Source organism: Cibotium barometz, chromosome 17 (assembly GCF_041138505.1).
Source record: "Cibotium barometz isolate CiBa-2024 chromosome 17, ASM4113850v1, whole genome shotgun sequence".
Lineage (NCBI taxonomy): Eukaryota > Viridiplantae > Streptophyta > Polypodiopsida > Cyatheales > Cibotiaceae > Cibotium > Cibotium barometz.
This window is the reverse complement of record NC_141062.1, coordinates 11,234,773-11,306,861: the sequence shown is the minus strand read 5'-3', so window position 1 is coordinate 11,306,861 and position 72,089 is coordinate 11,234,773. Positions and strand designations below refer to the sequence as shown.

General features: G+C 42.9%; 1 protein-coding gene across 3 annotated transcripts; it reads right to left on the bottom strand.

Annotated features, from left to right (window-relative positions):
- Positions 1-13,477: 13,477 nt before the first annotated feature.
- On the bottom strand, positions 13,478-59,862 carry LOC147629669 (integrin-linked protein kinase 1-like). 3 transcript variants are annotated; one of them, XM_086811181.1, is made up of 13 exons: positions 59,672-59,846; positions 59,390-59,497; positions 58,855-59,295; positions 58,676-58,750; positions 58,476-58,586; positions 46,451-46,530; positions 45,771-45,891; positions 34,361-34,440; positions 33,317-33,379; positions 32,502-32,623; positions 32,308-32,393; positions 31,983-32,107; positions 13,478-13,933 (listed from the first exon to the last, which is right to left on the bottom strand). In XM_086811181.1, exons 3-13 carry the CDS (start codon positions 59,176-59,178, stop codon positions 13,765-13,767), a joined length of 1,356 nt encoding a protein of 451 aa, XP_086667307.1. In that variant the 5' UTR covers positions 59,179-59,295; positions 59,390-59,497; positions 59,672-59,846; the 3' UTR covers positions 13,478-13,764. The 3 variants fall into 3 exon arrangements, with proteins under 3 accessions (XP_086667307.1, XP_086667309.1, XP_086667308.1); XM_086811183.1 differs by having other exon boundaries at positions 58,855-59,316; positions 59,672-59,841; XM_086811182.1 differs by having other exon boundaries at positions 58,855-59,316; positions 59,390-59,862.
- Positions 59,863-72,089: the final 12,227 nt, after the last annotated feature.

The following is a 72,089-nucleotide window of genomic DNA, read 5'->3' as shown; positions in this document are numbered from 1 at the left end:
TGCTTCTACTCTACCAATTTCATAATACATAAATTAATTAACAAAAATTATGAAATGCATGAATAAAAATTGATAACTTAACTCTAATTCAACCTACTGAGCTCAATGCTCATGTTTTTAAAGTGGATTACACTCTTAATCATAATTATTAAGCTAATTTTTGGATCAAAGCAATGAAATCTAAGTCTCCTGGGCTCCAATTTCATGCAAATTACCAAAAAATCAAGGTTTTACCCTACCAATAGATAAAATATAATGCCTAAAATAAACTTCAAATCAAAATCAAACACAACAAATAAACACATCCAAGGCTCCAAAACTGCATGTTTTTCAAACTATGACCTCCTAATCAACGCTGGGCAATATTGGGTGATTCTAATAGCTTGGATTGGATGGAAAAGAAAAGAGTAAAGGCCTAGGCTAGTCCTTAGTTCCAAATATGATCAAGTGACGAGATTACCTTAGCCTTGCCGAAGCATGTATCATTGGGTATTAGTATGTGGGTACACTAGCTTATCCCCGCTGTCATCATCATTGTCACATCTGAATGGTGAAGGGATAACTCTCAATGTCTAAATGGATACGAGAAGAGACGATACTTTGTGCAATGGTTCTCTCTCACAAAAAGTAGGGGAAGAAGAAGCTAATCGACGAAGACGGAAGCTTACAAAAAAACTAACTCAAGCATGCATCCATCAAGAAAGCATGAATTCACAAAGAGAGAAGCCTACAATCAAACCCACTAAAGCACGTATCCATCAAGCAAGCATGAATTTAAAAGCATATAAGCCAAGAAGAAGGAAGAAGGCGAGCTCACAAGTAATTTATTTATAAGGGAATAATGGTGTCTTACTTGTCTGTTAGCACATTAGGTTGGCCAAACTTAAAAATAGTCTAGCCTCTATAACCAGTCTTAAGCAACTATGTACACTAAGTCCATAGAGTTTCTCTATCATCTGACACATAAGTGCATGGTAAGGCCGCTTTATATGTTTCAACATTGCCTTATAACAAATAAGTGCCCAATCACATGGGTAAGATGGAAAAGTGCCTTATGATAGTTTGGGTGGGAAAAACCATATTAGCCAATAGAGTGTTAACACCCAATTGAGAAAACAAAGTGTGTAGACCCTAGAAGGCATTGTTGTACATGCTGAAAAACAGATCCCTTGGGCATGGTACCAGCAGATAGATGCCTTGTTTGTAAGTATAAGTCTTTCTTAAAGCCCTTTAGATGAAAATTAAGGTAAGTACATTAAGGCATAGGATGTGAAAATTAAGGTAAGTACATTAAGGCATAGGACGTGAAAACTAAAGAGAAGTTGGAAGCTCTTGAAGCCTCTTGGGATTAGTGTGATTAGGAGGTTGTTGTGAATAAGAAGATGTAAGAAAGAAAACAACGCAGGTCTATAGCATTTCGCTAGAAGTAGTACCAAGTAGTACATAGGAAGTGATAGGCACAATCGAAAAGAATGCCTAATTAAGTAATGCAGGTCTTGAAAGTTGGGATTCATAATATAGGTCCAGGTAGGTAGTATTCATGGAGGCTGCATGGAAGATGGTACAGTGTTAGCAAAAGACATTACCGGTGTAGGCAATCCCATAAGAAGTCAAAGATGAGGATGGTGGGCTACATAATCCCAATTCAAACAATGTGCTAGGAGAGCAGGTACCTCTACACATCGGAAAGAGAGATCGAAATACACATGTGTTCTCCTTTGAAACCACTTTATTGGCCACTAGAGCTCCATCACCACAAAAGATAGAATTCTGGGAGGAAACGTAACAAGATGGTATGCACAATACGGTTTGGATTACTTCTAGACCTTTGAGATACTAAAGGATGCTTTCCAGAAGAGATTCTAGAAGGACAAACTAACACCCAAGTGATGGAAAAATTGTAGAGGCTAACTCAAAAAAACAGATTATGCCTCAGAGTTCAAATGCCTCGCAATATATGTTAAAAGTTTGAGATTGTGCTAAGCCTAGTCTAGTCACATGATTAGAATATATGTGTTAAGAATTTGAGATCGTGCTAAGCCTAGTCTAGTCACATGATTAGTATAAATGTTTAAGGAGGCTGTAAATAATCAAGATAAGCCATGATGCTAATTGCACACTAATGCAAAGTAGACAACATAGGAACACTCAATGAATCTCTCTATTACAATGTGTTGTCAACCATACAATGAGAGGCTTTTAATATAGATAGCCTCTAGCCCAATCTCATTTGCATGTGTCATGCCATGTGGCAATACCTTTTCCACGTGCTTTCATGTGGCTCTCACCATTCACACAATATCTCATGTGGCATTCTTATCTTTCCACACAACAAACAAGTTAATACCTTGCACCTCTAAGGTGCATTTGCACACACTCAACCAAATAACCCAAGCTTACATATTTTAACACCTCCTCTTAAGTGAAGGTAGGGTGTGTACACATACTTTACCACTATCTAAACAATTAACCAATAATGCACCCACTATAATTTGGCAATGTGCCAAAGTCATCTTTCAATGCTCCCCCTCAGTGCTAAATTGGCAGAGCCACCCAAGTGCTTTTTAGATATCCATGTTCCCGAGAAAAGGAACCAACCCATAAGGTGCATTTCCCATGCATGCATAACTCAACACACACCAAAAATACATCCATTTTGAGCTCCCCAGGCTCAGGTAGAGGACCCTTATAAATGGGGTGAGAGATTCCACCCTTTTTATGCATAATACAAGGGCAAGGCACCTATCTAGAAACAATGGTCACAAAGATTAGCATCCACGGATTTTTTTCCCAAAAGCAGAGGTTTGCCTGTTTTTTCAAGACTGAAGAGAGGTTTTCCAAAAAAATGTTTCAAAACCTTCCCAAAAACTGCATGCCTTAAGTTGTGAGGAGACATCTCTAAAAATTTAGGGTTTAAACCCTTATCTCTTATATTATCTTCAAGATAATATAAGTTGTGAGGAGACATCTCTAAAAATTTAGGATTTAAACCCTTATCTCTTATATTATCTTCAAGATAAGCCAGCCATTGTCGTTGTTGTGAGAGCCAACATTGTAGTTATCTTAAAGATATACCACCCATTGTGGTTGTGAGAGCCTTGTTTCTTCAATGCAATCTCTCTCTGCACTCCATTGTTATGGGATGCAACATCGGCCTCCTCATGCACATATTTATCCTCCTTCCTCTTCTTAGTTCCTTTTGCTGCTCACAATTATGACGGTAGCTTGTGCTCGTTTTACCTCTAAGAATTCTATCGATGGATGCTTGTTTTTCTGGTTTACCTATCACACGACCTATACCTACTTCTTATGTTGCTATCAATTATTTTTGTTATACTATAGTTGTTGCGTTGTACCTTATCACTCGATGGTGAAGACATATCTACTGTGACCATGGCTTATGTCTCTAGCACACAATTGTGTTACCAACTGTCTCCATGTTAAGTAGGGCTGCCACATGGAGCTACTTTTCTTGCTTATATATCCTTCTCTGTTGTACGACATGGTCTGGCCTTCTCTTTGGTCTCTCTTTTGCCTTGTGTTTAGTGTCTCCTTCCTCTTCTTTGTGTGTAGGGGTTGCCTCCTCAGACGTCCTCTTCTAGTCGAGATCACCACCTCACCTCTTTGTGGTGAGCTTTCATTGCACTTGTGTGGCCTTTTGTCAGTCTTCCACACAATTGCTGCAACATGTGTTGTTTTGCCAAGCTTTGTTAAGCTTCCATCTTCTCATCATTGACTTTTACAGTCATTCCTTCCTAATCAAGCCCAACTCTAGCATATTTTTCCTCTTCTGAGGTTCACGTATTCGCTTCATCAAATGTCCCTATCTTCTCACCTATGTAACTAGCTCTTTTCTAGTTGATGCTCCTCTTCTTAAATGAACAAACCTCCTCCTTAAGGTTTACATAGCCAACAACATGGCTATAGTGAGCTCCCCATTATGCTCATAGGTTGTATGCTCTTCTTCTTTCCATGGAGCATGTTTAAGGGTGGTTTCATAAGTTTCTTTGAAAAACCAAAGGTGCAAAGCCAACATGATAGCTTCAAAGTCTTCCGCACAACTTACCCATATTCCATGAGCAATTTAACCAGCACCACTCTTTTCTAGTGTGCTCAAACATGGGCTCCATCCTCAGCCCAAAATTGCTTATCCCTTGTTGCTAGGATAAGCTTGCACCTCTTCATGTTCCTTGCCAAATTACAAAGAACCATGGGACCCATATATACCATCAACTTAACCCTTCCAAAATTGAGCATTCTCCCATGCCCAAACTAAACTTTATGAGGCAAAATTATAATAAACCAACATGGGCAGCTTCAAATGAACTCAAATCTTTAAATAAACCACGTGAAGGCATAATATCATAATAATTTCTCTCCCTAATGGCATGCAAGGTTTGGCCATGTCAATTATGGTTGTTTGATGCTAATACATACAAAAGACACCAAATGGTACACAATCTGCATCATGTGGAGTTAGTACCAAGACATGTATGTGAAGGATGTGTTATGGTGGGCAAGATACAACGAAAGACCTTCCCGAAAGATGGATTTGGAAGGGATGTTAGAAAATTACAGCTCATGCACAATGATGTGTGTGGTCCTATGAGGACATCGTCTCTTGGGTAGCATGTATATTTTGTAACCTTCATTGATGATTATTTTAGAATTTCTGTCATTGATGGAGATGGCAAGATCTTGCCTCACAGTGTTTGGATGGAGGCCATCATTGTTAAGAATCATGGTTATCTAAAGCATGCTCCATCATCCTTAACCTCTTGTACATCATATGTTTCAACACCCCCTCTCAATGCCACCATGGAACAAGGTGAGCATTGGACATACAAGCTCAAAAAGGATGCCCTCTCAAACCATAGGATAGAAGACAAGGTAGGTAGCCTTTATATGAGAGGCTTTTAAAAAGAGATGAGTTATAGAGTAATGTGGTTCACTCCCAATTCTAGAAAACATGTTTCACTCCTGAACTAGAAGAGTTTCTCCTCATTTAAGGAACTTACATAATTCCTCTCAACCTTAGCGACATCTTTGGTGCAATCTCTTCCAAAATGGCCTATTTTATCACAGTGTCACTTGTTACATTTTTACTTTAAAGGATATTTCTTGAAGCATTGGGCTTCAGCATGCCCCTTCTTCTTGCAAAAAGGACATTTCAAGTGAGATTTGGAAGTACTATGTTTCATCATAAAGGCTTAATATTTCTATGTCAATATAGATCCACCCTTTTCTTCAACCCTTAAATCTTCTTCAAGAAGTGCTGCAACAATATCTTCAAATGTTGGATTGGGGAGGTGCTTCGATGTGGTCACAAGGCTATCAAGCAACGTGGGTATGCTCTTCAAGAGCATGGAAAATAGCATCTTCTTCTTCAACTTTGGCATCAAATCTCGCAAGTTGTCCCATGATGCTGTTCATCTTGCTAAGAAGTCTCCAAGAGAGCCACCCTCCTACATCTCAAGACCAAAAAACTTGACCTTAAGTGTAATCTTTGAGTGCTTTACCTTGGCTCCATAAACCTTCTCAAGCTCATCCAAAGTCTCTTTTTCTTATCTAAGACCTACCACAAGATGGATGAGTTTCTTATGAATGAGGGCAATAATTGCATGAGCTCTCTCATCATCTTCTACAACCTTCGAATCTTCAAGGAACACCTTCTTCATGTCTTTTACCAAAGGCCATAAACATTTGAGCATGAGCAAGTATTTTACTTGAACTTGCCAAGTATGGAAACCCTCGCTATCAAACTTCTCAATCAAGGCTCCCATCTCCTTCGACATGATTGATAGGGGTAGGAGAGGTCTTACCAGTTGTTGTTAGAAAACAAGGGCAGTGTCTAACTCCGTTTTACAAGGCAAAAATAATAATTCAAGTTTTGAAAAGAATATCCTCATGGATTGTGGGTGGTGCGCTTGACCGGGCTCAAAGATTAAAAAATCACCTTGCACTTTGATGAGCAAGGGTTAGTGAAATCTTTTGGCAAATAACCTTTGAGAGAAAGGTTAGAAAACCTTAGAAAGAATGGTTTTAGAAGGAAATATCTTTGAAAAAAAACGTTGGAAGATTTTATTTTTTTCTACGTTGCTTTGCTGTCCAACGATTTACAGGTTTTGTTGCACTATTGAAGCTTTGTAGATGTCAAATATGCTTGCAAGAGCCATTGGCTACTATCGTGGTTGCAAGATGCTTGTGTTTCCAAACGTTGTGACCGTGGTTGAGATGGATGTGCTGCCACCATTGGCGGAACCTCCTTCTGTTGTGAAGCTAAGAAGTCCCGCTTAGCACCTCCCATGCTTCTTCAAAGCCTTGCAAAGAATATCCTATGCTTCTTCTTTCAAGGCTTCAAAAAAGGATCAAAGATGAAAAACATTGACGGAAGTTTTTGAGACGGAAAAAAATTGAACAGACTTATAATTGCGTTTTTTTTCTTCTTACTAATGATGGTCTTCTTCTTCTTCTTGAAAGCTTCAAGTGCTTGTTGGTGATGCAGTCCTTCTCTTTTGATGGAGCTCTTCAGACCTTGCTCTCTCCTTCACTCCTCCTTTTTGAAGTTCCTCTCCTTGGTCTACCACCACCTTATTGCTTGGGAATGGCTTATGAGAGAGAGAGAGAGAGAGAGAGAGAGAGATTGAAGGGGGATCTTAACCTTAGCATGGCTCTGATACCATGTTAAGAGTCATGGATATCTAGAGCATGCAACAATGGAAGCAATGGAACAAGAGGAGAGTAAAGCAAAAATGAATGAACAAGCATTAACAACTTACTCGACATCATTGAGACTCCATAGCTTGAGAGAGGACAGAAAGCTTCTTGTATTACTTTCTATTTCATCCACTCCACAGTTAGCTGACCCTTCTCTTTCATATGATTATAAAAAGTAAGGTCTCCTGCACTTTATGTAGGGTTCCACCAAGGGCTAGAGTCCGGGCCGGGCCAACCCTAGATCCCTTTTCCACCCACATGCCCACTCTATGTGGGTGTGTTCACACCTCCATTACCTCTTCCTCTCATCCTTAACCTCTTGTAAATTATATATTTCAACAATCATGTGTGCTACGTATGTTTTGAATAGATGCCCTCTATAAGCATTAAAAACCATCACTCTTTTTAAGGCCTAGTATGAAAGAAAACCCATGGTTGATTACCTTCATGTTTTTGGATGCTTGTATATGCACATGTGCCTTAACAATTTTTGAGGTAATCTAGATGACAAGGCTTGTATTCTATGGGCTGTACTAGTGGTAGTAAAGGCTCTACCGTCTCTACAATCCTTCCACTCAAGGATTTTTTAGAATAGAGACGTGGTATTTGTTGAAAATTTGAATTTGATAAATAGCCACATGACGGTTTCACATAATATATTTGAGGGACTACGCATTGATGTAAGGTCAGATCAGCCACAAAACATGCCTAATGGACAGCATATGGGTGATCAAAACAGCCCAACATCCTATAATATAGAGGATGTGGTACATGAAGAGAGGACAACATTACGAGAGGCTAGAACTGTGCCTCATTGACTCATGTGTACTTTGCAAGAAAGTGAACTTTCAACTCCTCTTCACACAACAGGACAAGGTTTGGTGGTTCTCGTAATGCCAGAGGAAAACTACATAGCTACCTCAAGAGAGCTATAAACAGATTTCTACTTTGATATGCTAGAGATGAGGATTTAAATGAATAACTTCAATTACCCCTACTATGCCAAGGTGACAAACCCAACAATCGCAAGTACATGCAGATTCTTTATGTTGATTGTATTTGCACTTATTGACATTGTTCCAAACAATGCATGGGTCAACTAGTTTTTGGACAAGCTTCGTAGTCATAAGGGAGTGGTGATGCAAGGACGTGGTCACCTTTAAGAAGGGGGTAGTAATGTGGCCTTGCCTAGCCCTATTTTGTAAGGTGTTCCACCATTCTTTTGTGGTTTGATCTTACTTTTGTAATATTGCATTGGAATTAAGCAACCTTTTAAGAGCTTAATGGATAGGTTAGAAAATTCTTAGTGTTGCATCTTTATACTTGCTAGAAGTGCCATGGACTATTTATGAGTATTGGCTGGTTAAATGTGAATAAATAATTTTGACAATAAGCAATAGAACAAATCATTCCCTTTGACAATACATGGTGTGTGAGCTCTTTTTTTTTCCCTCCCTACTCTCTTCTTGCATTCTTTGTGTTGATTCATGTTTTGCTTGACGGATGCTTGCATGAATGGGCTTGTTGGCTTTGGCTTCCTTTCACCACTTTGCATGAGCTTCTTTTTTAACCTCTTGCTTGGGTGAGCCAAGTGTTAGATTCTCTTCTCGCTCCCATCAAGGCAAGATTAGCTCTTCCTCCACACCCATCAGCATTGGATCTTCTTGGTGTGGCAATGAAGAGGTGAATCAGATATGGAGCTAGCACACCAATAGGAAGTTGTATTTGTGGCTCTTTGGCAAAGTCCCCACACATTTATATCAACAAGGCAAGCAACCAAATTGGGCATTGATCATTAACACTAAGCATACCATTAATCTTTGAATATTAACATTGAGGCTAATAATCTTATCAAAATGAAAAGATCCATTCCCAAATTTTATAATTATTGGAGTGAAAGTGTGCATCATCTCCATCACACCCCTACTTCACAACCACCTTGCACTTGTGCACTTATTCCACCTGAGTCTACAAGGAGAGACAAGTAAGTCTGCGAAGGATTCATCGTCAGGTGTGGTGAGAATTTCAAAAAGGATTAACCGTTGAGCTTGTTGTGACAGAGCTAGAAGGCTATTCCAAAAGAGGGTAGAACATCAAGAACACCAGCACAAAGTGGTTGGATGAAGAAGGATAGGTTTTGTTTACAAGTGCCTAGGCCCAAAGTTCAATGGTGCCAAGAGAAGGGTCCTTTTGACAAAACCATATAAATAAACATGTTTGAATAATCAAAAGCCTAACTTTAATGCTTGATGCTTAAACATGTCAGAATGCCAAGTATAGAGTGTTTGTTCTATTTCAACTTCTTTGTTATTGTAAGTAAAATTTACATACAATACTATCCATGTAGACAGAAATATATATGTAGACGCATAGTAGCAAGAAACTAAAGAGATTGGACAAAATATATTGACTATCATAAAAATACTTTTTTTTGTGCATGTTTGAGTGAGTGGAAAAAAAAAAGACCACACACCAGGTATGGAAGGGAGGTGGCACAAGTCTCTTGCTATTCCCTGAGGTGGCACAAGTCTCTTGCTATTCCCTGGTTTAGATGAGCACTTTTTATTGTTAAATGCAGAGGAAGGGAGGTGGCACAAGTCTCCTCTTAAAATTGTAATCATAGAGGATCGTTAAAATTGCAATCATAGAGGATCGTGCTATTCCCTCGTTTAGATGAGCACTTTTTATTGTTGAAAGCAGAGGACACACAGCAGTGTTATAGAGCTGCATAGTATGTGACAAGGTACTTACATGGAGTTGGCCTCCTCAATCACCCACTGCTTCCCCCTAAAACCTCACCAGCTTCTCTACCAAGTACCCATCTGTGATCCTAGGAAAGAGAGGTGATCCGCGACTGTTACAGAACCTTGTGAATAGAACTAAAGACATGTTACAGAATCATGTACCATGATGAGTTCCTAAAACCTGAGTTTTCACAAGTAACCATGCACTTAGTGACGCTTATTACTAAGATAATCATACCCTAAGGATCTTGCACCATGATGGTCTGCGACGTGAAGCTGGTGGATCGCAGGGAAGGGAGACGTGTTGATCAAAGGTCTTCCCCCCCAGAACACTACAGGAAGCATGTTCGTGCCGGCCTTGATCATATAAAAGTGTGGGTGCATGGTGGTAGTGGGGCTTAAAAGCTAGCGTGAGCTTCAAGCAAGAGAGGCAAGAAAGAGTCTACTATTATTAAGTGGAACCTTCCAAGCTATGGAAAGCTAGCATCAGCTACAAGCAAGAGAGGTAAGAGTCTACTATTTATCAAGTGGAACCTTTCAATTCGACGAAGAAATGTGTTGGTGTGGCCTTGCGGATGTCAGATAGGAGGGTGTTGGTGCACTTGAAGGGAGCCCTGGATGGAGCTCTAGAAATTATTATTTCAATGTGTGACAAGTTGATGGGCCAAAAAGCCATTGAGAGGCCAATTATTGAAAGTTCTATATGATCTAACATCTATGAGTTACCACATTAGCTTCTAAGTGAACCTTAGTTTAGGTGAGTCTAGGTTAAGAGCCTTTATAATAGTCAAAGGCATCTTGGTAAAAGTGTAGGTGCCATCTTGTTATTCTTTGTTTACTAGAGTTCTAATGTGATTATGCTTTATCACTAGTTTAATCCAAGTGTGCTTTGCTTGCTAAGATTAGCTTTACTCTTGTTTAGTACACATATGTGTGAGCATCATCTATGTGTGTGTCGTGATCCATGAATCACCTTTGATTAGATCATTACCATTCATCATTTCTTAGTGAGCTTAATTCATATTATGGTATCATACCTCCCTTTCTTGGGAGTGCTCTTTCCTTATGAGTTTTAGAGAGGGAATCTTTGTGTGTGGGGGCGTGAATGTGGGCATACTTGAGTGATAACTTGCTTAGTGAGCCCATTGTGGTGTTTTGCACTCCTCTTGCATTGCTTCAATTGGTGGCTAAAAAAGGAGTGAAAGAGAGAGTCAAATCAATTGCAAATCTCAACTTTGTGAGTGTGTTTACATTCAATCTATGTGTTAATTCTTTTCCTCTTCATCTTGAGTGGAACGAGAGAGAGAGAGAGAGAGAGAGAGAGAGCAAGGCATGAGAAGAAATTGTGAGCGGGAGGAGGGAGAGTAATCTTGAAGAGACAGAGAGAGAGGGTGAGGGAGAGAGGGGCATGAGAAGAAACTGTAACTGAGAGGAGGGAGAGCAATCTTGAAAAGAGAGAGAGAGAGACAGAGAGAGACAGAGATCTCAGCATGTGTGTGAAGAGAGAGACACATTGTGTGTGTCAACAAACTTGAAACAAAGCCTCTTCTTGTTGCAAATTTAGGCTTGAAACACATCCCAATCTCAGGAGACTGTTCACAATAGAAGCAAAGTCTCGCTGTGCAGAAGCAGCTTTGAGAGAGCTGAGCATCAATACCTATAGGCTCACTGTTTGAGCTTATTATAGCTCAGATTTGAGTTCTGGTTTAAAGGCACTAAGCTACACCATCTACTTGTATATTTCAGACCCCTTCTCTGGCACAACCAAAACGTAAATGTGTGGGTCTCCATTCTATGTGGAGAAACTCCAACAAGAGCTGCCTTTCTGTGCGTTGGGCTCTCTCTAGGAGCTTTGTTCTAGCTCCAAAACAGGAGCAACATGGCATCCAAACTCTGCGCATTCTACAATACATGCAAGCAGTAGCAACGTTCAAAATCCCTTCTCGGTCTGACGTGCTTCTCCAAAGCGGCAGCAGTTGATTTGGGTGCATATTTTGAAGAGGTTCTCCCCCTTTCTTCTTAAAGGGAAGACTTTTTTACTCTATGGTCTTTAAACCTTTGTGAGAACTCTTGTTAAAATGCTCTATTGATGTAATCATTTACAACCAACGAACATTTTGTTCTATGTGAGTACTTGATCAAGCACACCTTGCCAAGTATGGATGCTTAGATCAAGAGAGGGTATTATGATCTAACATCCATGTGTAAGTTCGTATCCATGTGCTATTTTTATCAAGCACTTACTCCAACAACAATGAGCTATATTTCATTGAGCTTTTTTTTAAATCATTTCTCTTTGCCAGGTGAGAGTTGGCTTTTATGCGGTGCTCTTTACGCTACCCAAGTAATCATTTTTTTAAACAAAGGTTTAATCAAAACAACGAATATTCTTGGAAAAGCCCAAAGTCAATGCATTAAAGAAAACATCGTAATTAAAATAAGAAAATCTTTTCAAAGTACTTAAATCTCTCTCTCTCTCTCTCTCTCTCTCAGCATCATCATCCTCGCCTCTAACCATTTCAAGACTGCCACTGGACTACAAGCCACAATACTTGCACTACCATTGGAAGCACCTCCACCCTTGTAGGAGGCCGATTCATTCACATGGGTCCACATATCATCTCTTGTGCGAGGCATTTTGTTAAAGGAGTGTGCTTGCAAAGAAACCCCCAATTTACAAACCACTTCAATTGACAAAAATCAGCCATGTAATGGATTACATAGTTGCTTAAGACCCTTGGGCAAAGTCTAAGGCAAACATTGGAGGCTTAATGGGGTCTCTATGAAGAAAACCCCCATTTTGCAGCATCTCCATCTTGCCCCAAATTGGCTAAAATTAGCAAGACACGCAACCCGAGGGAGGAAACGTGGAGGTTTGGGGCAAGTCAAGAAACGCTTGTATTCGCTGTTGACGATGAGGTCGATTTTCCTCTTTTTATTCAAACTAGTCTTGATTAAAATTTAGAGCTTCTCTAAAGTAACTAGGAATTTAAATAGCAAGAAGAGATATTACCAATAAGGGGCATTTTGAGAGGTACAATCTTTTCTCATTTATTGCTCTTAGGGAGGAGGGTACTTGACTTTAAGATGGGGTTGAAAGAGCTGATAATGGGTCCACCGAAGTGACTTTTTTAATCTTCCTACTCTATATATCTTCATATTTCTGATAAGGGAGGCAATAGCAAAGAGATTTTAAAAAATTCCTTCTCCAGGGCGTGGCACCTGTCTCGTTCATTAGGCTTTGGTTACATCTGATTCACACAAATACAACAAGAGAAGCATTTCTCTACTAGTAGCCTAGAGGGAGGAAGAATTTACTACCATTAAACCTCCAATTTGCAATTAGATTACCAATACATCTCAACTAAAATTGTTTCAACTCTTCATATATCGCATACGGATAGATCAATTATGCATTGCCAGTGTACTGTAAATAAAATTTAGATACGCAACGTTTTTAGCAGGGAACCAACCATGTAGCAACTCATCTCAGCCGACACTATTCGTGCCTGTTCACCTCCAGTGCCGTGTGCTTTTTGCTTACTTCAACATCTACAATATTGCATAGCATAACCTGCATTCTCATCTGTTGTAATCCCGGAAGGTTATGAAAACTCTTACCAGAAATTTCTCAATGCTACTGTAAATACAACTATAAGCTGTACCAGCTGGTACTGGTTGTTTATCATGGCAGCCTGCTTGTACCCATGACAACAAAAACTCAAAGAGTTCCATCACTATTTCCATTGTCATTTTGATAAATTTTCAAGTGTCTCTAGACATGAAGACTATTGGATGTTGATGAAAATACATTTATAAAGTCACTGAAAACGTAATACAAATCATGCGGGTTTCCTGCATTTGTTACTTACAGGCTTGCAACTTAACAAGATGGCAAATACAGCATCGCAAATAGAGAGATTCATTTGTGGCTTGAAAAGATGAGCACTAGTATTGGTCAGACTTGACCTTGAAACCCCCCCCCCCCCTCCCCCCCCACCCAAAAAACAAAAAAATGCAAGGAAAGGCTGACATAACATTTTAAAAAAGCAATGTACACTTATACATCTTTCCTCACCAATTATCATGTCAAGCTTCATCAAATTGCACTCCCTCATATCGAACCTGTAAAACGTGATGTACAGGTTCCATTCAACCAACCCCACAATCTTTCGGGCCTTCTACCCTTTTTTTATAGGTGAAATTTGCAACTACACCAGTTCTCAAACAGAAGGACCTCAAAGTTATCTCCTTATTTCATAGAGGTGACTTCAACCTTTTTTCTGTAGCGATAGATCACCAGCTACCGGAAGCTTAAGGATCTTAAACTGAGGGACCTCTTGGGGGCTCTAAAAACACGTCTCCAAAAACTGTTTTTTTCACACAAAGGCTTAATTTTCTCAAGCTCTGTAATAACATCTGCAAAATTTGGTCTTGCTGCAGGATCCTTATCCCAACATGCGTTGATTAACCTGAAAGCAACCAACCATTATCTTATTACTCTCTCTCTCTCTCTCTCTCTCTCTCTCTCTCTCTCTCTCTGATTGCCACCCCCACTTTTTCAATAGCTTACAATATCAACCTTAATACCCTATTCACACTAATGACTACCCTTTCCTGCACCCTAAAGTCCTTCCATCAGCACAGCTTTTTCCATTACCCTAAATAATGCATCTCTGTAAACTGTTTTGTGCACCAAGCTACGACGAGGGTATAGCAGAGTCCAAAAACTTGGTTGCTCCGCAAGTAGATGGAGGAAGAGCCCCCCCACCCACCCACAACGCACACGAAAAGACACAAATTGAGCACACCCTCCCTGCTGCCTCCACCCTTGCATCGGCTTTCCCAATCCCCCCCTTTTTCCTCTTTTCACACATTGCTCACTAGGTCAGCACTGCGTAGCAATTCTGAGCAATTCCTGGTTCCCCCTTCCCCCTGTTCCAAAGGTCTCCATGGAAGCTGCTCCACCTTCCCCGATTGAGGCTACACTAACTGTCTTTGACCTCTGGCCCCTATCCACCTTGGTGGCCTCATAGGAAGCCACCACAAATAATTTGCAAACTTGTCAGCAACACACCCACACCGGGACAAATTCAGGGCCTCCTACATGCCACTCTAATTGGAGAGCATGGACACACCAAAGTTGAGTTCAACACAGCCATCCCAGTGGAGAGTGGTGTGGAGACCCGTCATGGAGCACACTGCCTGCATGTACTTCACTCGATGGCCACATGCCTTCTCACCAAACTTTGACCTGCTGGCAGCCACAATTGGCTTCTCGGTTACAATCTGCTTCCCAGGACTGCCCAAGGCATATAACAAGGTTCTCCCAGTGATTGGAAGCCCTCTTGGCCACGTTCTTGAGACCCCTCAACAATGGCAACAACCCTAGCCCAGGCTGCAGGTCTCCCAACCATTTGCATGCTCATCTATCCCCAAAGAACCTCCCATAGCACCTCTCGATTCCCCAACTCTATGGCTCACATTTCTTCTTTTTTCCCGAGAAATAGATCCTTCTACTAGTTAATGAAAAACAGCCACGATGGGCTAAATACAACCACGAAGCGCTAGATACAACCTACAGGGCTGGGATCAAATAATCAAGAGGGGTGGAGAAAGATGCACTTCCCCTCTGGCTGGCCACTCTATGAGGAGAAGGCTATCTCATACAAGGAGAGCAGGGAGAATAACCACACAGGTGGTCTGTAATGCCAAGTCGGATCACCTCCTCTATCCGTGAGAAAAGGGCCAAGCCACCATAGCCTCAAGAAAGCTTCCCGCCGCTGCTGCAAGTGATCAGAGCCACCCTGCAACTTCCCCCACTGACCGCGGAGGATGTCAAGCCAAATATATCCCCTGAGCATGTTAAATATTAATGGGTTAATGTGGGAGTAAATAGGTGCTAGGTGGTTGTGTAAACTCGCACTTTATAACTTAGTATTCTAGGCTTTAAATAAAGTGGTTCTATTTTGCGTGAACAACGGCTAGTGTGTCGGTTCATTTGTGTGGGAACAGCCCTTAGAAGGATCTTATGTAAGCAATGATGTGTAAAGGCAATACCTCTTAGGGACACTTGGCATCATGCCTTGACATGTGTGGTGGCAACATATGCACACACCTTGCATAAGGGGGTATTTCCTATAAAAAGGACCATTATTAGCTAATCTTTCCACATAGTCTGCCCTTGTTAATCATCTTGTGCTTAATCCCTAATCCCATCTTGTTAATCAAGTGCTAATCCTATTTTAATCTCCATCTGGGCCTAAAGGTGGTATAAGAGCTGTCCCGCCAGCTCTCCTCTTCTCTGCCCAACTATCCCGCAACCTCTCTGCACACCCACCATTTTGACCTCAGCTGCACCTCCGCCGGATCCTGTCTCCATCCGCCACTGCCCCAACGCCCATCCCTGCCTATTTACGCCACCATGTAGAGCCACAAATGCCCAGCCTTGGGGTGGCTCCACCCGTCTATAGCTAGCGGCAGTACTACGGAGAGAACCTCCTCCACCTGCACATCCAACATCTCCACCCATGCAGCCTGTCACAACCACCACCTGGGCGGCTCGGCCACGCAAAGCCATGAGCAGAAGGGCGTACCCATCGGTCCATCCTTTTAGGCTTCTCCTTCGCAAAGAACGATCGTTAAAGAAAGCATTTCACACCGGCATTCAGTTCAACATCGTGTTCAGAGGTAAACAATGTAGGGCTTCAGCTGCAGCATTGGAGGTCACGGCATTCACGTAAAAGGTTTTTTTTTTGCAAGAGGTGCTTTGGAATTTTTCTTTGGGCAAGAGCCTCATCCTGCAACATTAGCAACCACAACTTCAATAACATCAACCACAACTGGAAGGGGGACCCAAACTACAGCTCAAGTGGTGGTAGGAACTCCAGCACAACCGCCTCCACTCACCGAAAGTCAAAGACGGTGGGATGCTTGAGATGCCCAAGCAATGGCCATGATCGCACTTTCAATCAAGTGATCAATTATTCCTAACATCTGATCCTCAAGCTCTGCAGGCACTTCCTGGGTTGTCCTCGAGGTACCGTAATGAAGCACGAATCATGTACCTAATGCGCGACTAGAAAACGTGATCATGAACGAGGGAGATTCCATATCGGATAAAAATATTAATGAGGTAGTTGATTCTGAAGCTCTACAAGGGCTGCCTAGGTGGTGCTCAAGTTCCAATCCCGTAATGAAGCACGAGTCATGTACAGATGCAGATGCAGAGAGCTGGACAACTTGACCAAAACGAGGGAGATTCCATATCGGATCACCTTACCGAGGTAACACACCTTAAGGAACAATTGTTGAATATTAACGAGGTAGTTGAAAACAGAAAATTGGTTATCACTAGTGACAATTCCTTACCTGAGTCCTATCAATGTTTTCACACTTCTCTGAATCTCTTTATGAGAGAAGGCAATCCTATTACCTTTTTGAGGAGCCGGTTGGATTACTCCTACATGAGGAGCAAACAAGGAAGAACATATCCAAAAGTGATGCCTATTGAGGGGACCAAGCCGTCTACCCCATTGGCAAAGAGAAAGTGGACTCATTACAAGGTGACACCAAGAAAAAGAAAGTTAAGTTTCATAATAGCCAAAAGTTGAGCATTACATCGAAGAGTATTGGAAGAGACTCGCCAAGCTGAAAGTTGATGAAGATTCAACAAACTCTACTACCTCTACCTTCGACAACAAGAAGCAGCAGCTAGGAGAAGAAGAAAACCTAGCACACGATGAGTGGGTTTTCTAGCCACATTATCACTACAGGAGAATGTTAAATATTAATAATGATGAATGTGGGAATAAACAAGTGCCAAGTGGTGGTGTAAACTAGCTAGTATTCTAGGCTTTAATTAAGGCACTTCTAGTTTGTGTGAACAACCGCTAGTATGTCGGTCCATTTACGTGTGGGAACAACCCCTTGGAAGGATCTTATGTAAGCAATGATGCGCATAAAATCATATTGTGCTTTTGCAAAAGCATCAAACTACCAAAGTTTACTTGCCTCAAATCTGGCATGCCATAATTCAACCGAGTGCATGGCTATAGTGTTCTTAGTAGCAGCATATGCATGATTAGACTACTTCTCTTTTGTGTCCAAAATATATAAGCCTTTATGTGGTGTTCCAGTTGCTATTGATATGCGTTAGCAAGATCTTTGACCAAGCATTTCTCATCTTGAAATTCAACCATCAAACCTTGCTTTGCAATTGTAGGCATAGAAATCAGGTTCTTCTAGATGCTTGACACATAAAACAGATCTTTCATGCAACTCTCCTTACCATAACGTAAAATCAAGGGTACACAACCTATGCCCTTGATTTGGTGAGATGAATGATCTGCACATGACACACTTCGACCACGCACAACGGATTCAAAGCAACTGAATACATATCTCCTCGATGTTATGTGCTTGGTGGCACCACTATCATTGTACAAAATCAACTTCTGTGTAGAAGCACTAAGAGATGTCATGGCTGAAGCAGAGATGACACTTGAAGAGTAAGACAATCAAAGAACAATTGATGGTAATTGAAGAAAATTGGGGACAATTGATGGTAATTGAAGGAAATTGGGGACAATTGATGGCAATTGAAGACAATTCAAAACTCTTTAAAGACTACACATGCACCGTTAAATAGGTCACATCCTTTATTAAGGTTGAGGTTTCTAAATAAATGTTAGGCTCAAATTAAGCTTATTCAATAACATTTCAAGATAACCCAAGATCGTCAGAAGAGTTATGTCGATTTGAAGAGAATTGTTATGACTTTTTAGGAAGGAGACATGGTGTTTCATAGGAATGAAGGTAGGAGATCAAGCTTATGAACTCCTATTGCCTCCACATCTTCAAATTCACAACATGCTTTATGTAAAGCTTCTCAAGAAATATATACTAGATGAAACTCGTGTACTGGATGATGATCATGTAGAACTCAATGTTCAATCTAAGCTTTATACTGTGCTAAAAAGATATTGGATGTCTGGGAGAAGCCCTTAAGAAGTTGGCATGCCCGCAAAGCCCTTATGGAATCAGTGGAAATTTATCTCCCACGTTCTCGAGCTAAGGACAGCATGATTTCTTAGTGGGGGAGCATGTAAGGTGACCCTTACAAAACTAATGTGACATGTCAATTTCAACTTAACTTTACTATTCAGTTTGCATTATTGAGTTTAGGCCAAGCTAAGAGCCAGTGATGGGTACTTTAATCAAACATTTTTGTGATTCAAGTTCTCTCCTGGACAAGATTGAATCCTTGGCTCACGTACTCTTTAGATTAGAAATTTTAAATTGAATTTAGTATATATATATATATATATATATATACCTAGATGAATCTAGGAACATGCCCAAACTCACCTTTTGAGAACGTGCATGTTATATACTCATGGTAGTCAACCCACAAGACTATACAACTATCAACTCCATTAAGCATAGTATGGACTAGATACTACGACATCCCCACTAACATCATCAGTGCCCAATAGTGGGTGTAGAACTCTGTATCAAGATATGCTCTCTCACACACACACACACATAAGAGCATATATTCACACAAAGCCCTTCGTACTGAGTTTCTGTCAAACCTCCAGAGGTTTTAATTGTAAATATAAAGAAAGACCTAGGTTTACTAGGATGGCTCAGATAATTAAATCTTGCATGGACTAGCAGGACTAGGAGTTAGGAGTAAATAATCTCGTAAGGATTGATTTTCATTTTGATCAAAAAGCCCTTAACCCTTGATTTGACCCAATGGTATTCATCCATTTTTACATGCAATAATGAACATAATTGGATAATTGGGTTTGACCATTTATATTGGGTATAAGGTGTAAAGGGTTGATGAAATTAATGGGACAATTCCATTTTTTTAATTGATTAATTGTCAAATGAAGCAAGGTTTTGACAAGTGGCTAGCATGCCCTTCCTTACCCCTCGATGTGGAAACCCTCTCTATTTCTTGCTATTTCAAACCGACCCCCTCATGTTTAGACTACTTTGTGATGCCCTTTCCAACGGAATTTAGATATCATCAATCACATATATAACTATACATGTCACAAAGCTTTGTGTTTGCTTCCAAGCTCTTGAACAAAAAAAAAAAAGTATCAATCCGAGTTTGAAGGCAAAAGTTATTGTTAAATTACTGTTGTTGTTTTGGACTGCATTAATTTCTTCATCAAATTATTGTTGTTGTTTTGGACTACATTAATTGCTTCATCAAATTACTGTTCTGTTTTGGACTGCATTAATTCTTCATCAAATTGTTGCTTGGAGGCTCTATTGTTTGCATCATTTCGGTATGTTGCTTGCTTGGAACTGAGAGGTGGTATTGGTGTTAAATTCTCATCAATTGGCAAAGGCTTGTACAAAGTGTATGGGGATTTAATCACCCCATGATTTTCCCTTATTATTTATTGGTGAATCATGTAAATGACTAGTGTGATTAGTGGGTATGATTATGCAAGTACGATTGAATTTTGATTAAGCAATTTGTTAGAGTAAGTAGATTAATTAGGGATAAATTTATGGCAATCTACTTGGACTGTATCGGCTGCAAATTGGTAGAACTGGATGTAAATCGAAAGTATGGGCAAAAAAACAGCTGTGTAATCATTTCTATACAGCTAAATACATTGTTTATGGGCTACTCAAAGTATTTGTACAACTTATCTACACGCGAGAGAGGAGCTACTTGTTGTCCGGCCTGATCCTAGAGCATGTTTGAAGACTTTGTGAACCAAGTGCCCAAGGCATGGATAGGCTTGAGAAATGACAGCTTTTAAAAACCAAGCTATTAACACTAAACAAGATATGGCCAGGGTACGAATAGGCTTGCCAATAGAGCTTGAAGAGAACCAGGCTAACAGGGAAAGAGACTCCCCCTTGATGAGGATTCTTACCCTGTAGTAAGCACCCGCCTCAACAACACTTTGTTTGATCATTGTATTCATTTTGCTAAGTTGCACTAGAAATTTGATGATCCAGTGATAAGCTTGTACCACAAATACTCCTTTTGAAAAATTACTATGGCAAGAAGGCACTACCACTGAAACCTCATCAAGGCTAGTTTTCAAATGGCTTTCAATGAGATCATGTCTACATGCTCCCTTCATGGGTGCATTGCTGACGACCTGCCACCAATCCCTAATTTTGTAGGCTTCTACTCTTAATCGTGTGCATGTGAATGCATCTTGTGAGGAGCAACTCTCACTTGGAGGCCACAACATGACAAGTGTTTTGCACATGTGAATGGATGGATCCCGATTCCCCAGGAAGAACTCTGGTGTGAGCCCAAGGACATGGCAAAACGTACTTTTGGCATGTATACAAAGACTAGCTACCCTGGTGCAGGGATCTATTTTTGTACATGACATGCCAAGGAAGAACTCTGGCATCTATATATAATTTTTGAGATACAAATATAGAAAATGGGTGATTCTTGCAATACTTTGATGCATTCATGTGCATGTTTGAACTTCAATTATTATTTGTCTGACTTGTATTACTGCATGGATAATGCTTGGGTTCACTGCCTGTGTTTTGTCCATAGAGTCGGGGATGCCAGGGCATCCCTATGGATAGGTTTGTGCACTCCTATTTGGGACTAACATGTGGCAGCATGGGTTTTGCAAGTGGTAAGTACGTTTTAAATTCATTTTATTGCTTTATGAACATGTTACTAAGGTTCATGAGTGCAAGTATACACACTTATTTAAAGAAGGCCACACACTTTATAAAGTGTTCACATGGGCTATAATACACCCGGCTAGGTGTGAACGTTCCTGGATATTGTCTTGTGAAATAGATCACGTCAACACTTAAGCAATGGACACTGCATCAGAGTAAATAACAAAGCTGAAAGTACAACTACACAATGACACCACTACTCGGGCCGCGAACGGGAACACCCCCCTCGCGCTCGCACACACACATAAGAGCATACTTGTAGGTACAGTTAGGGTTTCAACTTGTACATATAGGTACAGTTAGGGCTTCAACTTGTACTTGCAAGTACAGTTAGGGTTTCAGTATGTTCTTGTAGGTTCAGTTAGGGTTTCACGCATGTACTTGCAAGTACAATTAGGAATACTTGCTAGTACAGTTAGGGTTTCGGCAAGTACACAATTAGGTACAATAGGTATAGTAGGCGGCTACAGCAAATACACAAGTACACAGCAGGTACAGCACATGCACAGCAAGTACAGCAGGTGCAAAGCCGCATAGTCGACTTGCAGATAGAGGTAAAGGAAAGATGCACCAGCCCCTAATGTGTGTGTGTGTGTGTGTGTGTGTGTGTGTGTGTGTGATCGTTGTTGTCTCACCTGTGTCTACCGCACGTGCTTCTAAGCCCGTCTTACTCTGCCTATACTCACCGCCCAGCTGTCCTTTGCACGCTCACGGTGTGCAGTGTCCCAACCCGTGCCTTCCAGGGTTGCTGAAGACCTGGGTGCCCCCGTCGCTTTTGTGGCAGCAGCCGACCTTCGCATCTCCAGTGGTTGTTGCCTCTGCGTCAAGTTTCAGGCCCGCACCTCTTCCATCGCTGTCTCTCTGGTACAGTCGGCCTCCCCTGTTCCATAACGAGCAACTTGATCTGCCACCGCTGACACGTCTCCAATCCAGCGAAGACATGGCCTCTTCTTCGAATGGTGCTGCTGCAGACAAAGTGTATGCTCAACGTGACTCTTCTGTGAACAAACATATTGCTGCTCCCAGCACAACCCTGCACCTATGGATGCTGCCAGTGAAAATCTTCCACCTCATGTCAACCCTATTGCACAGTACATCTATAATGTGCTTCATGAAAACTTTCAGCAGAGCCGTATGAGCTAGGTTGGAGGTGCCTACTCCAATTCCGGAAGAGTCCGGGACAAGCCCATACCGGCCTTCACTTACAAGATTGCTTTTCCATCCATTGTCTCTCCTGTCATAAAGTACTCAAAGAATGCAATCATCATATTTTTCCCAAAGAAAATGCCATCAGCGAATGATGTTGCAAAATGGATTAAAGCTGTGTTGCACGGACATGTAGTTGAGGGAGTATATTTTGCTGCGCCGGGATTCTCTGAGGTGCTCCTTACTGACCCTAAGCATCAAAAAGTATTCCTGGAGGCATCGCCATTGATGTTTGGCATGCAGATGGTACATGTGTTACCGTGGTCCCCTACGAAAGACTACCAGGGTCTTATTCGTCATAGCTGTCCGGAGTGGGTGGAGGTGGTTAACCTCCCTTAATATATGCGGAAAGATCTCCTTTTCATTGATGCCTCTCTTGGCCTCCTCGTCCGACAAGAGTCGCAACAGATTTTGTATCTTTTGGGACACGGATAAGCCTATTATCCCCTCTATTGCTATAGAGGTTGAGAATGTGAACATGGGTGCTAAGTATTTTGAACTCAAATGGGGTGTATTTGCAGGTGCCTGCTACAAATGTCACAAGTTTGGTCAAGTGTCTGCGAAATGCCCACTGTTGTTGCATCAGCCTCCCCCAATGGCAGTACTGCAGTCTAATTTGCCTGCATGTCTAATGATGTGTCTGCAAATGCAAAGGGCACAGACAAAACAGAGAATGCATCTGCTCGAGTGCACCAGTCCCCATCAATGAAAAATATGAAAGAGACTGCTAAAGAGAAAGGAAAAGACAAGGTGCAGCAGGATGGGTGGCAAACCCCAAACAAATCGGCACGTGCTTCCACGAGGCCTCAATTATCAAGAGCATGGGATGAGTGTGAGATAGCATCGGGTCAATCTGCAACGCTCCGTGATGTAAATGTTGTTGGTGCCCTATGGATGGACATTGTAAAAAGGAAGTCAAATGTGGATGTTTCTAGTCACCCTGGCTCTGATATGATGGTGGATAGCATTGATTATATGGCACATGATGCCTGATAATTTGCTCTTTTGACTTACACCTTCTACAGTTTATTTCCTTCATGTATATACCTCTTAAATGCATGTCATACAATGTCCAAGGTCTCTGTGATCCTCAAAAATGGAGGCTCTTCTGACATTATGTATATAAAAAACAACCGCATATTATGTGTTTACAAGAGCACAATCAACATATGCTTGTTGCCAAACATGGGCATTTTGCAGATTATGACATCTTTTATGCTGGATGTGATGGATATTCTGGTACTCTGATGATGGTCAAACATGAACTGAATCCATGTCTTGCTTTCACACATTCTAGTGGAAGATGGATGGTGGTTCAATGTCTCTTGCCTTGCATGGGGAAACATATGAGTTTGCATCCTTCTATGCACCTCAAAATTCAGCTCACATAGCACAATTATGGTTGGAGATTGTAGCTTATCCATGGCTACACAATGCTTTCCTTTGTGGAGATTTCAGCAATGCTCCAAATCATGATGATAACATGACACAAAGATCGGGCATGCTGAATATGGAATGCAGCTCATGGGCTGATACGCTATCTTGCATCAATGCTTCTGATATCTGGGTATTGTCCAAACCTCATGACAAAGGCTATACTTTTCCATCATAATGTGCATTCTCATTATTGCGGGAGATTAGACCGGTGATACCTACTAAATGTTGACACGCATGATAACTTCACATGTGACATGTGGGTGGACCACTCAATGACCCTTTCGAATCATGCACCCCTTTGGTTGGGACTCTATTTCTGTATAAGTACGTATGCATGTAGACTGCCTATGCAAAAACTTCTTATTGTTAATAAAAGCTACCTGGAGCACCAACAGTTTGCTGACATGGTAAAGCATGCAATCCGCCCTTCGCTCCCTCAAGCATGTGAAGATATGGATGTAGCATGACATTCTTTTGTAATGCAAATGCAGCAAGTTATTGCATGGTATGGCCGACACTATCTAGGGAGCAAAGACAACAGGTAGCAAATGCAAAAGAAAAAATTCATGAGTACTCACAATTATGTCAACGAAGACCACTGCAAGAATCTGAGATGCTTGATCTTTTGGCAACCTGAAATTGCATCACTCAAAATGACCAGAGAAAACTACAAAAATGGCAAATCCGTGCGCGTCAAAAAATGGCAAATCCGTGCGCGTCAAAAATCCTTTGAGGATAAAGATAGCTCATCCAAAGGTTTACATGCAACTAGACAGAAGCAATCTATTGCTCCGGTTAAGAAACTGGATGGGAGTTGGACCATGGATAGCTTTGAATTAGAAAGTGAGTGTTTGAACCATTTCCGACAATTGTTTGCAGCCCCACTGTCACCTTCTCAACGTGAGGTTGCAGCTAAAAATGTGTTGTTGGATGAAGTGACGACTATAGTGTTGCCTAAAGATACTCTCAACATGGACATGCCTTTCTTGCAAGGGGAACTTGATGATGCATTAAAATCTCTTGGCACATGGAAATCCCCAGGGTGGGATGGACTCACAGTGGAATTCTTTCGTACCTATTAGGACCAACTCAAGGATACAATCCTTCACATGGTTAATCACTGTTGGGAGATTCAGCTACTCCCGTCCTCGTGGAAGGAAGGCTTGGTTAAGTTGGCCCCGAAAAAGCAACTATGTGAGTCTCTTGTTGATTGGCGTCCGATAACATTGATGCCTGTTATATATAAGTGTTGGGTTCAAAACCTGCTGGCTGTTGACGACGGCATGAAAAAGCGCACACGCACACGAGCACAAAGATCCCCAAAAAAAAAAGATGGTCGATCGGTTGAAAGGTGTCCTTTATGCAGGTCTCCATCCGGCTTTGTGTATGGTTTTATACCACGTAGGCAGATTAATCATAATATTGCAAATGCCCACACTGGCATTGAATATGCTTAGTACACCAAACAAGATGTGCTAATCATGCAGGTATATATTGCCAAGGCTTTTGATACGGTGCATTGGGAATACATTGCTCAAGTAATGAGAAAAATGGGGTTTGGTCCTAAGATGAGTAATGTTATATATTGGTTGTATAAGGATAGCACTTCTAGATGCATTCTTGGTGGTGATCTCTCTCGCTCATGGATACTTGGTAGATCAGTACAGCAAGGCTGCCCCCTCAGTGCATTGCTTTATTCCATTGCCACATCCATTGCTATTGTATATGGATAAACTCACTACTGTGGGACGCTTGCATGGGCTGCAGTTACCGGATGGAAAGCATCATGTCGCTCAAGCGTATGCGGATGACTCTTTTTCTTTCCCCGAAATACTGAGTCGAACCTGCAATCCATTATGGATGCTTTGGATTTGTATGGATTAGCTGTTGGGCTGCAAATTAATTTTCACAAGTCAAAGCTCTTGCCTTTGAATGATAAGGATTGGCATGACATTTTGTGGCCAGGGAATATTGTGCCACCAAGACAAATCATACGACACTTGAGCTATCCCATAGGCTGGTCTGTTTCACTCAAAGATGAAACCCAATGGGTCATGCATCGCTTACAACAGAAGCTAGATTATTGGGAGCTCTCAACATGGCCTTTGCATGTCCACCTGAGAATTGTTCAATCGATTATGCGTACATACAGTTTTACTTACCACTTCTAGCACGGAACAAAAAGGATTTGGATGCTTTTATGTCACAAGCTATGGAATGTCTATGGAAAATCCACACCGATAAAAAAGCACTCCGTCCTTTGAAATTTGAGCTGGTATGCTCTCCTAAAATGCATGGAGGACTCAACATCCTCAACATTCACTATCACTTGATTGCGAGGAAAGCTACCATGCTCCATACTTTTGTTGCACAAATGCAACCCTAGACAAAAATATTGGCTGAAATGTGCACCAAGGTGCAGACTGATGCATTTGGCAATTGAGAGATCACTCTATGGGACTTTATCATTGGCTGTTTCAAAGGTACAATTCCTGGCAATCGTTTTCCGACCGTCTGATCACAGACTAGCAAGAGATCTTGCAATATATTTGTTGGTCGGGGAGACCTCCTCACGTGGGCAACAACATGGCATTGGAAAGTGTGCATTGGAGTCTTATGTTTCAAACACCCCTTGCAATGGCTGAACCCAGAAAGGCATACTTTCTTGCCTATAAAGGAGTCAAACATGTGCAGGATGTTATACAACCTGATGGTTCTTTTGTCTTTTCCATTGGCCAATAGGCGCTATGGTTTGGGTATGCACTGTCACGTGCACACCCATCAAGTGTACAAGTGGCATCAGGATATTTATTCATGCATATATCAGTATGAGCATGCATATGGGGGTGTTTCATCACCAACATCAGCACTTTAGTCATCATGAGCATTGTAAGGCATTTATGGCATTTATGTGCAGTCGTGACCATTCAGGAGCTGGCCGACTGCAGTAAGGCTGGCCGACCAGCATCAGTTCCCACATATAAATAGAAGCGCATCCTCCATTCAGTCCATCATCGCATCTCAGTTCAGCGCATATCTCATCCAGTTCAGTTCATAGATCTCAGTCCAGCAGTAGTATCTCCTCAGTGTTTCCTTCCCAGGCAACAAGGACAGAATCAATCCATCAGCGTTTGCAGCAGACAGCATCAGTACATCTGCGTTTCAGCATCAGTCCAGCATCACATCAGTCCCAAGCCATCCCTTCAGCGTTTCCTCCCCAGGAGACAAGGGAAAGTCAATGGGACAACAGTTCATCCATCATAGGCAGCATATTCAGCATATAGTTCATCATCCCTGTCTCCTACATAGAGGGAAGCCGGCATCGAAGGGTGGACCTCAGCATTGGAGCAAGGAACAGTCCTCAGCATCAGCATTCAGCCTATTCTTCTCATCCCGAGAAGGATATTCATCTAGGACAGCATCATAGATCTATTTAGATCTCATTGTAACCCATTCATCTAATATAGCTGCATTCCATTGCATTGACACTATCTGTCTTTCTCAAGCATCATTAAGTGCAGTTTAGTTAGCCTAAGGTTGTGTTTACGACGGTCAAATCCCTCGCATGTCACATTGGTATCAGAGCGTTGGTACAAGGTAACCAGCCTTAGATCATTTTCATTCCATCAATCATTCAGTCAGACATCATGTTAATCGCTTCCGCACAGTTAAACCCAGTTCTCAAAATCTTGCAGGCCACCCTTAGGGATTTTCCCTTAGGTATGCATTAGTAACCCATCCATCTGCATTCTTGCACAACATATAGGGTTGCACATGGCTTGCATAGAAAACATCTTAGCAGTCAGTCTTGCATCTGCAAGGCATACATGTTTACCCATGAATTCTCTGGGAAAGAATGACATCCATCATCAAAGGAGTACATTGAGTTTTGGGCTTCAGCTGGCAGTAGCAAGGGGTTCTCTTTCACAGAAGAAGACGGAAGTTGGCTCCAACATCGCCTCACGAGGTTTAGAGTTTCAAGAACGACGGAGATGGTAGGTGAAAGGTTTCCACAGACAGGTCAAGGGTGACTCAGATATTTCCAAGCAATTTTAGCAGCATTTGCCATTCAGTTCCCGCAGTACATGACTCGGAAAAACGACTGCTCGCTAAAGCTCCCGCCCCCCCCTCCCTGCTCGCGTTGCCTGCAGGGCTGCGCCTGTCGCCCTCCTTGCCTGCTCGCCCTCTCGCCTCCCCTTGCTCCTCATGCCTCCCCTTGCCCCCCCCGCCTGCCTTCGCTGCTGCGCCCAGCATTGCCCGCCGCCTTTCCACTAGCCCCCCCCCCCCCCCCCCCCCCCCCCCCCCCCCCCGCCTGCATTCGCTGCTGCGCCCCTCCCGCCTGCCTTCGCTGCCGCCGCCCTTTCTCACCTTCGCGCCCCCCCCTTGTTCATCGCGCCCTCCTCCCCTCTGCAGCGCCCCATCCCCTCCGCCACTCGCTTCCCTCCCTCCCTCTTGCGCGCAGCCCCCGCCCTCCCCCCCTAGGGTTTTTTTTTCCTTCGCCTCCTCCCCCCCCCCCCCCCCCCCCCTCCTTTTTCTTGCTTCCGCCCCCAAGGGGTTTTGTTTTCCTTTTTTCTCCGTCTTCCGCCTCTCTGTGTGCAACTCGGTTCTAGCAGGATCCCGCCTTCGCCTCGCCTTCGCCGCAGCTTCAGACTCTGATGGAGGCTCCTCCCGCCCGGCCTCAGAGGGACTCATCCGCAGCCCCCTCGCCCGCCCCTGAGGACACCCCCATCAGGCTTTCTCTTTCGCCAGAAGAGGAAGCGAGCCTCACCGCAGAGGTGGAACGCCTCCAGGCTCATTCCACCATCTGCCGCATAGTCGGCACTCGCCCCAGCAGAGGGGAGATCAGGGATCTTCTTCAGGCCCGCCTTCTTGCAGATGTGGGCAAGATCCTGGACGTACAGCTACTGGGCCGGGGACATTACCAGATCGAGTTTGAGGCCGCCCAGAGCGTTGCCAAGGTCCTTGCCATGAGTCCCCTTGACATCAGGGGCGCTCGGGCTTTCTTCAGACCTTGGCAGCATGGATTTGACCCAGCAACGGCGGGGCAGGGAGAGCGCCTTTTCCATGTTACAGTTTGCTTCCCTGGACTCCGCCGGGAGTATCTTCCGCTCCTCTCTAGGCTCGGAGCATTGGTGGGCTCGGTACTAGAGACTGGCCCCTCAGCAGCGTCAGTGGTGGCCAGAGCAGCTGGGCTACCTTCGGTCAGAGTGTTGGTGTCTGACATCTCCTCCCTTCCTAAGGTAATTCAGCTACCTAGGATAGGGGGGGGGGGGGGGGGGATGGATAGACCAGAGAGTGGAGTTCTCGGGGCTCCCGAATCAGTGCTTCATTTGCAGGCAGGTCGGCCATCTGGCCAAGGCCTGCCCTCGCAGGAGACCCAGACCCTCACCACAGCAGCAAGCTACTGATGGCCCGCCCACAAATTCGGCTCGGCAGGCTGCCTCCGGGACACCTGCTCAGGCCACAGAGACCTCGGAGTGGCAGCCTGGACAGGGGCGCCGCCGAGGGAGACAGCCACAGCAGCACGCCCAAAGACCGCTGCAGCAACAGCCACAGTCTCAGCCTCACTGGGTTCCAGTGAGGGACAGCTTTTCTCCCCTCCAGGAGGAGACCCCCGCGGCGACAACGGAGGACTAGGAGATGCCAGCACCCCCTCCTTCACCCCCCCCACCCCCGTCCCCTCCCACCGCCTCGCTTCCACCATCGCCTCCTCCCGTCCCCGCTCCGATTTCGGCAGGCGGCTCCCTCTCCACCCCCCTCGCCCCCCCCTCCTCCCCCTCTGCCCGCCTCACCTTCCCGGGAGGCCCTGGCAGTCCCCTGGCGTTCACCTGCAGTCCGGAGGGCGCTGAGCACTGACCTCGCTCGAGCATCACACAGGAGACCTACTATGCCGATTCGGGCTTCACGGATATCATCTATCCGCAGTCGGCTGAGTCACCTTGGCATTAGACAGCGCTCGGAGGCTTTTGATTATGCCTTCACACGGCTTTTTGGGGCAGAGGGCCCCCACGAGCCAGCACCCATCCGAGTTCATGTAGTGATACCTCCGGCCCGCGGGGAGGAGGCACTAGACTCAGCGGTGGCCTTCTCGTTCCCTCTATGTGGCCCTTGCGACCGGGAGTGGACTCTAGAGCTCGCTATCAGCACTTTGAAGACTCAGGCAGTTGAGTTTTCTCATCACATGAGCGATCTAGAGGTGACAGATGTGATAGGCCGACTTTGGGAGTTGGCTCATTTTTTCTTGGATCCCGGGAGTGTGGATACCTCAGGGATTCGGCATTTGGTCGTTCACATAGTGGCAGACTTAGCACCCGACCCTGGATATGTGTGTACACGAGGTTGCTCTGTCAGAGCGGGAGGCAGTCGCCATGGGCCACAGCCACTGGCGCCTGATCCGGGATTCTTGCAGTACACCGGGTGGGCAGATTCGCAACCGCTCGGATGGGGACTACTCTCCATCCAAGCTGCTTGCGAAGGCCCGCCGTACGGCTGAGACAGCATCCACCTCAGCAGGGCATCCATGAGGATCATCTCATTCTCATGGAATGTACAGGGCCTTGGCGGAGCACATTTTATACGCTATCGTGGTTGCTTGAGGCAGGAGCTTCAGAGATGCCTGGTTGGTGGCAGCATTGATATTTTGATGATGCAGGAGCATCACTTGGGTGAGAGCAGGATCCGGAGATATGGTTCGGTGATGCCTGGTAGATGGGACACTTTTTGGTCTGCAGGGTTTGGTCCTTTGGGTGGACAGGGAGGAGTGCCACTTTGCATCCACTTCTGAGGCTAACATGTCATTCATGCCTCATCAGCACCAAAACTTGCAAAAAAAACTGCTGATGCGTCCTTCTCAGCATTAAGAGGACCCCCAATAAACCCCCTTTCAAAAGTCAGGAAAACACCCTCCACAAGTGCATCTGCTCATATGGATCACCAACCTCTTTTTGACCAAATTCAGCACGCTCCGACTGACAACAGATATAACCCTAGACAATGCTTCTTGGATTTGAGGTATCAGGCCCGATGGAAAACTTGTGAAACGTACTCCGAGGATCCAGAATTAACCTAAGGAAGAACTAACCAGAATGAACCCGAAGGCACTTCACATAACTCCTCAGATGGCTATGAACACCCCGGGCTGAAAAATTCATCCTTTCATGACCGTGGCCTAGGGGAACCATTGGTGGAAAACTTTGAACTCTCAAAAAGCTCCTACATTATCTCTACATAATCTGGCAGATGCTTCTTTGGATTGCTTGGCCGTCAGATGGCTATGAAGACCCCGGGCTAAAAAATTCATCCTTTCATGACCGTGGCCTAGGGGAACCATTGGTGGAAAACTTTGAACTCTCAAATAGCTCCTACATTATCTCTACATAATCTGGCAGATGATTCTTTGGATTGCTTGGCGGTCTTTGGAGATCCTAGACAACTCTCCTATGGAGCACATGTCAACCTGTCACCATCCTCTACCCCAAGGGTGCCCCTAATTTGCGAAAAGATAAGAACTGAGACGCTCGCACATGTATCTTCTCCACACATATCCTCTTGTCTTGAAGAAGCCTCCTCCTCCCCCTCCTGTTTTTCAACCACGAAGCACAAAAGCACCTTGGAATAAAAATGAACATGGTTTGTGGGCATGGATGGCTTTGGACTTTGCATTAAGAAAAGGAGGAATTATATTCCACTTCATCATGCTAAACTTGAAAAGCATTCATAATATTGCAGCCCTGCATCATATCCAAGTAGGCATAACTTTCAAAAAGCTGAGGTCTTTAAGAAAGAATCTATGCTAGCCATACACAGTAGGGATTGCAATCATGCTCAGATCAGTTACAACCAAGGCTCGTAGACAACAATTATTACAGCTATGATAAAGCTCCAACAAATATGCAGTGCGCAGATGAGGAAGAACACGCCATTGACTAAAGCATACAGTTTCAAGTCTTGTGAAGAAAAGCATACAATTATAAAGTACAAAAACATCCCAAACTGTAAAGCAAACGGCAGCTTCAAGTTAATAACATTAATTTTTCTCCTGAAAAAAATATCGCATCCTAGTTACTAGACAACAATTAAAAGTTTCCATAAGCAATAAAATGCCTGCCTCTGCTCTTTGCATATGCAATTCTTAACTAGTCTCAGACTTAAAACCAACTTGTACTATTTTAAACTCACTCTTTCAATCCTTCTGGATAGTATTTATCCTTGAGTTTGAAAGGAGGCCTTTCATCATGGCAACCAACAGCATCAAGCACCTCTTCTTCCGTTTTATTGAAAAATGGCGGAGAGCCCTCAACCATCTGCAAAGATAAGGCAAGTAAGAGTGCTGCATGATATCTCTCGCTTGACTCCTTACAACCATATACATCCCTATACTGGACATAGTCTTAAAACTTCATGCTGGAGTTAGATGCCTACCACCAAGTATATTTTTAAGATACAAGGACCACCTGATAATACGATAGCAAAAGCTAAGTAGAGTGAATTGTAAGAGTCGAACCTGATACAAAATCATAGAGAATGAATAAACATCCACACTTTTGTCAAAAGCTTCCCCTCGTAATGCTTCAGGAGCCATGTAATAACCTGAACTCCTCCCAAAAAACAACAAACAACACAAAGGTTAAACCTTTTACAGTACACCACATACACAAACTTCACGAGAGAAACAGCAATTGAATCTGAGATACTCACGAGAAGTGCCACTAAATTTGTGGCTATAAGGATCTGGATGAATTTCAGAGGCTCCCTTCAAAATCTGACCCAAGTGAAAGTCAGCGACCTTTAAACGCCCCACCCTATCCCGAAGAATGTTCCTGGCGACTTACTGAGCAGAGAACACATTAGTAAAATATCTCTCTCTCTCTCTCTCTCCCCCCCCCCAATGAGAGAGTTTTCATTTGTTCTATTTTATTTTCTGTTCCATAATGAGATATGCCACGGACATTATAGTATCACTTTGGTCTCACAGGCCCATTGGGTCTTCAGTAGACGCTCTCTCTCTCTCTCTCTCTCTCTCTTTCTCTCTCTTTCTCTCTCTCTGTTTTTACCTTCTATAATGAAAGGTTTTTTCCCACTGACCACCAGGTGTAAAAGGACACATTATGGACAGCTATTATGCCTTGTACTTGTGGTTGTGAACACACAACCTTATCATAGGCCGAGTTCGGTCTTTTGGAAGACGTTAATAAATCTTTCGTTCTCTCTCTCTCTCTCTCTCTCTCTCTCTCTCTCTCTCTCTCTCTCCCCTGTATTGAAGGGTTTTTTCCCACTGAGCACCCGGTGTGAAAGGACACATTGTAGATGTCACCATTTGGTCCCTTCACCAGTCTTGATCAGTGTTTCACACACTCAGCAGAACCAAGGTGAGAATGGGGATTTTTCACAGTTAAAAGCTAAAGTATTCAAAAATGCACACATCCCATAAACAGCATTTTCCCAGCATGGTACATTTTCCACGGCATCCAATCATCCCCCAAACAAGATGAGGGAAAAACTAAGTTCATTACCTTGGTTTCAATTCACGGTGCATAATGGCTTCAGGTTTCCATTCATGTAAGTAATTCAATCCCCTGCATTAATTACAAGAAGAGTTCTCTTCAGGATAGGGAAACCATGAAACCCTCATTTTCAAGCCCAGAAAAAGCCACATGATTTAAGATTAAAAAGACTTCTAACAAGTCGAAGGAAAAACAGCTCATGTTCTCCCCAAAGTATGATGGGAAGAATCCAAGGAATCCTGAGCCAAGTTCATTGAGACGAAAACAAGAACTCTTTGGACAACTCTATTCTTTTATTTCAGTATTAAAATCAAAGTGCAAAGATGACAAAACTAGAGTTAAAGGTCCATGCTGGTGTTAACAATTCTAAGCTTCAGTGGACAAAAAGTTGAGTCATCCATTAGCCTCATAAGTATCCTCAAACCTTATAACTTCGTATGCAAAAAGGTTTAACCCTTAACAAAGAAGTTAAATTACCTTATGGCATAAATTTAGAATTCTAAAGTGAAGATCTAAAACCATAGTTGCCATAACTTTCATGATAAAGGCAATTGGCAGGCTGTATTTGGGCTCAGCTTGTAGATAGCCTAATTCACCTCAAGGTCCCATTAGTTGATCCCACCTCTAGCAGGATAAGATGACACAGACAACAAACCAAGTAACTTAATGTCATGTCACATTGCACTCGATTATAGCTGGAGGGTGAGCTCCATAACGGAATGAACTCTATGACTAGGAGGTGCACCCATGTACATATTCGGTCATTTGCATAGAGCATGTAAGTCAATTTATGTCAAGGTTTTTCACTAGCATTGAAAAAGAGACCACCACCATATTTTGAAATCAGATGTATTGTCAAAAAACAAGTACCTACACCAAGCCTTCAATCAGATAATCTCCAACCAAAACAGATTTTTAAACACTACACTAAACTCCTAGATGAGACTGTAAATGGAGCACAGATCTCAATGACTGGTGTAAAATAATGCATAAAAATCCCTTTATACTTGTTTTTTTCTTTAAATGTGAAAGGGAACAAAACACAAGCCACACCTTGCTATGTCAAGAGCATATCTCACGGCTTTGCTAAGCTCAAGTCGACCATTCTTTTGCAAATAATAGTGAAGATCACCCTGGACAAAAGTCAAGGCAACAAGCATCAACCAATATGTTTCCCTGTGCTTTTTACAAACACAATCAAGACAACTGCACTTATAGACCCTTGCATACACCTTATAAAATCACAAAAATCTTTCATTTTACAGCTTTTATGTACTCTAGCAGATTACTATGAGGCATGATTCATGTTTTATTTTACCATTATTACAAGAGAGCATAAGAAAACTTCTACTGCACGGTCTGTAGATTCTTCTAAGAAGGCCTGAGAGCCTTTAGCAGACTTATAGAAGTAGAATAGATGAAACATTAAGGCCAATTTGAATTTCTTCACTTGAATACACTCATAACCTTTCAAATAGGCTCTAAATTCTAAAGTATAACTTGTGCCATACATCAATGTATGTCTTTTTACATTGATTATTTTCCAGACTGGGAAAAGTTGTTTGCTTTAAAATGAAGTTAAATAAGATACCGAAAAACTAATAGCATTAACCAGCTCTTGCATCTTTTGCCTTTTATCAAGTGCTTGCTCTCAACATGCGATTCTCAATGCATGACAACACATTCAAATATAATTCAAAAGCTCTTACTTTAGGACTTATGTTTTGATTATTGCTCATCTCAACAAGCACACAACCAAGCCAACAGACTTTTGGGGCCGACTTGGGCTTCCAGAATCCAAGCCTACTTGCTTTCTATTGAATAGTGGGTGGTTCCTAATAAGAGACTGGTTGGCCTGCCCAATCATGCTGAAAACGATAGCTTGGGAAACTTTTTGCCTACATGTTTCAACCTCTCCTTAATGATTCTCAAGTACACCCAATTGTAGCACTTCTACAGGAGTGGGACCGACATGTCCTTGGAGCAACGACACATGTAACCTATTGTCCATAAACCAACTGGGTGGTAGCTGCAACTCCATATTCACTACATTGATGACCCAACTGATAGAGAAAGGCCCAAAATTCCTAAACCACACTTTTGTACACCTTTTCTCTTCTTGCTTCGACCTCTACTTTCGTTCTCTTATACCCAAACACCTACCTTAAACTTAGCATCCTTTCTATGCTCGTCTAAACACCCAATGCTTAAAACTGGCCTAATTCTTTGATTCCCCGACTCTAAAGCTTCTGCATACTCTCGATAACTCAAACCGCAACATCTACTCTACCAAATGTATTGCAAGGTAAGATAAGAACTGACTGACAAAAACTACCTCGTATGGGTGCTTATGTGGGGTCCCAAGGCCCTATAAAAGGGCTCAGCCAAGAATCTTTAGGACCATTCAGTCCTATAGGGGCTGGGTCATGGATTTAGTACTCTTAAGAGTCAAGATCACCTTTTCAAGGGGAAGCCTATGGCTTGCCACAGTTGTACATTGTACATCTTATTGTACATTATGAATATACCGAAACTCGGCTCTCTCTCTCTCTTCTCTCCATCTCTTGCTTGTGGTTTGCCTCAGCATGTTCCAGGAAGGTGTTTAGGGTTGAAAGAAGACTCCCAGAGCTTCCACATGTGACATTAGTATCAGAGCATCACGCTCAGCAAGGCTAAACACTAATCGTGTCCCAGATGAAGGTGCATAGTCCAAGGAGAGTAACACAAGACATGGAAGAAGTTCCCAAGAGGTTGGTTGGTGGTGTTCCACAAGACCCAAGGGGAATGGCAGTCTTGTGAGTCAGATTCCACTTGGGGCATACCAGGAAAGGCTTTCAAGCACGAATTGCTCAAAGACCTTTGGCTACATAGGTGGCCAAAGAGTCGTTGTCTTGCTTGACACCGGCAGCACGGAGGACGTGGTCACGAAACAGGCCGCTCGACGTGCCCGTTTCGTCCCGAGTTCGGTGGACAAGCAAGTTGAGCGTTTTAGCACAGGCATGATGACAAGCGTCAAGTATGAAGCTCTTCATGCTAAGTTAGTTATTCAAGGTATAGAGTTTGTGCATGATTTTATGGTTGCCCCTCTTGTAGGAGCAGACATAATTCTAGGCATTCAGTGGTTTCAAAAGTTCTTGATGTCAAGTGGGACAAGCACACTTTCCAAATTAGTCGGAATGTGTCCAACGCCCCAGTGACCATTAAGTGTGAGCCAAGAATCCCGAACTTTCCACTCATAAGCCACTTGCAGGCTAAACAAGCAATCAAGAAAGGCGCACATTGTGCGATGATATACATCCAGACTGCCCAGACGGTAGCCAGTGCTTCCAAGATATATTTGGCTCTCCATGAAAAGTTCCAGAAGATTTTTCTTCGAGAAAATCTCCCTCCCCAACTCCCCTCATCCAAACCGAAGAACCACAAGATCGATCTCCTCCCAGGCTCCGAACCCCCGAGCAAGTTTCCATATCGCCTTTCCAAGGCAATGGAATCAGAGTTGGACCACCAACTCCAAGAATTGTTGCAATCTAGCTTCATCCGTCCCAACGTGTCGCCATTTGCAGCACCAATCCTGTTTGTCAAGAAGAAAGATGGGTCTTCTCATTTGTGTGTCGATTATCATGCACTCAATAAGCTGACTATCAAGAGTAGATTTTCGATGCCTCAAATAGATTATATTCTCGAGAGGCTGAATGGGGCTAAGGTGTTCTCGAAACTTGATTTGAAGAGTGGGTACCACTAGGTGAGGATTGTGGAGGGAGACATCCCCAAGATAGCCTTCCGTATGGAACGAGCTATAAACCGACCTTGGTCTTCAGACAAAATCAAAGGGCGGTGCAAAAACAAACTTGCACTCAAAACACTGCAACACCTTTGAGGACCAAAAAAAGGAAAACCAACAAGGGAAGCTAGAGTGCTCCTGCAAACAGTACACAGACACCAATTGGCCCCAAAACGCAATGGCGCCCCTTGCAGTGTTTCTTTAATTGATTATAAGAGAGCTTTGACTACAATAAGGCTAGAAACTAAACCGTCACACTAGAACTCCTGAAGCCTGCAAAGACCCTACATCATGGCTTCATATCCACTCGACATCCACAAACAAGTTCAGCCATTGTTCACATCAAAAGACTCTTTCACATGAGTCCTGCATACAGAAGCTTTCTCCCATGATCAGGGCTGCCACAACCATCCATAGCCTCTCACCCCATGGACAGCATCACACCCTGATACATCCAGTGCTTCTGCATCACAACAAAGACTCCCAAACTATATCCCAAAAGAGAACTCGCATCACAGCACAGCATACCATACAGTAGACACCCCTGTACACTCCCTCTCTACCTTCCAAGAGTACTATCCATCTCAATCATGGATTCCCTGTCCCCTATCCAATCAGTAGTAGCAAGGCTGTACCAAACATGTGTCCACTCCTACGACTGCTGCATGCATGTGAACAATCTCCCGGAGAAACCCAAAAACATGTTTCCACATGAAACAAAGACCTGTTTCAAGCAACTTTCAGCAAACATCGGGTGACCTGTTTCCCCATTAAACATCCGGTCTGGTCCAGCATGAAACCCATGTCCTGTTTCCACGTGCAAAGTTTCTTGCCCATGGTTCACTCGATAAATATAAAGCCCGTTTGGTGGCTAAGGGCTGTGCACAGAAGGAACCAGGTGACCTTGTACTTGCAACCAATAACCCATGTACACGGTGTACTTGCAGCCAAGCAAAAACACTTCATAATCAATCTCAAAACATGCCCTGTTGCAAGGAGGATCAGCACACTTGTGCACCTCTGCAGTCTTGGCCGCCTGAGAGTCCAAAGCAACCAGCCCCTTGGCCGCCTGTATGTCCAGAGAAACCAGCCCCCTAGCCACCTGTATGCGTTGTCTGTAGTACAGCAGCCAACCAGCCCCTCTTCCTCCAAAAAGCAAGCCTATCTGTGATATTCAGCTGCGCCTCTGAGTAATCCAGCGCAGCCCGCCAACAGCTTTCCCAAAAAGCAAGAGTGAGAGAGGGAGAGAGAGAGAGAGAGAGAGAGCCAAGGCACATGAGCAGTCCCCACTGTTTTTCCACCAGTAGAGAGGAAGGCGTGTCTCTGCTTTTTCACCAATAGAGAGGCGCCTACCTGCAGCCCGCCAGCCCCTCTCCTGCTGTTCAGCCCTTCGCCTTTTTACCAAATAGAGAAGCGCCTCTTTTCTGCCCGCCAGCCCCTCCTTTTAGAAAAAGCACATGCGTGGCCCCCCCATAATAGCTTATGGGCCACGATCCCTTTAAAGCTAAGGGTGTTCTTTTTTTTTTAAGGCTTTTTAAAACCTTTTGTCCCCTCCAGTCCAACTGTCGGTCCACTGAGAACGTCAGGAGGGTGGGGATCTTCACAAGTTTCTCCGCCATCTCGAGCAAATCTGCCATCTTGGGGGTTCACGTGGTCTTGTGAAGAGAGGGTGGATGGGAAAAAATTTTTGAAAAGAGGCTGCGTTTTATGGCAAGGTGGCTGTCCAGCAGTGATGCCCGCCTTCTACCCGCTTCTCCACATCTCGTACAGCCCGAACACTGTCCAACACAACAGCCCCACAAGCTCTCACCGTCTCCAAAGCTTCAAGCCACCTTGGGCTCTGATACCATGTCGGAATGTGCAGTGGAAATGAGACTGAAAACAGAGAGCAGAAAACGCAAAAGTGCAAGAAAGAGAAGAAGTGCTGTAAAACTCTGCTATACACAAAGTAGATCCGGTACAACAATGTGGGGGAAAAGATGTCATATATATATGGACTGGGACTACTGGTCGGCCCTGTCTAAACAGGCCTACAGCCCCCACGACCAGCAACCCCTAGTCGGCTGGACCACGACCAACATAACTTGGTCGGCCAGCCCCTATAGTCGGGTCCCTCTTGGCCAGCCGAATCCTACAAGCCAACCACAGAGAGAAAACACAGCCCCCCCACGACCTACAAAGTATGGTACAGACACAAGATGAATGCTAAAAAACCTCTGCTACACCAAAGATGATCATGTCCTGTCAGATTTTTAATGCTTGGAACTCAGACTCACTGTTCCCATGCAACTGCTACCAGCCCCCTCTCCCGCCAACAAGCCTCCTCTAGCTGGAAGCACATGGGGAAAAACTATATGTATACTAGAGAAGTACACCGTCTTGGTCCTCCCGAGCTAGAAGCGCCCTGGGAGCCCTAGATGTGCTACTAGAAGTATTTGTATCACTATGGTGTGTCATGTCTTTGCCCTTCTTCTGAGATGAAGACTTGCCGTTGGTCTTGTCCTTATTCTTGGACAAACAATCCTTGGATAGATGTCCTCTCTTCCCACATGAGAAGCAACGACTCCGACCTTTCTTCTGAACTAAAGTAAGTGCCTGATCAAAACTGTTAAGAGACCTTGATCTTACCCTAAGAAGCGAGGATGAACTCTTCTTCCAAGAGAAGAGAGCTAAGGCCATCAAAATCCAACTAAGTGGCTGCGACCTGGCACCGTAAAGCTCGACAAACCACATCATACTCCAAGGGAAGCTTGGTGAGGATAACTGCAACCAACTGAGGAGAGGACAAAGCGGCACCCAGTGCCAGTAAACTAGTCATGGATAACTTTGGCCTTCATGAGAAACGATTGCATAGAACTGCCAGCAGGAAATAACAAACCGCAGAGTAGCCCTTGCAAAGTAACTACTCTCATCAACGAATCTCGAGCAAAGAGATCCTCCAATTTGGACCATACTTGATGAGCATTGGTAAGAGTTTGCACAGCCGGTCGGCGGTGAGACCTCCTTTGTAATGGTCCGCACAAGCACTGAATGCGCCTTCAGATCACGATTCTGGCAACCTTGTAATTTTGCAAGAAATTCATCCTCTTGATCCTGGGTCCACCTCCTCAAGTTCTGAAGACGCTCGGGCTTTTTCTCACTGCCCTGAACAATCTCTCATAAACCCTTGTGGATAAACCAGATCCGCATATTCAGCTTCCAATGGGCATAGTTGGCTCTGATACCATGTTGGAGTACACGCGGAAGTGTAGACAAAACAAGAGAGAGGAGGAGCAAAGGAGATAGAGAGCTTGTGAACAAGATCAAATTTATAACAACATGAAGCTTTACAATGGCAATAGCCAACAAGAAGTGTTGTCCTTGTGCTTGGATTGCATTACATGAAGTGAACAATGGGAGGCCCCCTTTAATAGTGCAGTATGGGAGCTGGCCAACAGCTCCACAACCTACTAAAATAGGAGAAATAAGTAAAAGTCCATAAAATAGACATTGTCCAAAATACATTGAGATGCACAATTTCTAACAATGATAAATATTCAGCACCTTGGTTCTTGACGATAGCACAATGTAGCGGAGATGAGAGAGAGAGAGAGAGAGAGAGAGAGAGAGAGAGAGAGAGAGATTTAGCGTCTACTAAAGACCCAATGGGCCTATGAGACCAAAGTGATACAATAATGTCCATGGCGTATCTCATCATGGAATGGAAAATAAAACAGAAAGAAAACATAGACATAGCTATCTCACTGGGCTGATACAAAACTGTCCATGGAAACTCATCATGGAATACTAAGAACATAGAAACATGAGAGAAACATCAGCTCCAAGTAGATGGTATACCACTCTCCAAAATATCAAGCATGGGGCTAATGAGTATGGCCGAGAGGTCTCCCTCAACTATGTCACATGGAAAGGTAGCTCGATGGCGGTGGAGCATGTCCTGGATCTAGAGCTGATGAGGTGATCGTGGCCGACGGGGGGTCGAGGGCGTCGGGCACGTTGGAGTGCAGAGGCTCGGTCCGAGGTAACTCCTCTCGAGCGAGGTAGATCCAGAGCAGCTCGTGGAGGGTCCACAAGATCCACAAGGAGAAGGAGAGAGAGAGAGAGAGAGAGAGAGAGAGAGAGTGTCATGTGCATCCGTTCATCCAAATGCTCATAGACATGTATATTCTCATTAGTAAATATATGGGCAAATTCAGGGGCAGATTTAGAATAGATTTTACAGCCCTACAGGCTCCCGGAAGTGCCCAAAACATAGCCCAATGGTTGGGACACCCTTTGGGCATAGTTTGGACACAAAATATGACTTTTGGACAATGTTTTGTGGGAAAAATAGCCAAAAACGACTTGATTACGAATTCATTTCTTTTTCCTATAAATAGGATCATTAGGCATTCATTAGAATCATCAATCAAAGATCAAGAGGATCCATTTGTTAGAGTCTGCAAGGCAGCAAGGACACAGTGGTGGATCAACAGGAGCTTCTCTTGTTCGATTGCAAGTAGATGGTTGCAGGGATCCTTGGTATGCATCATGAACCTGTGAATCAACAAGATCAATGTATATATAGCATGTTTTGGCAATATGCAATAGATTAGATCTCTCTTTCCTTCTCTTCTGTGTCTTTGTTAAACATAGGATTAACGTTAATCTTCTTTGCTTAGCATTAATCATGAACACGCTTCCACAACGCATGTTAGAGAGAGAGAGAGAGCAAAGACAAGTTCACTTGATTGGGTCCCAAATACCCTCTGAATGGCCCTCACCAAGGACTCGTGTATTTGCTTTATTGAATGATGTAAAAGATTGACTTCTTGGAGACCTTACTAGGCTAGAAAATTGCAACCTGAAGATGTCCTATTCTTGACCTTAAAGTTCGCCTTTGCCTTAGTCTCCCTTTGGCTTTCTTGGCCCTTGGAGTCTTCACCACTTTGTGAATAATGAGATAGATTAGCCCTTGCCAAGCCTATGATTTTATAGGGCCATATTATGCTGGTCATCTGTAGAAATAGTTGTCGGACTGCTGATATTTGCCGTGGTACAAAAACTTGCTTTGTGATTCCGAGCCGAGGTAGAGATCAATCTTGTGATCCTCCAGTCTAGACAAGGGGAGCTTGGAAGGGAGGTTGACCTAAAGCACAATCTTTTGGAACCAATCATGTAGGGCCTTGTACTTTTGAGAAGCACTAACAATTGCCTGGGTGGGAATCATTGCACGTTGTGCACCTTTCCACATCTTGCGTTCAGCCTACATATGGCTTATGAGCGAGAAGTTAGGTATTCTTGGCTCCCAATTGAAGACCCCAAGAACCTTGGACACATTCCAAAGAATCCAAAAAATGTGCCACTCCCAATTAATGTATAGAGTGAACTTGTGAAACCAACAAATCTCTAAGATTATGTCTACTTCTACAAGAGGGGCAACCATGAAATCCCACACAAACTTATCCCTCCATCTGTCTATCTACAGAAGGCAAAGGAAAAAACAGGCACCTTATTTCATAATCACATCCTCCATGCTACCAATGTGAAACAAGAGAACGACCCATTGGCCACTTACCTAGCCAAAACTCTTGAGCAACTCGTTGTGCTCATATTCCTGGTCTGACCGCCCTTTTACTTATCTTCAAGCTCTTGGCTAACAATGGTGCTAGGGCCAGCATGGGGGGTCTATGTGGAAGCTTGGCTCACCACAAAAGCCGTAGAGGCTAGGGATGTGGTCTAGGAAGGGGGTTTCTTAGGATAAGCCTTTGAAGTATGCCCTATTATGTGACAATAAAAGCATCGCCTCTCATTTTTGTACAGAGCATGCTCACCTTGTTGAACTTACCACCAGTCTTGCCTACCTAGCTTTTTGGAATGGAGGGAGTTCCTGCACGTTGTCCAACTTCTTGAAGCCAGAGACTCATGTGCTCTATCTTGGAGATGACCCAAATTGGGCCTCGCCCTTGCCACTCGCATTAGCTGCCTTGGGCTGTTGGAGCTATGTACTCTTGGACTTTCCACTGTTGTGCTTCATTTCGGCACTTTGTACAAGCGCGAATTCCTATTCGAAGGTCGTGGGCTCAAACATACGCACATCCCATTGAATTTGCGTGTCTAAGCCAAAATAGAAATTGCCCTTTCTTGTCCTTCAAATTTGCATAGCTACAAAGACAAGTGAGTGACCTTGTTGGCGAATTGGAAAACTCATTGCACGTCCTCGCGCGATCCCCTGAACTTGTCCTCAGTCCGCTCAAGACACTGAGGAGGTTAAAACCACCTCTTGAGGTTAGTGACGAATTGGTCCCATTTATAGCGAGCAACCCCTAGCAGGGTATTTGTCCAGGCCCAAGTAGTCCACTAAGAAATTGCCTCACCCTCACTGTAGCAACTTACTAACACAACCTATTCTACATTAGACTTGCTACCAACAACGAACTAAGCTTCAAACTTATGAACCCAAGAAAAAAAAACCGTGGAATCGTGTTTATCATTTTACTTGCTAAAATTCACCTTCTCAACAAGATGAGTCGAGGAAGTCGTTAGTGCCGCAATTGCGTCAAGAGCCGCAAGGAATCGATCGTGTTCCACATGCCTCTTCGCTCTTCTTGTTCTACAACCAACCACTGGGCTTTTGCATCATGGGTTGCTGCTTCACAGTCTCCTTGCATCCGAAGCTCGTGCTCTCGTATCTTCAACTCATGTTGATACTCGAGCCCTTGTTGCGTTAACACGTCGGTATTTGAAGTGGTAAAAGAAAAAGTAGGGGTAGGTGTCCATGTGAGAGCTAGAGCAAGAGGGGGGAGAGGAGGATGGGGGGGGAGAAGAAGGTGGAAGAGGTAACCGATTCTCTAGAGCAAGCATCCTATCCTACAGCTGTTGCAATTGAGCATTGTGCTACTTCATGGCTTGCATGAGACCCTCGAACATATTTGCCAACCGGTCCACATTGGGAGTGGTGCTCCAGCCTCCCGGATGTTGTAGACGTGGTTGCTCTTTGGGTATCACCTCTTCTCTCATCGTCTGATGTCACCATAGTGGGGGTGTTCAAGGTTCTTCCTGACCGCAACAATGCAATCCACTATGTATGTGGGAGACTATCCCGGTCACATTCCGAAGGCTAAAACCAATTGCCCTTTGAGGGGCAGGAGTCACACCAGAAAGGGGAGTGCTTCTGGGATCTTGAAAACCAACCCCACAAGCAAAAAGAAAAATCTTAATCCACCCCACCTCCTGGTCAAGACAATGGCAAGGGTTTCATCACTGCACGATGAAGTAAGAGATATGGGAAGCGACAAACTTTTGGCTGAATTTCTTCACCAAAAGGGAAAGCTCTGATTCAACATGCGAAGCTTACAGACAAGGATTATACTTTGATTAACAAAATCCAGCACCTTCAATCTTGACGATGAATAGCGCAGAGAGAAAGAAGAAGAAACACAATATTGGATCCCAAATACCCTCTGTAAGAGCCTCCACCACAAATAGTGTATTTGCTTTACTGCTGAATGTTTAGAGGACTGACTGTCTGGCTGTAAACAGCCTATAGATAACAACTTGTCTTGCTGCATTTCTGGAAACACTGCTGGCCACCCTGGATCTGCCCTTACAGCCTTGCGTTTGCTTAAGCCTGAGCAAGTTGTAGAACATTCAGATGATTAGCTTGGGGGTGGAGCATCCCATTTATAGGGCGTGGGCATGAGCAATAGGCCTGGCCGACTGCATATAAGCAGGCCGACTAGTAGAGAACAAACCCAAAATGCCATAAATCAGCATTTCACATATGGGTCCCTTGCCTCTAGGCACCTGACTTCTGGGTCATGTGCCCCCCGGCATGACCCGAAGGGCTGCCCCAGCCCATAGCTCAAGATTATCCACAATCCCACCTTTGGGTGTTGAAAGGTTTCCATGCAAACATGAGTTCACGCACACCGTGCTCCTAGATAATGACTCCTATGACCTACATGGTGCTCATACACCCGGCTGCGACCCTCATAAAAGTGCCCAGAACACCTCTACATCATTCCAGAGGGTTACAAAGATGTGCAGGACATGCACTGACATCATGTGTGGGACATGCACGACTAACCATGACCATTTACCGGACTTGTACACTTACCATGATGCTCTATAGTAGATCCCTGGCTGACTCGCCCCAGACAAGGGCTCACATGAGACCAAGTAACCACCATAGGCCTTGCACCTGTACTGTACATATATGTCCACGTGGCATCCAAGTGCAGGATGCACGCGACAGCAATCTAGATGTGAGAACATTGAGGCACCATGACAAAGGGACCTTGTCAACTAGACTGGATGGCACTTGAAAATTCTATATGAGGATGGGTCTTATTTTAACGTTCCTCATTTCAGCAAAGGCTTATTACTAAAGGCATGCTGCTGCACAAGTATGAGGAAGTTTAGTGAAATCGCTTGAGGTTACAGCCTTCTAACAAACAGTGCCTGTAACAATGGAAAATACACAAACACCCCATCATCAAGCATTGGCAGCACTTTCAAAGAACTGTTTGAACATGGCTCAATCTTTAAATTATCCCATTTGACAGTTGACTACTTTGTAAATCGACCAATGCAGCCCAAACATTTATGAATATTAAGTAAAATATCAAAAAAGCATTCTCATTTATATTCTAGACTGTTTATTTTTGCATAGCAAACAGGGCAAATAATAAATATCCATACCCCTGCACAATACTCTACAATGATTCGCATTGGAGTACTTTGGGTTACAGCCCCTAGAAATTGCACAATGTTTGGATGCCGCAGCTTTTGCAGTAAAGCCAATTCCTCCCGAAAAACCGCCCTGCACCACCCAGTAATATCAGAAAGAGCAACAGGTTTACAGAGCTTTATCATGTCCCATGTAACCTCAGCAGTCTTTAAGTCTCTGATAACTAAACCTATGATGCATCAAGCCTGTTTTAATTCCAGCACACGTTTCCACACTAACACTGAACTTTTTTACCACGTTGCAGCCCGAGGCTCTATGACATGTATTATTAAAATTGCAAGTCATGCCAGTCAAGCTTCTTCACTGAAGAGCAGAACTAATCACATCCTTTCTTCACCCTGTCTAAAACCAGCAGTTGTATGTAGTATCATGATAGATGCAGCTCTGTGACATTTATAACTAGAACTTCATAAATGCAACTCAAGCTTCCATAAAAACCAAAGCTCACTACGGCCCATTCTTCACCCCTTCCAAAACCAATGCTTGTCCTATCATGATAGATGCACTTTAAACTAGTACAGCGCTACCAGAAGTTGCCCATCCAGATTGATGCACCCCTCATTCTTTACACCAGCTATTTTACCCTTCTTAAAGCAAACAACTGAAATCACAGGGGGCAGCCACCACTTACACAATTTGTGGCTGATTTGATAGGTCACCTGGGATCTCCTTTACAGCAACATAAGTCCCTTGCCATTTGGCAACATTATACTGCACAAGTATTCAGCAAGTATTGAGTACCTTGACCAGCTAAACAAAGCTAAGAAAGCAACTTCACACAAAAATGAATGATAAAAACGTTCTTTCTTTTTCCCGGAGAATGATAAAAACGTTCTTTGTTGGAAGTAGCTTAGAGCTGCTGCTAAAATCTATGGCCAAGTCTTGTTGTAAATGAGATAAATATGATTTAGAAACAGTAAATTCATTAAAAAATAAGCGTAAATAAGCAAGTCATCAAGCACAATTCACTCATACAGTCAAAAGTCGCAAAGATCAACCCCTGCAGATACTTTTTGATGCCAGTATCACCCTCTCTACAGCAGTGCCATATCTTCTTTACCCAAAGACCAGCCTAGGCTAGTCTTAAGACCTAACAAAAGTGTTTACTCACCAAAGCCTCACGTTATTTTTATGCAGACAATATAACGTCCATTGTACAAAAAAGCGTTAACTTTCTGCAAAGAAAGATCTGGTGGAAGGAATCCACTTTACTGTGGGAAGTCCAATAACCACCTTCTTTCTAAAGCTGAAGAAACCATGCTCTTTGAAAAGAGCAACACAAGCAAAGTCCATGACATGGGTGTTGGTGGGAATAGCGTTGGGTCAGCGAGCACTACAGCAAGATAATTCCACACCAGCACACTGCTAAAGGCTGAAAAAAAGTGTAGCCTCAATAATATGTTTGGAGATTTACAACTTCGAGTCGTATTCAGGCATTAAAAAGTTGAAAGTTATTAGCATGACTATGATGACATTGGCTAGTAGTTTGTGAAGTGAACAATTTTCATATGTATATGTGCAGATACATCAAATAATCTTAAAGCTTGAGAAGTGACATAAAAAAGACATTAGATAATATAAGTTTAAAGAAGACACCAGACGGTAAGTTAAAGAATCCAAAAAGGGTATGCCGGCTAGTTGTGTGACAGTTCCAAAAAAAAAAAATCTTATATTTCCCAATGAATAGAGAAGGAAACCTCTCACAAGGACCCTCATTATTGTGGTCTCAATGCTTGCATCCTCTAAAATTTCTTTTTGTTATGACCGGTGCTTTCACTTTAGCTTTGGTTTTTTTTGGTACTTTCACCGTAAGACTGGGCAACTGTCTTTTATTTGATAGTGTGATGCCAAAAATATATAAATACTATGATTGAGGGTGAGGTTACAGGTATTCTACCATGTTGTGAATTATTTAAAAAGAAACACACAACCGCAACCTCTACAAGTCTGTTAAGTGGATATGTGATGCATAGATGATAAATCTGTTTCATAATCACACCACAAATTTCATGGAGCTAATAACCTCCCCACTATCCTAAAACCACCTTCCTTTGCAATGGCTTGAAACAATTTCACAATTTCTTATGCAGGACTCTTAAAATGTCCATCTTGAACAACTATCTAGCCATACCAACTCCCTTGTATTGACAACTCCTCACAAAGTCATAAATAATCATGTGAGTAAAGAACTCATGTTTTAGTGGTTCTTGTAGTTTACCATATGCAGTATCAAAAGTAAGAAAGAGTGCCAAAATCAACTACTTTGCCCTCTCTAGCGAGATCAATGTTTTGAGATTGACGGTTGTTAGTCCAATCTCTTTACATATGTGGTTTGGAAAGTCGTATTCCATTTATGAGTCAGACTATCAGCTGAATATTTTCAATACACTGCACCACCTTCACCATGTTTGTCACGAGCAATGTTTCTTAGACAAAATTGTCTTCCATATGATCTACATCAATTGCATAAAGATTAAACAAGGGAAAAAATTTATCTAAAACATGCCTGCCTTCATTGGCAAGAGAGAGAGAGAGAGAGAGAGAGAGAGAGAGAGAGAGAGAGGAATGTTCTCAGGGGCCAAAACAGCTTATGGGACCAATGATGATAAGAAATGTGCAAGTACTATGGTGAAAGATGCATAGGGCATGTCCTATACCCTAAACAAACCACAATGAAAATGCAAAATAGACAGACGCTGTCAGGTAAGCCAACAACACACTGATACACAATGAAGGCATGAAAGGCCAAAGCTTGCAACTCTAAAGCCTGATAGAGTTGCAGAAACATCTCAAGACCTCATCTGATAACCGGCACATAGGGGATCCAAACTCAAAGATCGCCATAAGATCAAAAATGCTCTTCTGTCGGTGTGTCCAGGTGTGGTGTTGCACGCAGTGTCGTCCCTTTTGCTAAGCTTGAAGGAGCTAAAGAAGCTCAGCTGAAACAGTTAAGGTTTCATGTGGGAGACACACACAGAGAAGAAGGGAGAGAGAGAGAGACATGTGGGGATAAGTCAACTCACAAAGTATATGAGTGTGTGACTCCCCTATCACACATGTATATTTGCTCTAGTGCACATAGTGCACTTAGTACATTAAAAGTACTAAGTGTACTATGTACTATAAAACTTATTGGCTTGTAGGCAATGTGCCCTTAAGTGAAGGAAAAGAAAAAATCAGCATGTACATGATAATATACAAGGCCATATCAAGGCTGAAACTGGCCTCATCCAATGCCCATCAAGTGTCTGCAATGAGCAAACCGGTCTGGAGGCAAACTCTTTGTCAACAGATCAGCCGGGTTGTCATCCGTATGAATCTTGACAAGCTGAATCAGCTTGTCCTCTATCACCTCTCTGATGAAGTGATACTTTACATCCACATGCTTCGTCTTTGCATGAAAGACAGGGTTCTTTGCCAACTGGATGGCACTCTGACTGTCACAATGCAACAATGGAATATCCCCTGTATAACCCAAATCAACCACTAACCGAGATAGCCATAATGCCTCCTTGCAAGCCTCTGTGGCTGCAATATACTCGGCCTCTGTAATAGATAAGGCAGTGCACTTCTGCATCCTGGATATCCATGACACAACACCTCCTGTGAATGTAAACACATAACCGGTAGTAGACTTCCGGTTATCTGGATGACCGGCATAATCCGAATCCGTGTAACCATGCACTAATGCATCCTGTTTGCCAAAGCAGATGCACATATCCTGTCTGCCCTTCGGGTATCTCATGACACCTTTCACTGCTTCCCAATGCTTCTTGCCAGGGTTGGCCATGTATCTAGTAACCACTCCCACTGCAAATGCAATGTCCGGCCTGGTAGCAACCATGGCATACATGAGACTGCCAAAAGCAGAAGCATACGGAATCTTGGCCATATCAGCCCTGTCACTATCCGACTGTGGGTTGTCCATAGCACTGAGTTTCACATATGGAGGTAAAGGAGTACTAGTCTTCTTCCCCCCCTCCATATTGAGCCTCTGCAAAACTTTGCCAATGTATTCCTTCTGAGACAAATACAACACATGCTGAATTCTGTCCCGAAGTATCCGCATACCCAAAATGTGATTTGCATCACCCAAATCCTTCATATCAAAGGTCTGATGCAGCCTCTTCTTCAAGGCATCCATCTCTTTACAAGATTTCCCGGCAATCAACATATCATCAACATACAAGATGAGGATTAATAGACTGCCATCCAAAGCTTTCTTGGTGTATAAGCAGTGATCTATGTCACTCCTCCTGAAATCCTGGGATTTCATGAATGTATCAAATTTATGATACCATTCCCTTGGTGCCTGTTTGAGACCATAAAGACTCTTTTTCAGCTTGCATACAAGCTTCTCCTTTCCATTCACTGCATAACCCTCTGGCTGTTGCATATATATCTCCTCATGGAGATCACCGTGAAGAAAAGCAGTCTTCACATCCATCTGAATCAAATCCAGATCATCCAAAGCTAATACAGCTCTAAGTGTGGTCATTTTGACCACTGGAGAGAAGGTCTCATCAAAGTCCACACCATATTCCTGCTTGAAGCCCTTAGCCACTAACCTGGCTTTGTATCTTGGTTTTGTATCAGGTGCAACTTTGAGCCTGTAAACCCACTTGCATGGCAAAACTTTCTTGCCTGTAGGCAAATGCACCAACTCCCATGTTCCATTTTTGTGCAGAGAATCCATCTCTCACTTCATAGCACGCTCCCAAAGAGCCTTGTCTGCCCTCTGTAAAGCCTCCTTATAACAAGAGGGCTCCCCACAGTCAGTGAGCATCAAGTAGTCAACCCCTGGAACAAACCTATCAGGGGGTCTGGAGGGTCTTGTGGACCTCCGTACCCAAAGATCATCATTTGCAGGTTGCTGTCCAGCCTGCATATCACCTATTGGTGGGTCCTGTTCCATGCCATAAGGTTGAAAGATCATGCCCGGTATCTCCTCTAACTGTGGGATATCCATAGGGATATCTTCTGCCATCTCTGGCTGTCCATTTGGACCATTTTCAGCACCATTTAAGGGCTGGTTTTGTTGCTGTAATGGCTGATTTACAGCCCTTGGTTGTTGTCCATGATGTCCATCATCATCAAAGATGACTCTGCCAGGCTCCTGTTGCCTTGCAGGCTTTTTATACAAGCATGTTTCATCAAAAATGACATCATTGCTGCGTATAATCTTTCTATTCACTGGATCCCAAAGTCTATACCCCATTTCACCTCTGTCACCATATCCTAGGAATATGCATTTGTGAGACTTAGGATCAAGTTTGGTGCGTATTTCCCTGCGTATGTGCACGTACGCAACGCAACCAAACACTCTCAAGTGCTTGTAGGACGGAGGCTTCCCTGTCCATACTTCCTCTGGCACTTTCCCACCAAGCCTCGTGTTAGGTGACCTGTTTATAAGATGAACGGCTGTCATAACAGCTTCAGCCCAAAAACCATGAGGTAACGCAGCATGTGACAACATAGAACGGACCTTCTCCTGAATGGTCCTGTTCATCCTCTCTGCTATCCCGTTTTGTGGAGGATCATAAGGAGCAAAGAGCTCCCTCTTGATGCCTTTAGCATCACAAAAGTCTTGAAACTGTTTGGACATATACTCTCCACCATTGTCGGAACGCAAAGCCTTCAATGTTTTGCCAGTTTGATTCTCAACATGAGCAACAAACATCTCAAACACTGAGAATGTATCACTCTTCAAACGAAGAGGATAAACCCACACCTTGCATGTAGCATCATCAATAAAAGACACAAAATATTTTGCCCCTCACAAAGAAAGCTGAGGCATCTCACATACATCTGTATGCACAAGCTCTAACTGAGCATCTTTCTGTCCAAGAGCTTTCTTGTGGGGGCACTGGGGTTGCCTGCCATATATACAATGCTCACAAAACTGAAAACTTGAGAACTTTAGAGAAGGCAAGTAACCAAAACGAGACAATTGCTCCATTCCTTTGACACTCATGTGTCCCAACCGGCTATGCCACATAGAGATTTCCGGCAGCTCGGTTGCATTTACATTAGCATGGTGACAAACACCAGCATGCATGAAGTAAAGAGTGTCCACCTTAGAGCCTCTGGCAACAACCAGGGAGCCCTTACTAATCTTCCACTTTCCACTACCAAATGTGGTAACATAACCAGCATCATCAAGCTGTCCAGTAGAAAACAGGTTCTTCTTGATCTCAGGCACATGCCTGACATCATGGAGCATAAGCTGTGAGCCATCTGAAAACACAAGCCTCACATCACCTCTGCCAAGAATCTGGCATGCATGGTTGTCACCCAAATAAACTACTCCTTCATTGCCAGCAGTATACCTGACAAACATGTCTCTGCAACCTGTGACATGAAAAGAGACACCTGAATCAATGATCCATGAGTGCATACCATGACCATCTCCTGCATGGAGTGAATGGGCATCAAGTGAAGACATGAATAGGACTTCATCCTCACTGTCACCTGCATGTGACACATTGACTTCTTCAATCTTGACTCCACTTTTGCCCTTTGGCTTTGCATCTTTGGCTTTATCTTTGTCTTTGTCTTTTCCTTTGCCCTTTTCCTTTTGATCATTCTTCCATTTGTAGCATTGCTTTTTGAAATGTCCCTTCTTGCCACAATAATGGCATTCCAAGTCCTTTTTGGAGCGGGACTTGCTCCTTCCCCGTTCTTGGCTTTTACCCCTTTGTTGGGATCTCCCACATGCATTCATTGCATTGGACTTTCCAACAGAGTTGTTCTTCCTGTTCATCTCCTCTTGAAGGAGAGCACCCTCCACATCTGCATATGACAGCATAGCATTTGAATTGCTAGTGGCTGTCCTGAATGTGTCCCAACTCTCTGGCAAAGTGCATAAGAGAAAGGTGGCTTTGAACTCATCGTCCATTGCCAACTTTTGATTGATGACCTGGCTGACAACACCATTAAACTCATTTAGATGGGCTGTCATAGACGCCCCTTCCTTCATTTGAAGACCTATGAGTTTCTTCAACCAATCCACTTTGCTTGAGGCACTTTGCTGGGCATACAAGTCCTGCAATCTTTGCCACATTCCCCAAGCTGTCTTCTCTTCATGTATGCTGAAAAGTAAAGAGTCTGACACAGACAACATGATGGTGGATCTTGCCAGCTCATCCATATCTTCCCATTCTTCAGCAGTAAGAGAAGCGGGCATTACACCCCTTTCTTTGATGGGCTTGTGCTGCTTCTTCTGGAGCAACACATTATAGCACTAGGTTTGCCAAATGTCATAATTATGTGAGCCTTCAAGGTTCTTGATGTGAAGCAATGAAGAGCTCTCACCTGTGGTTGCCATAGCAATATGCAACCTTTGACACAGTCAATGCCTGACTACCTGCAAGATGTGCAAACACTGCACTAAAGCACAGAAAGTGCTCACAGTTGTTCTCCCAAAGTTTATCTCCCACTGCGGAAGCACGAATGCAACTCTCCTCCCACTGAATGTGATAAAATCACCAAAATCTGGTTGCTGCAGATTTATGACAGTACCTTAGATGTGCTCTGTTCCCCTTCCAAAATACTGTACAACAGTACTAAGTGCTCACCAATGATGTACCAAATCTGTACCGGCAAGTACAACAGCTGAAAATGAGCCTTTTCCTCACTCAAATCAATATACAGCCATGCCAAAACTTGTACAAAGTTGTACCAAATCTGTACCAGCAAGTACGGTAGCAATAAATGCTCTCCTGGCTGTCCAAATGAGTGAAAATCAGACCTTGACAGTCCCCACCACTGCATATAACAGTCACGGACAGAAATTGGGCAAAAGCCCCTTGACTGCAAGTGGATTTCTGAGGGTTCAAGGCATAAAAGTCTTCCCTGTTGCTTTGCCAAGCTCAACAAGCACAAAATCTTGAAAGGCCCCTTGATTCAAGATCAATTTCTGATCATGAATGGTACATTAATGCACATGAAGGCATCCAGAGTCTTCACAATGCTTCCCCCTGGCCACATATGCATCCAATACATAAAAGCCCCTTGATTTACTGGCACATTGAGTGCTTGACAGGCATCAACACATTGCCCAAAGCATCAAATGCCAGTGCCTGCATGCAAATCAACCCAATTGGCACAAAAGCCCTTTGATTTGCACTCCAATTTCTTGCAATTTAGCCCCGAATGTGAGATTGCTCACATCATACAGCATGTATGAATGCCCAATGGCACAATTACATCAAAAGCCCCAAATGTTAACACCCAATTTCCTGCCAATTGACCCGAGACACCTCCAAAAGCACTTTCCAAAACTTTTATACATATGCATTTACCGATTCTCCCTCATTTTGCTTCACCCAATCCCACTTCATTGTTATCTCATTCAATGCATTGGGAGGCAAGAATTGAGCATAGAACCTCTCCTTGAACTCTTCCCATGATCTAACAGGATTCGGTGAGAGCTTCTTCGTGAGCCACCAATGGGCAGCAGTGCGTTTCATGAACATGCTTACATGCCAGATCATGGATTTCTAAGTAAAATCCTCATCACTGAAAGAAATATCAAACTGGGCAATAAAAGCAAGTGCCTTTGATGCATCATATTCTCCATGATATGTGTCAAACTTCCTAGATTTGTCTCCGACTTTGAAGTCACGAGACTTTGATGCATGTACCAGCATCTCAACATGTTTTCCCCCATGTTTGTCCATTGGGACAGCCCCTGTGAGACTGGCATCGTTTCAGGACCAAAAGGTGATGCATAAGGCATAGATACATGTGCCCTGTAAGCATGAGGCATGGCTGGCCCCTCAACATGCATTGATACATTTTCAGCCATAGCTTCTCCCTCACGAGCACACTCAAAGGCATGAGTAGCATGAGAGATACGCCGAATACCTGCACCAACTGAAAATTGCAGCCCATGTTGTATGTGTTGTGCATGCACATTTTCAGCCGGCAATAGCATTTGACATACATTTTGACCACTACCATAAACATTGTATCCTTCACGGGCTACATAAGGTATTCCTACATGGCGTGAAGTCACAGATTGTTCCTCTCCCATAGCATGGAGATTCATCCTCTTAGACATAAGTTCTTGTTCGGGCGCCCATAGGGATTCCAAGACATGTGGGATGGTTGCCTTTTCTACATAGGCATCCTCGATATGAGCCAAGTATGCACGTGCTGCTTCCCTCGGTTGCATGTGCAACTCTTGAGCAATCATTGTCATTGCATGATCCATATAAGATTCAGCTTTCTTGGCCTCCAAACGGTCATGTACCAATGGATCCTCGCGGCGATAGAGGTTCAATTCTTCTTGTTGTGCATGGAGAAGAGCCTGCATACGAGTAAGTTCAGCCCTCAAAACTATGGACTCTTCTTCCTGTATCTTCTCTTTGCCACAGGACGACTGTCCCACATATTTCATGTTCCCTATTGTGCACCACATGAGTTTGCTCATCCTGTAAAGCATTGGAGGCATGCATTTTATTGTCCCTGCCCTTGTATTAGCATCTCCAACATTCATTGTATGACTGTCCATAATGTTCTAAGTGTAGAGATAGCTAGTGTTCACGGTGATCGTCTCTCATGATAGAAGTGAAAGAGAAGCATATGCTCTGATACCAATGTAACTTGATTGAACACAATGCTAATCAATACACTTAAATACACTAAGATTTGATGGACACTTGCTCAAATACAAGAAGTAAATTGCTGAGTTGAGAAGAGACACAATGAGCCGAAACGGCCAACCCATCCCTCAAATAAAGTATATTGATCTTAGGAGAATCAAGTACATAGTGTCATGGGCATTTCTAACCAGATTTCCATACCAATGCATATGAATACAGTATTGCAAACAAGTGGTTGTCGATGTAGACTTGCAATCCACACTACCCTCTCGAGTGCCCATGTTCTCTACCATTTGCTCTCTATTGTTCCACCAACACATGGTAGTAACAATCTGCAAGAAAGTACGTAGGACAAGAACACTACACAGGGTATGTGATCTTGTAATCCGGTTCCTCCCTCCTGCTACTTGCTTCCATATTTAAGCATTAAAGCTTACCAATTGTTGCAAGTAGAGTGTCACGCTAATGAATGAGATTACATGTTAAGATTGCTCAAATCAAGTAATAGTCCCCCCCGAGTCTCTTCTTCACCTAAAGGTCAAAAGCCATGCTCACTGCACATACAACCAGGTTCCTAATTGTAAGAACCTACAATGCTCGAGCACTGCTCTTGGACATAGTTGAAAGAATGTGCACAAGCGGAAGCAATGAACATGAGAGAGAGAAAGATTGCAAGCAAGAACTGAGCTTTATTAGCTTGAGGTTACAGACTACAAGAGCCAGCAAATAGGGCAGGAATGAATGAATAAGGGAGCAACTCTTATATACTAGTACATGAAATAGTCGGTTATAGGAAAACAAGCCGACAGCTCCACGACAGCATAAAAGAAAAGATGCAATATTTTAACACCCCCTCTGCATCTTAAAGTGTGCAAAAAAGTTGGAAGAAAAACTGATGACCTTGTCCTCCTTGTTTGTGCAGAGGGAACCCATGTCTACCTCAAAGAAGCTATGTCTCAAAAAACCTCTATAGCTAAGCAATCCACGTGCTCTCTCAAGCACCTTTCCACAGGATCCAACTAGGGACTAGTAGCCCCCTCTGAAGATGCAGGCTAGACAGCAGCAAAAGAAATGCAAAAAAACACACCACCAGGAGCCGCCTACCGGAAGAGGGAGGGAATCTTGGAGGGAGAGGGGCTGATGTGCCACTTGTCTGATGCACTTACTGAATCTGCAGCTAGACCTCCTCCACTTGCCTCTGTAGAAGAAAACACATCCTGGGGGCTGGCCGACAGCAGTTGGAGAGCTTGTAGAGCAAAAACGCAGCTAAGAGAGAGAAACGTAGCCACTGTTTTGAAGGATCTACAGCCTGGAGAATCTAGGGAAGCAGAAAACGAAGACGAAAAGATTGCGCAACAGCCAGAGCCTAGGCGAATGATACCATGAAAGAATGTGCACAAGCGGAAGCAATGAACATGAGAGAGAGAGAGAGAAAGATTGCAAGCAAGAACTGAGCTTTATTAGCTTGAGGTTACAGAGTACAAGAACCAGCAAATAGAGCAAAAATGATGATGTAGGGAGCAACTCTTATATACTAGTACATGAAACAGTCGACTGTAGGAAAACAGACCGACAGCTCCACGACAGCATAAAAGAAACGATGCAATATTTTAACAATAGTTAGGTGCACATGATCAAATTTATATAAAATATTTATAAACCTGCACTCACTTATTAGTGTGGATGTCATAGAAACTGTCACTGTTGTCCATGGCAGTTGTATATACCGGGGATTGATGCCACTCATGTGATATTGTGGACTTGGCTTTCCGTTGGGACTTGTGCCTCCGTGTACATGCCCGAAAATGCTTGGTGGATTGGTATTTCATTGGGTCTGGTACCTCATGTACTTGCCTGGAGCACGTCTATTTTGGTATAGTCTCATGAACGGGAATTGTCTATACCAATTGTACATTGCATAGCATCTTTATGTGCTTGCTTGCAATTGAAATTGCATGCTATTTTCATGCTTGCTTGACCAATGTGTAGTTTCAGGTAAGGGGACGCCCGCCTGCGAACCGTACGTGTGAGACTGTTTGCTGACATGGTTATGTAACATGTGACATGTGGTAAGTATTGGTCATAAACCTAACCTTAAGAGTTAGCACTAATTTATAAGTAAGTGTGTACACACTTCATTAAGTTTTGGACGACCAAAACTCACTTATAAATTATGACCAGCCCGGTGTTCACACACTGATGTCTTGAGGTGGACATAACCCAATGTCCACCGCCCAGACCTTATCCCCTTTGTACAAAAGAAGTAACCAGCCATGTGTCCACTCTAGCTTGCCCCACAAAGCACCTCCCTGCCACCTACACTGGACAACTCACCACCTCACTCCTCCTCCTCTCTCTAGAGATTGGCGCCTCCTTCATGAGGACTATTGGGCTGTATTTTTTGTAATTTCTCCTTCCCAACTCCATTTCCAAGCTTCCAAGAGTGTTTCCGGATGCTAATCACTCTCCTACACACTCCTAATGACTGAAATTCAGCAAAACAGCTCTCTTTATTGCTGTAATTTGTGGTCTTTTTGCTGAAAACCCTAATTTCAACCCTCGTTTCTCAAGTTGAACCATAGGGGAAGCTTTCCCAAGGTTCCCTTCATCCTCTTGAAGACTTTTGTCGCAAAAAAATGCGACAAATCGAAGATCTCTTCACTCCAAGGACTTCCATCGCGAAGATTTTACTATTCTAAGAGTTAAGTAAATAATGTAATCTCTAGTGGGGCATGGCACAATACAATATCTGATTATGCAGTAGAAACTAACCCAATTCCACATCTTTGTCGTGCCCAAGGTGGACAATATGTGCAGCATAATATAAGCTTCTTTATAGTCAGCACACTGATGGATGCACCAACAGTCATGGAGAGCCTAGCATGTGACTGGCACTACTAACTCCAGAGCAAAAAAGTAATATACCAGTTTTTTTTAATTTCTTTCAGCAATCATCAGCACATGCTGGGTTACCAGAGCTCCCATAAGGTTGATAATCAATTGTTGTAACATGATGCAGACAGATCCGAGTAAAAAATGTGGGAATACCTCGGACAACTTGCTATCTTTTCTAAAATTTGTTAACTCCTCTGGATTTACTTCGTATTCAGGCACATCAGCTGGATTTGCAACTTGCATTGGAACTTTTTTGGAGGTTTCCTGCAAAACATTGATGCAATAAGCGGCCTACACTCTAGATTGTCTTGTCCATATAAAAAGAACCATGAGAGCATATTCAGGGCACTCACAGGAAGCTTGGCACCAGCCACCTCTAAAATTTTGCACACATCCTTGTTGCCATAATGTTTTGCATCTGAAAGCGGCTGCAAGCATTGGTGTCACTACTAATGTAGACCAACCAATTACAGTAGAACATGATCTTTATCATTACAAAAGCAGGGAAAAAGAGTGGTAAAAAGATGCTCACAGTGCTACCCCATCGGTCTCGTGCATTCACATTGGCTCCCTTCTTCAACAAAAACTCCACGACCTTCGCGTGGCCCTCGCAAGCAGCCACATGGAGAGCTGTGCGGTCATCAAAGTCAGCAATATTTACATCGGCACCCTCTGCAACTAAAGCAGCAATGCCTTCCTCATCCCCTTTGCTAGAGAGGAAAAGAAGCTGCATGGCCTTGTCAAGTTTCTCGGGGAGACAAAACAAGCTGGAGGATCCCTCTTCACCATCATCGGGGTTAGGGGGAGCCAAGGAGGACTGTCTGCCCAGTGTAAATCTCGGCCTGGCTCCATCCATTGGATGGCTTCACTTGTGGTAGTACTCAGAGGAGTTGTTTCTAGAGTGGGAACTTGAAAGCGATGAAGCCTAGCACTGGTAATGCGGGACGGATCCGAACTCAGGATCGAAGCCTGCCTGCATTCACAGAAGCAAATACTGACAAAACCCTTAACTCAGTGTACATGGAGAAGCCGGAGGCTGAAATTCCAGGCAGCTCTGAAAATCTTACCAGAATGAGACCCTAACCAGCCTGCAAAATGTAGAGGGGTGCCAGGACGCTAACCCTCCACAGTCAGTTGAAACCCTAGCAAAGCCAGACCATGCAGACACCTCAAGTCTGCAAAACACAACAGAATTGCCGGGGATAGGTTGAAGGCCTAGATCGATAGACTCGAGGCTGAGCAGAGCACAGAAATCCTAGCTTGGCAAGACTGTGATGATGGAATGTAGAAACCCGGTTCCTAGCATAGCAAAATGTAAGGCAAAAGTAAGATTAAGAGTAGATTACGACCATGGTGTCAGCGAGCTGGGGCGAGAGAAGACCATCGAGATCGGATGGCAAAGCAGTTAGGTGGCTTCGGCGCGCCACAACGATAGCCTGCTAGCAACCTTCAGTTCACCGACGAAGCTTTTGCTTTGTGCCCACCGCTTACGTGCTAACGTGTAGTGGAAAGTTGGGTTTGAGTAATTTTTTCACTTGTGCTGCTACGCGCTTACGCGCTAGCGTGTTAGCTTTGGTCACGCGCTACTAGGCTTTGGTGTGAGCTGGATTCGACCTCGCGTGGAACTTGAGACGGGGGCCCACAGCAAAGCCTAGCGCGTGACCAAAGCTAACACGCTACGTGTTAGCTTTGGTCACGCGCTAGGCGGTGCTGTGAGCTGGATTCGACCTCGCGTGGAACTTGAGACGCCAGACTTCAACCCTTAACTGCATGGATTTCTTTCTTTCCTTTTCCCTTTTTTCTTTTTTCTTTTTTGGAACAATAAAGTGTATATATATTAACTACTGAAAGTCAGACCAACTACATATATCACATCCACACCCGACTTTCTCACAACCTCTAATACCCCACTTCGACATTGCTCTACCCCTTTTTTATCTCGTTTAGAATTTTACAAAGGAAATCCCATCTATCATCTTCACATAAAAAACTGGATTGATCCCCCCAAGAAATCTGATATCCCAGCAGTAAACAAGCCTTCACTCACACACATATTCAAGCTAGCTCCATATTCATTAATTAATCAAGCTCGATTAATTAACAAAATTTCTAAAGTTTAAAATCATAATGATGATCTCATATTTGCAACACTAAGGTTATTATTTATTTATTTTTTTAAATTACATAACAGCGTAGTTCACAAAACGTAGCATCTCTCTCCAACATATATCACAAAACGCAACGTCTCTCACTCCGTTTTCTCTCTCTCACTCTCAAATTTTGGAGGCCACTGCATTGAATAGCTTCAACTGTAGTCCACCTTTTTATATTCATCGTCGTCGCTCGTGAGGTGGTTAGGAAGAAACATCAAGAGACATCTTTAAAATTCCTTTTTTTTTTCTCAACTCACATCACACATAAACCTTAAGTCTTAAGGCTTTCATTTCTATTCAACCTACTCCTAAGGTTTTACTACTACAACTAATTAATTAATGTGGATGAAAATTTGGGGCCTATATTTACAAGGTTCAAAATTCATTATTATAAGCCCATCATGGACACGAGTTGAATGCCAACCTAGCACACATTGAAAATTTGTGAGACAAAGAGTTGATGCCAAAAGCTCACTTCTAGTGTGCAAAATTATAAAGGATTCGTTGACGTAATACAGGGCAAGGGTCTCGACAAGAGTTAGATTAGAGCATGAAAAAATCGAAGGCCATCTACAGCCCATTCAAGAAGATCTAGGAGTCAATCACAATATAATTTTGAGTGCAAAAAGATAGGTGGAGAAAAAACCCCCATAGCGTATCTCCCCACGACTCTCATTATGGCCATCTCTAAAATTCGTGATATTACAACCCTAATGTGCTAGTAAGGATTTCAGAATGTCGACAAGAGACTTACGTAAAAAGTTTAAGGATAAGAGGTTCAAAGAAAAGCAAAGTACTTAAGGATGTGAGGTCCAAAGAAAAGCAATCTTGACTAGAGACTTACATAAAATGTTTAAGGATAAAAGGTCCAAATGAAAGCAATCTCGACAAGAGACTTACATAAAATGTTTAAGGACAAGAGACTTACGTAAAAGCAATCTCGAAAAGAGACTTATATAAAATGTTTTAGGATAAGAAAAACAATCTCAATTATGCTTCTTAAAATAAAAGGTACAATTAAGGGCAAGGAAGTAAGTATATTGCATGATGATGGTAGTACACTCGACTTTATTTCTGAAAAGCTTGTGCATGATCTTAAATTAGATGTTATTCCTTCTAAGTACAAGATTAAAACTACATTTCAAGGAACTAAATACCATTGCACTAAGAAGTGAAAGATGTTGTAGTATTCATTACAGCTTACAAGCAACCCTACACATTTCTTGTTGCACCCCTACATTCATACGATATTATTCTCGGTATGCCATGGAGACATGAGCATAACCCACGCATTGATTACAACTCTCATGGTTTATTATCTGTTTTCAATGGTGAGTGTGTCTACCTAAAAGGATTAAGGGAATCTAGTGGAAGTACACTCCTTATCCACACATAGGCTATACGATCCATGAGGAAAAAGGAGAAGACTTATTTAGTCTTGGTTAACGAGCTTATTGGTTCTAAACCAATTCCTAAGAACTCATCGTATAAATAATTCATTTCACAATTTTAGATTGTTTCATGAATGAGCTACCACTAGGTTTACCTAATTCGAGAGACTAGAAGGATAGACATTATCCCTGGTAGTATCCCACCTTGTAGAGCTCCTTATAGGGTAAAATTTTTAGAGCTGAAAGAGATCCAGAATCAGATAGAGGGCTTACTGGATAGAAAACTTATCAGGCCTAGTAGTTCACTATATGGAGCACCCATTCTCCTTGTCAAAAACAAGAATGGAACGTTTTGCATGTGTATAGACTATCGAGCTTTGAATAAGAATACTATCAAGAATAGGCATCCTATACCCCGTGTAAATGATCTCTTTAACAAGTTGAAAGGAGCTAAAGTATTTTCCAAGATTGACCTTAAATATGTTTTCTATCAAGTTAGAATGGTCGAAGAGGATGTCTACAAGATTGCCTTTCACATGTAAATGGGTCATTATGAGTATTTAGTAATGCCATCCGGACTTACTGATGCTTCGGCTACATTAAGTTGTACGATGAACCATATATTCTCGAAGCACCAAAATGCCATGGTTGTCTTCTTTGATGATATTTTAGTCTTTAGACAAGATGAAGATGAGTACGAAAAGCATTAAGACAAAGTGTTCAACCTTTGGAAGGCGAATCAACTCTATGTCAATCCAGATGAGTGATTTCTTCCAAAAAGAGATTGAATTCCTTGGGCACATCGTGTCTGTCGATGGAATTCGTGTTGGCCCTAAGAAGATAGAGACCATTAGAACATGGCTTAGACCAAGGACATTCATAAATTGAGATCTTTTCTTGGATTGTGTTCATATTATAAGAGATTTGTGAAAAACTTTGCTTATGAAGTGCATTACTTGTTTGACTGATTCAATTGTTGAAAAAGGTCAAAGTTTTTCATTGGACTAACATGCATGAGAAATCTTTTAATGCTCTTAGGTACGCACTGCACATGCACCTGTATTGACACTACCTGATTTTCTTAGATCATTCTTTGTGGTAGTAACTAATGCTAGTGGATATGGAATTAGTGATGTACTTATTGTCATAGTTCGGTCAAGACCCGACACTTGCGTGGTTCCAGACCACATAGTGGATATGGAATTGGTGATGTACTTATTGTCGTAGTCCGATTAAGACTCAACACTTGCGTGGTTCCGGACCACCTAGTCAGCTACTATAGATGAGCGATGACTAATACAACTATGTCCAATGTAGCAAGCCAACATTGGCACGTTGAGCTCCCGGTCTACCTAAGCCTGGGGGAGTTAATTTTGACTGTATAGTAGTTAGTTCCAAGGTTCATCATGATTCTGACATGAGTTGTGTCCGGACAGGAACGGCTCCTGTTCCTATAGAGAGGTTAGTTCTTGGATCCTACCTAATTTTGGATAGGAGTCATGTCAGGACAGGAATAACTCCTGATCCTCATAGGATTTAAGGTCCAAACAGGAATGCACTTAACACAGACTGGACAAGGGGTAGATTGAACTATGTAGTGCATAATAGAGATGAGATGGAGACCATCCCAAGAAACCTTCTAAGCTAATGCTAGTAATGCTAGGGGCATTCACACCTAAGCTAATACCAAAATTCTAGGGGATGTTTACACCCATCAATGCCTCTCTTCCCCTTTGTTTAATTGGGAGCGTACTATCTCCTATAAATGCCAAGTATAATCCGTGAACAAGTGGCTGCTCTAGAAGGTACGATGTAAGCCATTTCAAGTCATACAATATATTATGTAGAACCACATAATACTGATGTTAGACCAAGGAGATGGTGGGAAGATGATTTCCACCAATTTGATGAAGATTCCACAAGTATATGCTGATGAAGAATCTTGTCCATGGCACTCAAGTGTGCTACCATTTGTGTGTCGATGGAACCACCTACTTCTGCTCCATGTGTCCGGGAAGTCAGCTTTATCTCCAGAAGTCCATAAAGTTTGGGTCTTAAAATCATAACACCTAACAATTAATTGCATTCTAGAAATCATTACATCATTTTCCTCTATAATTTTCTTATGCTTTTAGCATTTTGCTTTTGGTTTATATTTTGTTTGTTCCTTTTCCTTACAGCGACCTCAATGAGCTTTTCCTCCAGACCTCATGCATTCTCACTCGGTCTCATGAGTGTCTCGATAGGTATCTCAGTGAGGTTTCTCCTCCGGCTTTTATGCCTCTTTATCCGGTACTTATACGTATCTTCAACTGGGCTTCCTCTGGATCTCATGCCTTCTCATTCGGTCTTACAAGCATCTCGGTAGTATCCTACTAAGACTCTTCCTCTCGTCTTCATGCCTCATTTTTGAACTTACAGATGACACGGACGAGACCTCACATGGGCTTCCTTCGGACCTCATGCCTTCTCACTCAGTCTTATGGGTGTCTCGAATCCTCATTGAGCATCTCCTTCGGCCCTCTCCTGCCTCATTCTTTCAATATTAATATCATTTTTCCATTGACACCATATTTCAAGACAATACTTTAACAATTGATGTATTTGAATTGGCCAATTGCTTATTACCATTCTAAACTTAGTATGTCATCGCGATGATGGAGTCGGATCCGAACGTCTTGACACTCCGTTTTGATTTTTTGATGATGGTGCTTGATCCGAACATCGTGACCCTCCATCGGGATTTCTATCGGTTCTGTTATGTAGACTCACTCCATATCCTTTTCCACATTTTTTTTCAAGATGTTTTTACTATTCTGGGTTGTTAACAAGCCCGAGTTGGCACTCCTGCATCTTTTACATTGCCTACTAGCGGCTCTTCGTCTCCTACAATGTTTTCTCTCTTCCTGACCAGACTTATGTTGTCCGGATTAATTCCAACATGCTCATTCTGGAGTGGGCTTTCCTATATCATTTGCATCGTTCCTTGTGCACCAAATGACTTGTCTCAATCCGGATCATGCGTGTCCTCTGGCAAGCTTGTTGGTTAGGGGGCGGCCTTCAGTTTTTCATGAACATCCACCCTCCTTCCTGCCTCTCTTCTTTTGAGGCTTTTGCTCTTCGGCATCCCGAATCTTGATTGGAGTATGATTCTAAGCTGTCTTCATCGGAATCCCTTCCGGAAGTACTCTTGGACGATGCGCTCATTCTTCACTTCCTGAGGTCTTCGCCTACCTGCGGTGGTACTGTATGGCTCTGCTTGAGCTCCCCTCATTCTCCATGCACTGTCCATTGCACTACTAAGGCTCCTCATTAACATTCCCGACACAAGAACATGCGCAATTCCTTTCTTGATCTACCTCAACTAGCTTCTCTATTCAGAATTCCTATGTAGAACTAACCTCTTATCTTCCTACTCCTCTTCTTGCGTACCAATCCCCAACAGGATTGCCAAAAGTGTTGTAGTCTGGTCAAGACCCAGCACTTACATGGTTTTGGACCACCTAGTCAGCTCTAGACGAGCGGCGACTAATACAAATGTGCCCAATGCAATAGGCCAGCGTTGGTGCATGGAGTTGTCGATCTGCCTAAGCTTAGAAGAGTTAATCGTGATTGCATAGTGGTTAGTTCCTGGGTCCGTCGTGATTCCGATAGGACTCACGTCCAGATAGGAACAGATCCCAATCCTACTGAGAGGTTAGTTCTTGGATCTTTCCTGATTCCGGAGTCATGTCTAGACATGAACGATTCCTGATCCTGATAGGATTTAATGTCCAAACAAGAATGCACTTAACACAGACTGAACAAGGGATAGACCAAACTATGCAGTGCAGAATAGAGATGAGATGGAGACCAACCCAAGAAACATTCTTTAGTATTGCTAACATGGGGGAAATCACATGCTTACTCTGTTACACCATTACGGGCACCCGTCCAAGTTATAGCTTTGGACACCATTACTTCACATCTTAAATGTATGACCCTTTGGTCTATCTATCGTGACTCCTTGATGTAAGATAATGGCAGTAGATCTTGTTAATCCTAGGAATGGGTTAACATCCCCCCTTCCTATGATGGCGATCGCGTCCTCGTGATCGTGTTGAAGACCTTTGTGTGGGAGAATGGACAAGCTTTGTCCATGGCTTTGATGTTGAGTGACATTCAATGGTCTTTGTCCCTTTGAAACGAATGAGGAAAGTTAGTTAGTTAATGAAAATGTTAGTGGTTTATTGGGAATTCCTAACGGGGTGGGGTTTTTTTTGCGAATGATTGCATTTTTTATATTTGTGTGAGCATTTTTTTGGGCCTTTTTGCTCACTTTATTTTTGGGCCTTTTTGCTCACTTTATTTTTGGCAATCATAAGAAATGTTACATGTGATTTGTGTTAGTGGGGATGCTAAGAGATGTGTTAGTGGTGGGATACTAAGAGATGTTAATAATGGGAGAGAAGAGAGGGAAGGATCTCGAGGAACATAGACTTAATCATCAAAACGAGATGGTGATTCTCAGTTCCTCATTTGATTCATTGAAGTGACATTCATCATTTAAAGAAATTGGCCTTCGATGCTGTCCCTTTGTGTGGCAGGACTCTTGTTAAATGTTGTTGAGTAGGACCTGTTCCTGCTTTCTTCTACCCATGTGCTTTTTATGTTTTTATGTATATTTAAGTGCTCTTATGAAGCAGATATATGAAGTACAAGAATTGAATCATATAGACTCTTATTGAACAACTCTGTGTTGAAGTAGCCACTTGTTGGTGAGGATTGAAAGAGTTACATTGACTTGTGAGGCTAATATAGATATCTTCACTAAGGATTAAAGATTATTGATTTGTGAAGATGGTTTTGTCGTTTGGAGAGGTTTGGAATTTGAAGGAAAATTCCAGGCGATGGGTTGTACCGTTGACCAGGCTTGCACCCACCATGCCCCCCCATCCAGAGATGTACGGAAAATGCTCGAAATTATATCCTAGATATTCTGGTCCATTTTGAGTTATACGTTGGATTGGCACGGTTGCGTATGAACTAAAACTGTCTCCACATGTTAGAGTTCATCCAGTCTTTCATGTCAGTAGATTGAAAGAGAAACTGGGAGGTGAGGATAACACAGTTACTCCTCAAGAACTCGTTAAAGTCAAAGATTTATCCTATGTTCCACATGAACCTGAAAAGGTACTTGAATTCAAGGAAAGGAAACTTTGTAGTTGGCTAATCCCTGAGGTTTAAATTATGTGGAAAGATAGGGAAATAGAGGATTCGACTTAGGAGTCGGTTGAGAATGTTCAGTGCAGATTTCCTTCTTTTCATTCATCAAGAGTGCAATGTTTTGAGAGAGGGGAAGTATGTTATATGTGCACATTATATGTGCGTATACTAGGAGGCTAACCCACATTAGGCTTGTGATCATGGGAGCATGGGAACAAGCTCTAGTGGAGCATGGATTAGGGCTAACCTTAAGGGTTGAGGTTAGGGTCAGGCATCCAAGAGTCACACATGGGAATTGGAGAGTCGAGTCACTTGAGAGCCCTCTTATATAATAGGGACATGGGGCACACTCAAGGGAGGTTATGTTATGTTCTCTTATGTAGAGGATTGTATCTAATCACCTACCATTTCACATTAGAGCTATATGTCGCTGGAATGAAGTCATATCTCTTGATGGTACGGGACATCGAGGTTAAGGTATGAGGTACTTCATTGTAATTCATGTGTGCATCCCTTGGGCTCAGGGGTGGTTGGGTGGATGAGTTTATGCTTGGTTTATGCATGACAATTATTTAGAGAGATATTAGGGTTTTAACAATGGGCCTCTACCAAGACAGCTTGCTGCTTATGTGTTGGTACACATCTTTGGAGCACTTAGTCAATACCCATCTTATTGGCTGGCAATTGTCATGAAAGTTTTGCCTTGTAAGGCCAATCACGGAAGCGGAAGCGATTGGCCTTACAAATCAAAACTTTCATGACAATTAGTACGAGTGAAGCTCCCAAGAGTGAAGCTCCCATCGGTGTGATCAATTCATTCCTTGATGATGCGGGTGAAGTGATTGGCCTTACAAAGCAAAATTTTTAGTTTACCCTGTAAGGCCAATCACTTTTGCTGATCTTGTATAGGGTAGGTGAAAAAATCCCTCGTTTTAGAAACATGAACATCTCATCATAGCAATCCAGAGGAGTTGGAATACTTTGACGGAAAAGATATCCGCATCAAGAATGAATTGATCACAGCTTCACCTGTATCAATTCTTGATAAGAAATTAGCCAATGTGTGCTCTTTTCTAGGACTGTGGAAAATTTAAAAAGTGAATTTTTCAAGAAGCAACATCCACCGGGACCACTTACCCATCATGTTAAGTTTGTTGATTAAGTACATAAGAGCCTGATGATCCACATGAAAAGTGAATTCATTTCCCAACAAATAGTATCTGAACAGAGTAAATCATCCTAAGGGCTTCTCTCTTCGTAGTGGAATAATTCTTCTATGCCGCCCGGGAGAGTAGCTGACTGGCATAGTAGATGAGCCAGAAACCATTCATTTGTAGGTTTCTACATCAGTGCACAGCCAATATCGACATCTGAAGCATCTACAAACACATGAAAAAGGCTTGGACCAATCTAACACTTGCAAGATTGGGACTATCATCAACATCAGTTTTAGCCATTGGAAGTTTATTGCACTTTTCCATTCTCTCATAGACTATTTCTTGCCATATCAAAGCATGGAGGGGATGTGCCACATCAGCTAGGTGTCGACGAAAACCGGCTATGTTGGTGGATCTGCCTAAGAAATCTGCTAAGCTACTTTGCATTACGAGGATTACTTAGAGACCTGATGACTTCCGCCTTCTGTGGATCCATGACCAATTTGTCTTTGGATATAATGTGCCTAAGAAGGATTCTAGTACTAACTACAAAAGCACACTTGGCCGGATTGAGGCTCAAACGAGCCTTCTAGCACTTCTCCAAACATAATTTCAGATGTAATAGGTGAGCTTCTTCTTTCCCAAAAACACTAAAATCATCCAAAAAGTCACATGAAATCGGTGAGCCGCTTCCTTCCCAAAAACACTGAAATCATCTAGAAAGACCTGCATGAAACTCGTCAAATATTGATTAAATATCTTATCTACCATCCTTTGGAAAGTTGTTGGAGCATTCGTTAGTCCAAATGTCATTACATTTGAAGCAAGCACTCCCCATTCAGCACAAAAGGCATCTTTTCTCGATCCTCTGGAGCCATTAGAACTATATTATATCTGTTGAGTCCATTAGGAAAGAGTACATCTCATGACCCGCCTACTGGATCCTAATAGGGAATTTGTAGATGGTAGTGGGAAGGGATCCATCACTATAGCTGAATTCAGCTTTCTATTATCTATATGGACTCTTAATTTGCCATTTTTCTTGAGGACAATTATGATTGGTGATAGGCTTTATCCACAAGATAAATATACCCAACTTGCAATAATTTATCAATCTCTTCCTTAACCTGCTTGGCATAATTTGGATTCATTTGATACCTCTCTTAAGAGATATGAATTGCATCCTTCTTCGAATTGATGCATGCTAATAAAACTAAGGGTCAATGCCTTTTATATCAGTGTAGCTCCATGCAAAAACATCAACATAAGACTTAAGTAGTTCATATAGCTCCCGTTTAAGAGTGTCTTTCAGCTTGGTACTTACCCATACTTTTGGTGGATTGTCTACATCCCTCAAGTTCATGTCCTCTAATTAATCTTCCTTTACTTTACAAATTCTTTGTATTTCCACCTTATGAACTGCTTTTATGACCACAAAATCTTTGAGGCCTTCCAGATCATCTTCCAAGGTTGTCACACCTATTCGTGCCTTTTGCTGTGAGCCAAAAGTCCTCGTCAACTTTTGGTTGCATCATGAAGGAAGACGGACCATATTGAGCAATAATCCAATCCACATCTTACTCAAAGAGAGACTAAATCTCGATTTTCATTTAATATCTTTTCTTCTTCATCCTCCTCCACTCCCACTAGGCAATTTAAAAAGTGGCCTAGTGGATTTAGTGACTTTTTGTTCGGAGCCCACAAATGTAACCCTAATCTTCTTTTTGCCTTTTGCAAAGTTATCTGGTTAGTAACCCAATTATGCTTGATCTTCCATTCTCTAAAGCATGAGCGTCCCAGCAACATTAGTAGATAAGTCCCAATGATTTCCTCCATTTGCATTACCAAACAAACACTACGGAATAATCACATCGTGCGATTGAGATCTATGCTTCACGGATTAGCTTGCTAAGGGATTGACATACCTTTAATTTGCCATCCTAATTGAGAAAGGACCGGGTTCTAACTCCATGAGTCACATCGCCTTGTGTATAGTGTTTGAGACAATATTTACTCCAGACCCTCCATCCAGTAGAACACTGGGAATGCATTGTGACTTGACGTTGACTATTATTTCACAAACCGTTATGTCTCAATCTAGTTTAACTGTTACTATGGCGGCTTTCGATTCTGTATTTACTCTATCTGTCTGTTTGTACCACTAGATCCACCAGTTTGCTCAGGAGCTCCTTCTAATAATTTGGTACCAAGCTTAGCAAATTGGTCCAATGTCATATTGATTTTTTTATCTATTTTTAAATCTTCCCACAAATCATACTATGATGTTTTACTACCCTTCATTTGACTTTGGCATTGCTTTACTAGCACCAACGACTCTACCTTCATGAAGTCTTGGTCCAACGTACTTTTCTCCCTAGCAACTAGTGGAGTTCTTTTGTACTTTCAATGTTGCTTCTGGAATTTCCTTTGTAACAACACTATTGTTGAAGCACTGACCAAACGAGGTGGAACTAGTTTGCTTTTTTGGGCCTCCCCTACCATCTGTGTCACCTACTTCCGTATATTTTGTTGGTTCTACCATGCAAGCAATTTTTCTTTTGGGTGGAGAATTTCTTGGATCTCTGTGAACCTGTTGCTTGTGGGACCGTGTTACCCCAAGATAGCTGGGTCTCATTGTTGAAATCTTGAGTGATAAGTACCATGTTTGCTACTACCGGCTAAGCACTATTATCCGCCCTAGTAGAGGAGTTTGTATCTCCTATTGGTGTTTGATCCAGATAGGGCATTCTATCTTGCAATGGCCCTTTCATCGATAGTAAAAACATTGATACCCCTTCGATGGTGGATTCCCCTTGCCTCGGCCAAATGGTCGAGAGATCCCTCCTATGGGTGGATTCTCCAACCAAATGGTCGGCGCGATGAGGAGCCAATGCTACTATGGCCACCCGCTGCCAACCACCAGTTGAGTTGGTACGATTGACTGAGGTATAACAATTTGGACAGGCACCACATTATGTGGTTGATTAGTCATGCAATTTGGAGGTTGCCTGTGAGACTGGCTAGTATAATAGCATTGCTCAGTGAAATGGTTAGTAAAATTGCAAATGGTGTAGAAGCGCTTTGCTGTGCAATTTTCCTTCAAATTTCCAGGCTTAGAACAACACCAAACATTGGGTTAGTTTTGAGATGCAAATGACCCTGCATTGCCCACCATCACTTTGGCCAAAGCTGCTATCAGCCATTCTTCGACGGTTGTGCTAGCTTTTTTCCCCACTATCATCCGTGGTGGGGGGCGATGTGGATTTTGAATCCTATGATTTCATCTTACTTTTATGTTTCTTTTGCCATGCAAGTTTGCCCAACAATGCTCGTTTAGGACATACTGTGGCCTCCATCAAAGCCGATATTGGCTAAATCCATAGAAGCCAATGCTTAACATAACTTTGGTTGTAAGCTGTGTACAAACCATCTGCCTCGTAACCTCATTAGATGGGTGATTGGCTACACCCACCCATCTGCAACAAAGAGTGCGAAATTTTGTTGCATAATCCTTGAATGGCAAACCTTTTCTGCCGGAGTGACTAAAGCTTATCCAGCACCTTTGAAAACCTCATGGTAGTGCGATATCATTGAAGAAATACATCTTGTAATGCCACATAATTGGTGAAATGACCATCCACATACTACTATGCTTTCCATTCGCCAACTTTAGATTTCAAGATGGATGTGAAGACATTACGCTTTAATTCATCTAGTTGATTCATCAACTCTCCAATGTACTCACATGAGTATTAGGATCCTCTAAATGCTTTCCTTTGAAGAGAGGGTATTCCATTTTCTCACGTGATTGGGCCATCAGAGAGGTGGCAAACCATTGACTAATCTTGAAATGTGATTCCT

What these genes read in the sequence shown, in the direction of transcription:
- LOC147629669 (XM_086811182.1), bottom strand. Translation starts at nt 59,178, where the DNA reads ATGGATGGAGCCAGGCCGAGATTTACACTGGGCAGACAGTCCTCCTTG. An exon ending in TGGCTGGTGCCAAGCTTCCT is followed by an intron (nt 58,587 to 58,675) that starts GTGAGTGCCCTG and finishes AATGTTTTGCAG; the next exon opens with GAAACCTCCAAAAAAGTTCC. An exon ending in TCAAATCAGCCACAAATTGT is followed by an intron (nt 45,892 to 46,450) that starts GTAAGTGGTGGC and finishes TGGGTGGTGCAG; the next exon opens with GGCGGTTTTTCGGGAGGAAT.